Source organism: Barbus barbus (assembly GCF_936440315.1).
Source record: "Barbus barbus genome assembly, chromosome: 50".
Classification (NCBI taxonomy): domain Eukaryota; kingdom Metazoa; phylum Chordata; class Actinopteri; order Cypriniformes; family Cyprinidae; genus Barbus; species Barbus barbus.
In genome coordinates this window covers 475299-547387 of record NC_136728.1, presented here as the reverse complement: position 1 = coordinate 547387, position 72089 = coordinate 475299, and the positions used below count along the sequence as shown (strand labels likewise).

General features: G+C 42.6%; 2 protein-coding genes across 6 annotated transcripts in view; both read left to right on the top strand.

The window, feature by feature from the left end:
- The window catches only part of LOC306868533 (zinc finger C3H1 domain-containing protein-like), a 43551-nt gene extending 24895 nt beyond the window's left edge, over positions 1 to 18656 (top strand). For all 4 annotated transcript variants that reach the window (XM_079414745.1, XM_079414748.1, XM_079414746.1 and 1 more), the window contains exons 22-35: positions 196 to 382; positions 517 to 705; positions 2088 to 2325; positions 2502 to 2607; positions 2684 to 2882; positions 2963 to 3057; positions 9257 to 9364; positions 10852 to 10956; positions 11131 to 11296; positions 11422 to 11522; positions 11815 to 11916; positions 17321 to 17360; positions 17609 to 17671; positions 17764 to 18656. In XM_079414745.1, the coding sequence (XP_079270871.1) occupies positions 196 to 382; positions 517 to 705; positions 2088 to 2325; positions 2502 to 2607; positions 2684 to 2882; positions 2963 to 3057; positions 9257 to 9364; positions 10852 to 10956; positions 11131 to 11296; positions 11422 to 11522; positions 11815 to 11916; positions 17321 to 17360; positions 17609 to 17671; positions 17764 to 17889 (1825 nt within the window). In that variant the 3' untranslated portion in view covers positions 17890 to 18656. The remainder of the gene's footprint in view (positions 1 to 195; positions 383 to 516; positions 706 to 2087; positions 2326 to 2501; positions 2608 to 2683; positions 2883 to 2962; positions 3058 to 9256; positions 9365 to 10851; positions 10957 to 11130; positions 11297 to 11421; positions 11523 to 11814; positions 11917 to 17320; positions 17361 to 17608; positions 17672 to 17763) is intronic.
- An 11450-nt stretch (positions 18657 to 30106) lies between these two features.
- On the top strand, positions 30107 to 67500 carry LOC306868334 (receptor-type tyrosine-protein phosphatase beta-like). 2 transcript variants are annotated; one of them, XR_013784094.1, is made up of 32 exons: positions 30107 to 30198; positions 31798 to 32199; positions 34794 to 35755; positions 41961 to 42228; positions 45262 to 45525; positions 46475 to 46741; positions 48138 to 48398; positions 48643 to 48909; positions 50962 to 51225; positions 51316 to 51579; positions 54823 to 55086; positions 55201 to 55464; positions 56770 to 57039; positions 57133 to 57396; positions 58630 to 58896; positions 59082 to 59366; positions 60557 to 60835; positions 60920 to 61063; positions 61167 to 61431; positions 63180 to 63286; positions 63366 to 63471; positions 64792 to 64869; positions 64971 to 64988; positions 65115 to 65196; positions 65282 to 65372; positions 65465 to 65541; positions 65915 to 66049; positions 66139 to 66261; positions 66340 to 66539; positions 66813 to 66948; positions 67048 to 67168; positions 67248 to 67500. XR_013784094.1 is itself a non-coding variant. In XM_079414438.1 (32 exons), exons 1-32 carry the CDS (start codon positions 30147 to 30149, stop codon positions 67268 to 67270), a joined length of 6834 nt encoding a protein of 2277 aa, XP_079270564.1. In that variant the 5' UTR covers positions 30107 to 30146; the 3' UTR covers positions 67271 to 67500. The 2 variants fall into 2 exon arrangements, 1 of the variants encoding a protein (XP_079270564.1); XM_079414438.1 differs by having other exon boundaries at positions 66340 to 66503.
- The last annotated feature ends 4589 nt before the right edge of the window (positions 67501 to 72089 follow it).

The window sequence follows — 72089 nt, the reverse complement described above, 5'->3', positions numbered from 1 at the left end:
TACTGCACTATTACAATGAAAGAGCTTCTGACAGTCACTGACGTTCAGTGTCCAGCTCAAATCAGTTACATTTCTTGTCAAAACTGCTTTTGTCCATTGTTTTCTGTATTGTGCAGCGCTAGTGCTGGCCTGCCTGAGCAGGGATGTGTTTGTGGCTGGGTGGTGCTTGTGTTGAGCTCGTGTGTGTGTCTGCAGCTCTGTGCCGGAGTGTCTGGACGCGGCGCTCAACACGCTGTCCCGTGCGCTGGAGGACAACCGCGAGGATGGCGAGGTGTGGGGCCACTATCTGAGGCTGTTCTCACGCCGCGGGAGCAGAGACGAGCTTCAGGAGATGTGTGAGATGGCCGTGGAGCACGCACCGCTCTACCACGTCTGGTGGACTGTGAGTACACACACACACACACACACACACACACACACACACACACACACACACACACACACACACACACACACACAGAGTCTTCACGCCGTGCGTCTGAGCCGATGAAGAGCTGAGCTCTGTCTGTCCTGCAGTACCTGAGCGTGGAGAGCGGCTTCGAGGGCAAGGATTACGTGTGCACTCGTCTGATCTCACACCTGCTGGAGGTGACCCCTGACCTCAGGCCAGACGAGCGCTCCTTCCAGCTGCTGGAGGCGCTGCTGTTCAGAGTCCAGCTCGCTGTGTTCACGGGCCGCCAGCACAGTGCTCTCAACACACTCCAGGTGCCTCTCTGATTCTCTCACACACACACACATTTGTTTTTGTGCAAAGTGGGTTCATCCCATAGGCGTAATGGTTTTTATACTGAACAAACTGTGTGTGCTATTGCCCTACACCAACCCTACACCTAAACTTAGCCCTTACAGGAGACTGTGCATTTCTACTAAACCTCACTCTGTATGATTTATAAGCGTTTTGAAAAGTGGGATTATGGGTCAATGTCCTGAAAAGTCACCTTCACCTTGTAATACCTGTTTCATACCTGTGTCATTATACACATTTATGTCCTCATTTCTCTCACACACACAGTCTCACACACACACACAGTCTCACACACACACACACACACTCTCACACACACACACTCTCACACATGTTGGTTTTGCTATATTTGAGAGGACTCTCATAGGCGTAATGGTTTTTATACTGAACAAACTGTATGTGCTATTACCCTACACCAACCCTACACCTAAACTTAGCCCTCACAGGAGACTTTGTGCATTTTTACATTTTAAGATAAACTTCATTTAGTATTTTTAATAATTTATTTCCCTTGTGAGGACCGGCCAAATGTCCTCACAAAGTCAAAAATCTCAGGCTTTACTATCCTTGTGGGGACATCTGGTCCTCACAAGTATAGCTAAACACGTACACACACACACACACACACACTCTCACACACACACACACACACACACACACACTCTCTCACACACACACACACACACACACACACACTCTCTCACACACACACACACACACACACACACACTCTCTCTCACACACACACACACACACACACACTCTCTCACACACACACACACACACACACACACACACACTCACACACACACACACACACACACACACACTCTCACACTCTCACACACACACACACACACACACTCTCACACACTCTCACACACACACACACACACACACACACACTCTCTCACACACACACACACACACACACTCTCTCACACACACACACACACACACACACTCTCACACACACACACACACACACTCTCACACACACACACACACACACACACTCTCACACTCTCACACACACACACACACACACACACACACACACACTCTCTCACACACTCTCACACACACACACACACTCACACACACACACACTCTCACACACACACTCAAAGTCAAAGGGAGCTATCAACTGTTTGATTACCAGCATTCTTCAGAATATCTTCTATGTTCAACATAAGGAAAAACTTATACAGGTTTGGAACGACATGAGGGTAAATGACAACATTTACATTTTTGGGTGAACTATCCTTTAATCCTATTACTTGCCTTTTTAAATGAGATGGTGTGTTTTGCGTTGATGTAAAGCGTGTGTGTGTGTGTGTAGAGCGCGCTGCAGCTGGGCTCTAAGTCGAGCGTGGCGGATCATCTGACTGTGGAGCACCGCTGTCTGCTGTGGCTGTCATATATCCACCTGACTGAGTTCAGACGCCTGCCGTCGAGTCTGTACGACCCGGCTAACTCCAACCCCTCCAGGATCGTGAGCACAGAGCCCTTCCTCATCCCCTGGAGAGCGGCTCCAGACCTCCGCACACCCGCCGACTCCCTCATCAGCCTGTTCACAGGTCACACACAACACTCAACACAGCAGACATTTCAACAAAATAGTCCTAGTTATTGCACACCATATGCTAGAGCTGCACCATTGATTGTCTTCTTTGGAAGGAGACCATTACAATAGTCCACCCTGCTGGTTCAAATTCATTCAAATGAATTAAATGGATCTGCCCGTTTCCTGTAGATGCTGTGTGTCGCTGCACGGAGGAGCGCTTGTCTTCCAGCGAGCAGATCCAGGCCTGTTTCCCTCTTCATTCAAACCTGATTCACCTGTACAGGACGCTGGACAGGTACCGGAGCGCCGCCGTGCCGTGGCCAGGTTTTCTGAGTGCTGTGCTTTTACTGACGCGACTGGCACTGTTGCAGGTGTCAGGAAGCGGCTGCGCTGTGTGAGCGTCTGCTGGAGGTGTGTCCGCTCTACTGCCCTCTGCTGGAGATCACCGCGGAGCTGCACGCTTCCTCAGGACACACAGATCAAGCCGAGGAGCTGTGGAGACGCGCTCACTCTGACAGCGCCGGCAGCGCTCGCATCTTCCTCCAGCTGAGCAAGAGTCTGCTGTCTCAGGTGAGAGAACTGCATCATCTCGACACACAGGAACATAGTGCAGACGGCACGGCGCTCACAAGTTTGTTTCTGTTGCGCAGGGGAAACACGGTGATATGGAAGAGCTCTTTGACAAGTTCATGCGCTCCTTCTGTGAATCTGCAGCAGATCAGCCGAAGTCTCTGGATGTGTTACGGTAACATCTCACTGACACCACCGTCTTCCCACTAGGGCTGTCAAAATGGCTGAAAAACTAAATTCGAGTTTTGTGCTTAAATATTATCAATATTCGACTTTAAGCAGCATAATTTTAGTTGTGGGGGGGGCTTTTGACTTCTCTCCTGAGGCCACAAGAGGGCGCATCGAGCAAAATATTGCTAATGCACATTTATTCAAAGCAATAAAATAACACGACTATCTTTGAAAAAAGTGCATGATGTTTAAAATAATGTTTATAAACATACATAGGTTAATTAAGCCATTGGGGCAAGACCACGGGAACCAGATGAGTCCTGTACAATCTGACTTTGCTGCTGGTTGGTCTGGTCAGAGGAGAACTGACCCCCGACTGAGCCTGGTTTCTCTCTAAGGGTTTGTTCTCCATTCTGTCACCGATGGAGGTTTGGTTCCTCTGGCTTGCTCAGTTGGGCACACTTCATTTCCAGCAATATCGTCGACTTGATTGCTCAGACACTATTTAAACTAAACTGAGCTGAACGATGATAATCACTGAACTCAATAATGAAATGCCTTTAACTGAAAATTGAGTGTTAAATCTTGTCATTTTACATTGACACACTATTTTCCTATTTTGATAATGTGAAGTTGCTTTGACTCAATCTGTATTGTTAAAAGCGCTATATAAATAAAGGGGGCTTGACTAAGTTGCTTTAACAATTAGAAACAAAACTGCGTCATGTGTCCATGTATAGTTTAATACAAAGGCCCGCAAACCAATCACAAAGAGCACTTTTTAATTTCAAATCTTGAGATGCAGTGGGATGGGGAAAAACTGCCATAAAATCAGTTTATTTGAAAGTTGAACTTGCATTAATTTGACATGGTTTTCTAAACGTGTGGCTCTCTTGTGCGAGACGCGGGTGCAATGGTGATAGATGTCCCTCTAGAAAATGCGATAATATGCATTCTGTGTGAACGGCTTGGTTTCAGATATGAAGTAAACAACATCTCCTCCGCACTGATTCGCCGCATCAAGCGTGTTCAGTTGGGTAGACTAAGAAACGCATTAAAAGCAACAACACTTACATCATCATCGCATCTTGTGTGCTGCTGATAAGGCTGCCTGACGCACACATAAAATTAGAATGCAATGTTTTTGCATTCGAATGTGGATTTTTACTTTAAATTCGACAAATATTCAAAATTCAATTGTTTTGAAAGTCCTGGTTCCCACTCGCTGCCTAGAAGTGTCATGGAGTCTGGGATGGTCAACAAGTTATTCTATTGTGTCTCAGGCTCTACAGTAGCTCAAGTAGAAATTAATCTTTTCCTATAAGTCCTATAAATCTGATTTTTATATTTTATGGGTTTACCTTTATAAAGCCACTTTTTCTAAAAGCGTCCATTATCGTTTGAGCCAAATTCTTACATTTAATCAGTGAATTAGAATAAGACATCTGGGCTGTTACCAAGCAAATGAAATCAACACAGAAGCTGCATCTGAAGAGGCATTTAGACACACTGTTTAATGCAGGACATGAATGCATTTATCCTGCAGTGACAAATTCATAACGTTAACCGTTAAATACTGATATTTGAAATCATTTAATAATAAAATATTCTTTGAATGTGAAATTCAAACTGCCAGCAGGTGGCAGCAAGTCAGTGTTAATAAGTGAGTCGTAGCAACTGAACCGAATCATTCAAACAGTTGATTCATTCAGGAACGAAGCACCATCATGTTGCTCAGAGACGCTAAACAGTGCTGTGGCTGTGTTTAGGATTATTTCTGTTGGCGACATAAAGCAGAAACAGGAAATATGGCGTTTAAAGCACAAGTCTCTTATCTTTTTTTATTGAACTGTTGTAAAAAATGTATCTCATTTGTAATCGTGGTTATATTTGGAGAAAAGCGTCTCTCTCTGTGTGATATTGATTAACTACATGAAGTGGTATAAATATACATTTTCTGCCCTCATGCCTTGAATTTGTGATCATTCTTAATGCATTTTAATAGACTGAATCATGCATTGAAAGAATGCACTCTAAATATGCACAATAGTCGAGACGTCACGTCATGTATGTGTGTGCTCTGTTGGGGTGTTTCGAATGGTTTGCGAAATACTTGATAATTGTTTTAACGATGTGCAATTTGACATTAAGATATCGCAGACTATATATATGGCACACCCCAGTGAGCGCAAATCTCCGTGAGTTACTCAGAAGCAGAGGCTGATTTGGTGGAGACCAGCCCGAGAGACAGCACGGGGAGAACAGGACAAATCCAGCAGGTGCCAGGGAGCAGAGCCACCATAAAACGACTCGTGGGAAGGGTTCGAGAGAGCCAGCCGGCAGATAAGCTTTCAGTTTCACGATGAATCCTCCGCGGTTTCCTCGTTTCCTCCTTCGCTTTCTCCGCGAGATGTTAAGGGCCACTGGCGGTTATAATACGGGATAGCTGTTCTGAACTTGCAACAATTAGAAGATGGCGCCAGTGCACACGGCATGCCGTCTCTCTCGTGTGTCTCAGTTTCTACCTGTACTGTTTGTACTTTGTGTGGTTTTGCACTGGTATCATGTAGACTCATGCTATCATGCTAACCTACGATCGCCAAGCCCTATTCAACATCAAATGTTGTATGGAAGCTGGTTACCTGGGAAGCTGTCCTGCTCTCTACTACCGCTCTCAATCTTCTTTTAATCAAGTGAAGTGACATTCAGCCAAGTTTGGTGACCCATACTCGGAATTCGTGCTCTGCATTTAACCCATCCTCGTGGCTTTGCCTTGCTCTTTACCATTAGGCCACGACTTCCCGGCGCCATCAACCTGCGCCAGAGTGTGTTCACCGGCTACCTTGCTGCGTTCCTCCTTTACGGAAACGCCGCAGAAAGAGAGGTTGTCGTGGCGGTGTTCGGGTGAGAATTAGACGGGCAATGGCTTCCACCATACAATCTTCGACCAAGTTTTCCCTGGATACAATAAATTTGGAGGGGCATAATCTGGCGCGACGCTCTTGGGATTATAGATATGCTTTTCATCTTCCAGTCTACCCAGTTTTCGGTGATTCCTCTATTTCCGCGTTGCCGTGTTTACGACTTCGCCGGAGAGGAGTGGGATGTTTAAATCTTCGTCAACTGGATTCTGTTCAATTGGATCGGAACCTGGCATCACTGTCTCATCTTAACATGGCTCTAGTCAATGCCAGGTCCGTGTGTAATAAGAGTTTTATTTTGAATGACTTTTATACCGGACGAAACTTGGATATCCTATTCCTGACTGAGACTTGGGCCTCTGGGGAGTCGTCAGTTTTTGAGGAACTCTGTCCGCCGGACTGTTGTTTTATTAGTACACCAAGATGTACTGGCAAGGGTGGTGGGATTGCCATGGTTTTTAAACAATCCCTTAATATACGGCCGTTTGTGTTGGGAGTTATTCATCGTTTGAGTTACGGTGTATTGTGTTGGAGTCTGATTCCACTGCAGTGTTCTGTGCGCTTATTTATAGGCCACCTAATTTTGACAGTGCTTTTATACGAGAGTTTTGTGAATTTGTAACTCTCATTATGCCATCATATGATCACCTGTTATTATTGGGAGATTTCAATGTACATGTGTGCTGCCCAGGTCGTCCCTTGGTCAGTGAATTTTGTAACATGTTGGAATCTTTTGATTTTACGCAACATATAAATGGAGCAACTCATATTCATGGTCACACTCTGGACCTTATTCTGTCAAATGGTGTTACTGTTGAAAATGTAAACGTAGAAGACGTCTCCTTCTCTGATCATAGTCCAATTCTTTTTAATGTCCATGTCGAGAACTCTGTAGTGGTGAAGAAGTATCTGGGCCATCACTCTCGTTGTATAAATTCTTCTACTCCTTCTCAGTTTAGTGAAATTTATCGTACTAACGCTGTTGAGGAATCCATTTTGAATGCTGCTGAGTCTTCCACTGGGCCTGATGAACTGACATCTTTTTTCTATGCATCTTGCTCTAATATTTTAGATGTTATTGCACCTTTGAAATTACCCAGGCAGAAATCGTATTATTGGCTGGACGATCATGCTCGCTCTCTTAGGCAGGCTTGTCGTCGGGCTGAGAGGAAATGGAAACATGATTCTTTAACTGTGTCTTTTGAGTGTTTTAAAGAGTGTTTGATTAACTTTCAGAATGCTGCTAAATCAGCTAGGTTAAAGTATTTTTCTGATTTGATTGCTACACACTCTCATAGACCTAGGATTCTGTTTTCCACAATAAATTAATTAATTAATCCAGGTTGTCAGTTTCATGTGGAACCCTCAGCTGAGCTCTGTGAAAACTTTTTGAAGTTCTTTTCTGAAGAAGTGTTAGCTATTCACTCCTCTTTTACCGTGCAGTTACCAGATCTGTCGCTGTTTTCGCTGGCTAGTCCGGCTTCCTTTTCTTGTTTTCAAAGTGTTTCTTTGGGGGAACTTGGTGTTTTGGTCAATAAGATGAGGACAACTGCTTCTTCACTTGATGTCATTCCTTCTGAGATTATTAAGGCCTCTTTTTCTGAAATCGGTAATTCCATTGTTATTGATTAACTCATCTCTAACTGCTGGGGTAGTCCCGAAATGTTTTAAGCAAGCTGTAGTTCAACCTTTGCTTAAGAAACAGGGCTTGGAGGAAGGTTGCCTTGACAATTATCGGCCTGTCTCTAAGCTTTCATTTTTATCAAAACTTTTAGAAAAAGTTGTATATTCACAATTGATTTCCTTTTTGAATGAAGCTAAATTAACAGAACCTCTTCAATCTGGTTTCTCTGCACAGCATAGTACTGAGTCAGCTTTGCTTAAAGTGTTCAATGACATCTTACTTGCAGTTGATAGTGGTAAAAATACAGTACTGCTGCTTCTCGATCTTACAGCTGCCTTCGATACAGTTGATCATAATATTCTCCTTTGCCGGTTAGAGCGTTTGTTTGGTATTGGGGGTATTGCTTTGCAGTGGTTTAATTCATATATTAGAGACAGGTCTTTTTCTGTTGAGTTAGGTAAGTTCTCTTCATCTGTTGCTCCTATTGTCTGTGGGGTCCCTCAAGGATCCATTTTGGGGCCACTTCTTTTTAATTTATGTATGCGACCATTGGGAGATGTTATTAGGAGACATAATGTTTCATTTCATTTATATGCTGATGATACCCAGTTGTACGTACCACTGAAAGCTGGCGATACTATTGAACCTTTATTGGCCTGTCTCGGGGACATTAAGAAATGGTTGTCTAATAGTTTTCTTCGACTTAATGAAGACAAAACAGAAGTAATCATCTTTGGCCCCCCTAAGTTAAGAAGTGGTTTAATACAGGAGCTTGGCAAGCATTTCTCCTCAGTCTCTTCCCAGGTCAGGAACCTTGGTGTCATTCTGGACTCTGAGCTTTGCTTAACTAAGCAAATTAATACAGTTGTCAAGAACAGTTTTTATCAGTTAAGGATTATTTCAAGTTTGAAATCGCTTCTGTCTTTTAATGACCTGGAGAAAGTCATTCATGCTTTTATTACCTCCCGTCTCGATTATTGTAATTCATTATATTTGGGTCTTCCTCGGTCATCTATCGCACGTTTACAGATGGTACAGAATGCTGCTGCAAGGCTGTTGACTAGGACTAAGAAAACTGATCACATTACACCAATTTTAGCCTCTCTTCACTGGCTTCCTGTTCATTTTAGAATTCAGTTTAAAATGTTATTGTTTGTTTTTAAAGCACTTAATGGTCAAGCCCCATCTTATCTCACAGATCATCTTACTCTACATTCATCCTCCAGATCTCTAAGATCTTCTGACAGGGCTCTTTTAGTTGTCCCGCGTTCACGTTTAAAAACAAAGGGTGATAGAGCTTTTTCGATTGCTGCCCCTCGTCTTTGGAATCAACTGCCACTGGACATTCACCTTGCACCTTCTATTACAACTTTTAAAATCAAGTTGAAAACATATCTTTATTCCCAGGCATTTTAATTTGATTTATCTATGTTATATTGTTTTACTGTATCATCTGTTTTATTTTATGTTTATCTTTGACTTTGTTCAGCACTTTGGTCAGCTCTGCTGAGATAAATGTGCTATATAAATAAACTTTACTTACTTACAATATTGTAGAAAATAGTGGAAAATCCAGTTCTTAATGGTTTTTCTGACAGTGTTACAGCATGTGCTCCGAGCATATTGCACTCATACTTGTGTGATGTTTATGATTTCAGCCATATTCTTGGTTTTCCGACTCAAGACTTGCTGAGAGTTCCAGCCCTCAAAGATAATCTTCAGGACGAGATCAGAGCTCAGCTGCCATACCTGCATCTCCTGCACTGGTGTGTGTGTGTGTGTGTGTGTGTCTGAGTGTGTGTGTGTGTCTGAGTGTGTGTGTGTCTGAGTGTGTGTGTGTCTGAGTGTGTGTGTGTCTGAGTGTGTGTGTGTCTGAGTGTGTGTGTGTCTGAGTGTGTGTGTGTCTGAGTGTGTGTGTGTCTGAGTGTGTGTGTGTCTGAGTGTTTGTGTGTCTGAGTGTGTGTGTGTCTGTGTGTGTGTGTCTGAGTGTGTGTGTGTGTGTGTGTGTCTGTGTGTGTGTGTGTGTGTCTGAGTGTGTGTGTGTGTCTGAGTGTGTGTGTGTGAGTGTGTGTGTGTGTGTGTGTGTGTCTGAGTGTGTGTGTGTGTGTGTGTGTCTGAGTGTGTGTGTGTGTGTGTTTGAGTGTGTGTGTGTCTGAGTGTGTGTGTGTGTGTGTGTGTGTGTGTGTGTGTGTGTGTGTGTGTGTCTGTCTGTGAGTGTCTGAGTGAGTGAGTGAGTCTGAGTGTCTGAGTGTGAGTCTGTGAGTGAGTGAGTGAGTGTGTGTGTGTGTCTGTGTGTGAGTGTGAGTCTGTGTGTGTGAGTCTGTCTGTGTGTGTGTCTGAGTGAGTGAGTGCGTGAGTGAGTCTGTGAGTGTGAGTCTGTGTGTGTGAGTCTGTCTGTGAGTGTGTCTGAGTGTGAGTCTGTGTGTGTGAGTCTGTCTGAGTCTGAGTGTGAGTGTGTCTGAGTCTGTGAGTGTCTGAGTCTGTGAGTGTCTGAGTCTGAGTGCGTGTCTGTCTGAGTGCGTGTCTGTCTGAGTGCGTGTCTGTCTGAGTGCGTGTCTGTCTGAGTGCGTGTCTGTCTGAGTGCGTGTCTGTCTGAGTGCGTGTCTGTCTGAGTGCGTGTCTGTCTGAGTGCGTGTCTGTCTGAGTGCGTGTCTGTCTGAGAGTGCGTGTCTGTCTGTGAGTGCGTGTCTGTCTGTGAGTGCGTGTCTGTCTGTGAGTGCGTGTCTGTCTGTGAGTGCGTGTCTGTCTGTGAGTGCGTGTCTGTCTGTGAGTGCGTGTCTGTCTGTGAGTGCGTGTCTGTCTGTGAGTGCGTGTCTGTCTGTGAGTGCGTGTCTGTCTGTGAGTGCGTGTCTGTCTGTGAGTGCGTGTCTGTGAGTGTGTGCGTGTCTGTGAGTGTGTGCGTGTCTGTGAGTGTGTGCGTGTCTGTGAGTGTGTGCGTGTCTGTGAGTGTGTGTGTGTGTCTGTGAGTGTGTGTGTCTGTGAGTGTGTTTGTCTGTGAGTGTGTGTGTCTGTGAGTGTGTGTGTCTGTGAGTGTGTTTGTCTGTGAGTGTGTTTGTCTGTGAGTGTGTTTGTCTGTGAGTGTGTGTGTGTGTGTGTGTGTCTGTGAGTGTGTGTCTGTGTGTGTGTCTGTGTGTGTGTGTCTGTCTGTGTGTGTCTGTGAGTGTGTGTCTATGAGTGTGTGTCTGTATCTCAGTCCGTCTGTCTGCTCTCTACACCTGTCCTGCTCTAACCCTCATTCTTGATTTTATCACAGTTTCTGGCTGTCTAGCTATGGCAGTGTGAGAGAGGCCATTGATGCATTTGAGAAAGCTTTGGGAACTATTACAAAACTGGAGTTGATTTACACTCTCTGGCTAGAGTAAGTAAAGTGTATAGTTTGTTAAACCTAACTTATGAGTTATGTGTTTATTAGCAAAGTATTAAAGCACAGTATATTTCAGTGTGTTTATCATGAGTCGATCTGTGTGTTGTTCTCTCTTGGTGCAGATGTCCGTGGTGTGTTGTCTCTTAAAAGTTGGTTTCTTTTCCCCAGCTATCTGTCCTTCGCCAGCAGTAAGATGTTGTCGCCGCAGCCGAGTGTTCGCGAGCTGAAGATGTTTACGGGTCTGGTGCACCGCTGTCTGGAGACTGTGCCGAGCAGACTCACCCTGCCCTTCAGCTCCTCACAATACTGGAGCAGCTTCAGCTTCCATAACAAGGTATGTCATGACCAATCCTCCTCTTCAGCTCACAGTAGCACCCTGTTCTCAGCATGAAGTGTTCTGGTCATTGCTTACGGACTGTGGAGATGCAGTGTGTTTGTATTTTGTGCTGTGTGTTGCAGGTCATATCCTTCTACTTGGGTTGTTTCCCTCAATCCCAACATTCCCTTATCATGGAAAGACTTCAGCATATCATGCCAACCAATACTGAACTGGCCATAAGGTAAACAAGACTTGCTTGGATTTATTCTGATGCTCTCTCACCTTAAGCTTGTGAAGAGCCCCAGTTTTTCCCATTATATGTGTGAATCTTTCCATGTGATTTGCCTCAGTTTATGTTAGTTACTCTAACGCTGTGTTGAATTTGATTGGTTTTCCTGGCTCACTGAAGCTGTAAAAGTGCTCTATAATGGGGAAATGTGTGATTCTTTAACTGCTTCAGTAGGTGGCACTGGAGACAGCCAGAGCTTCTAAAGGCACTTTACTGGAGTTTAGTCTCATTTGTCGTTGTGTAGGTTGCTGCAGCAAGAATGGCAGGATGGCAATGTTGAACATTTTAAATTGCAAAGCAGAATGTTGTGCAGTAGCATCCCAGCCTGTCTGGCCATCTGGAAAATGTAAGTTCATGAGCTCCAAATACATCAAGCTAATCTGTTTCTGTGTCCAAATGAGATGATACATTATAGTAACTCTCCACCTCTGTGGCCTAGCTTGTTTTGATGACGATAATAAGACATTCTGTATAATATCAATTAGAAAATTGGCTGCTTTCTATCAGATTGAGATTTTTGCTCCATGTTATATATTCCATATGTACAGGAAAAGCCCCATGGGGTCACATGATTTGAATTCTTCTTAAGACACATCACCCGTTCCTGTGTACACGTTCACACAGTAGCATAAGATCAGGACTCCAGTGACTTCAGCATTAACATGATTTACGAAGTCTGAAGTTCTGGTCCTGTTTGGCTTTCTTTCATTTGTAGAACAGACAAGAAGAACTTTAGGGTCCTGAAATATTGGACCCCACTGTATGGACAAAAACAGACTTTTTTTTGTTATCTGTTGTGTTCTAGTCTCACAGGTTGGGGGCAACATTAGGGTTAAGTACATCCTATTTAGGTGAGAACTATTGCTTTAAGCATTGCGGCTCCCTTTAGTCAGTTGGGGACTAGGGCTGCTGGGACTAGGGCTTACACTGGCACATAACAAGTTTCTTGCTCACATCTGACACAGATCTGAATTTGTTGCACACGTTTAAACAAAAATCTGCACAATATTTGATTTTTTCGTATCCGATCTGAGCCACTCCCAAATATGGATTTTAATCGGATACACATCAGATATCTGGACATCCGATGTGTCTAAACACACAAATCTGATTCCCCGCAGAACTGCCAATGTGAGGGCGACATGCTTGCTTCTAAAGATAGTGTTTTAATGCTGGCGTGCTGTATGTGCTCACATTTTATTGAGATGGAAACTACACAAGCTTCACACTCGCTCATGTTCGTTCCCTCTCTCTAACTCTCTCGTTAATTCATTTGAATTAATTTCAATAAATATCACTTTATTTCACTAAAGAATTCTACTTCTAAGGAGCTGTAGATAAAATAGCCTAACAAATGAAAATTACCCTTACTTTCTGCTCTTTATACCATTGTCAGATTTTGTGCTGCAAAACTTCCACTCGTGGCCAGAGAGCATCTATTGGATCTCATCCAAACAAATGCCCTAAATGGCATGCATTTGTCCCCAATCACAAGGTCCGATAGAGAGGTCGCTGCCTTTTCTTGGTCTCCTGCCTGTTATTTTCACACAAGCCTCAGTGCCTTGATAAACTGCTTCAGGTCTCATGTTTGGCTGGAGCTAAACGCTGGTCCTCCAGGAGCAGTGCTGCAGAACAGATCATGTTTGGGTGCTAGGAACATCTCAAAACTAACTGATGCTCTGTCCTCCTGATCCTCAAGCTTGCAGGAATAGTCTTTGCATTTGTTAGGTCTGTGCTAGGGCTGTAGCTATTGAATATTTTAGTGATAGAGTATTCTACCAAAAAAAATCCATCGATTAATCGGATAAGTACTTTGCCTTTACTAAAGAGCAATACTAAATATGCAAGAGAAAATAAGACAGGCCTCTTTAAATGAACAAGTAATTTGTTTCCTTTTTAGAAAAAATGAACATTTTTATTGCTGAAATTGCATGTATTAATAACGGAAAACTAAACCCATTTAGTGCATTTTAATTGCCATATTACATTCAAAATACAAATATATATAACAATCAATTTCATATTACTTTAAAAAAGATAAACACAGTACAACCTCAAACTAAGACATAAATAAAAATAATAGTAATAAAAAAATAATAATAAAACCTAAACAATGTGCAACTTAACTTTCAAGTTTCAGCCTAACTACAGCTCAGGCATGACTTAAGCATTTACTGTCTTCTTAGAAGGCTTTGAGCGCGAGTGAGTGAGTGCGAGCGAGCGAGTGTGCGTGTGAGAGTGCGTGCGTGAGTGAGTGCGAGCGAGTGCGTGTGCGAGCGCGTGCGTGAGAGTGAGTGAGTGCGTGCGTGTGAGAGTGCTTGCGAGCGTGCGTGTGTGAAAGTGCGTGTGAGAGAATGTGTGCGTGCGTGTGTGAGTGCGTGAGTGAGTGCGTGTGAGAGAGTGCGTGTGAGCGTGCGTGAGAGCGTGCGTGAGAGCGTGCGTGAGAGAGTGCGTGAGAGAGTGCGTGAGAGAGTGCGTGAGAGCGTGCGTGAGAGCGAGCGTGAGTGAGTGAGTGCGAGTGAGTGAGTGCGAGCGAGTGTGAGCGTGCGTGAGTGCGAGTGCGTGCGTGTGAGAGTGCTTGCGAGCGTGCGTGTGTGAAAGTGCGTGTGAGAGAATGTGTGCGTGCGTGTGTGAGTGCGTGAGTGAGTGCGTGTGAGAGAGTGCGTGCGTGTGAGAGAGTGCGTGTGAGAGTGCGTGTGAGAGTGCGTGAGAGCGTGCGTGAGAGAGTGCGTGAGAGCGTGCGTGAGAGCGAGCGTGAGTGAGTGAGTGCGTGAGTGAGTGCGTGAGTGAGTGCGAGTGAGTGAGTGAGTGCGAGCGAGTGCGTGCGTGTGAGAGTGCTTGCGAGCGTGCGTGTGTGAAAGTGCGTGTGAGAATGAGTCCGTGTGAGAGTGCGTGCGTGTGAGAGTGCGTGCGTGTGAGAGTGCGTGCGTGTGAGAGTGCGTGCGTGTGAGAGTGCGTGCGTGTGAGAGTGCGTGCGTGTGAGAGTGCGTGCGTGTGAGAGTGCGTGCGTGTGAGAGTGCGTGCGTGTGAGAGTGCGTGCGTGTGAGAGTGCGTGCGTGTGAGAGTGCGTGCGTGTGTGAGAGCGCGAGTGCGTGAGAGCGAGCGTGAGTGCGTGAGAGCGAGTGCGTGAGAGCGAGTGCGAGTGCGTGAGAGCGAGTGCGAGTGCGTGAGAGCGAGTGCGTGAGAGCGTGCGTGAGAGCGAGCGTGAGTGCGTGAGAGCGAGTGCGTGAGAGCGAGCGTGAGTGCGTGAGAGCGAGCGTGAGTGCGTGAGAGCGAGTGCGTGAGAGCGAGCGTGAGTGCGTGAGAGCGAGCGTGAGTGCGTGAGAGCGAGTGCGTGAGAGCGAGTGTGAGTGCGTGAGAGCGAGCGTGAGTGCGTGAGAGCGAGTGCGTGAGAGCGAGAGTGCGAGTGCGTGCGTGTGAGGTGAGTGCGTGTGAGTGCGAGTGCGTGCGTGTGAGAGTGAGAGCGCGTGTGAGTGCGTGTGAGTGAGCACGTGAGAGTGAGCGAGTGCGTGCGTGTGAGAGTGAGCGCGTGAGTGCGCGCGTGAGAGTGCGCGCGTGAGAGCGTGTGAAAGAATGAGTGCGCGTGTGAGTGCGTGTGAGAGAATGAGTGCATGTGAGTGCGTGCGTGAGTGTGCTTGTGTGTGAGTGCGTGTGAGAGTGCGTGCATGTGAGTGCGAGTGAGCGAGTGCGAGCGCGTGTGAGTGCGTGTGAGAATGAGAGCGCGTGTGTGCGTGTGAGTGAGCACGTGCGTGTGAGAGCGCGTGCGTGTGAGAGTGCGCGCGTGAGAGTGCGCGTGAGCGTGTGAAAGAATGAGTGCGTGTGTGAGTGCGTGCGTGTGAGAGAGTGCGTGTGAGAGAATGAGAGTGCATGTGAGTGCGTGCGTGAGAGTGTGAGTGCGTGCGTGAGTGTGCTTGTGTGTGAGTGCGTGAGAGTGCGTGCATGTGAGTGCTAGTGAGTGAGTGCGTGAGAGTGAGTGCGTGAGTGTGTGAGAGTGCGAGTGCGTGAGAGTGCGAGCGTGTGAGAATGCGTGTGAGAGTGCGTGTGAGGTGAGTGAGTGCGTGTGAGAGAATGAGTGCGTGCGTGTGAGAGTGCGTGCGAGAGTGAGTGCGTGCGTGTGAGAGTGCGTGCGAGAGTGAGTGCGTGCGTGTGAGAGTGAGTGCGTGTGAGTGCGTGCGTACGTGAGAGTGCGTGTGAGAGTGCGTGCGTGTGAAAGTGAGTGAGTGCGTGAGAGTGAGTGTGTGCGTGTGAGAGTGAGTGAGAGTCCGTGTGTGTGAGTGCGTGTGAGAGAATGAGTGCGTGAGAGTGTGAGAGTGAGAGTGCGTGAGTGCGTGTGAGAGAATGAGAGCGAGTGCGTGAGTGAGCGAGTGCGTGAGAGTGCGCGTGTGTGCGTGAGCGAGTGCGTGTGTGTGCGCGTGTGTGCGTGAGAGCGAGTGCGCGTGTGAGAGCGAGTGCACGTGTGTTAGAGTGAGCGAGAGTGAGTGTGAGTGCGTGTGTGAGAGTGCGTGCGTGTGTGTGAGTGCGTGTGAGAGAATGAGAGTGCGTGTTTGTGAGAGTGAGTGTGTGTGTGCATGTGAGAGTGAGTGTGAGAGAGAGAGAGTGAGTGTGTGTGTGTGTGTGTGCCTATTTTTATACAGGTGGGGACTTAAACCTTGTGTCACGGTGGGGACCTAAATTGAGGTCCCCACGGGTAAACAAGGTTATAAATCACACAGAATTAAGTTTTTTGAAAATCTAAAAATGCAAAAAGTCTGCTGTGAGGGCTAAGTTTAGGTGTAGGGTTGGTGCAGGGCAATAGAATATACGGTCTGTACAGTACAAAAACCATTATTTCTATGGAAGTCTCCACAAGGATAGTGAAACGAGTGTGTGTGTGGTAAAGGAAAACGCGCATCTCTGCCATTCATTCATACAGAGATATGATCGTGTAATAAGAGTTAATGCTCATCAGATCGCGGAAATCAGTGGGAAATGAATAGAAATGAGGATTCTGTGTAAAGAAATATCAAGTAAACATGTATAAAAATATAAAAACCTTGGCAAAGCTATTATTATCAGCGCATGTGAGCAGATCAGTGAAGGAGATTTAACCAGTACAGCTGTACTACAGCATGCAGCACAGTAGCGCTACTGCAAACAGGAACAAGTATATACTACATAGACATTTCTTGTCGGCGCGCATTATTTGAGCGGACTTAGCTTTTCCGGTGAGCATGAGTGTTAAATGAGCAGAATGCACATTCATAGAGCGGAATATTGAACGGAGCGTCGCATGGCTAGAGGAGAGAGAAACCTGAACACTGATTTACGCAAAGTACAACAACGGTGCGGTGCAGCATATGTTTTTGGCGGCTGAAAATTCAGTGCATCAGTAAATGTACTAAACGATTCTTGGAAGCACATAATTTGCCTCGATGATTTTTTTGTATTCGCGTTACTCGAAGAATCGTTTCAGCCCTAGTCTGTGCTGCTGCATCTTGTCAGGGATTTCCCTGTACGTATGGAATATGTAACTCATGTGTCTCAGAGGATATACTGAAAATGAACAATCATGCAACAGACCAGACTTGTCCAGAACGTAGTGTCCAGATGTGCAAAGAAGCGTGCAGTTCCTCCGGGGGTTCACATACATTTGCATGCCGCTCTTTTGACAAGCGTCTTCAGTTTTGTAGTGCGATGGTGAATGTGATGTCCATTGATTTGGAAGCAGAAATGAGGTGTTTGACGTTCTCTGTCGATATATTTCTCGCCAGAGCTATTGCTGTTGAGAAGGAGCAAAGGCAAAGAGCAGAGGTGAGTGAGAGGTCAGAGGTCAGGTCATGACTTTCACAGTGGCCGATGTCTGTCGAGTTTTTCTGCTTTCATTCTGTCGAATCTATTGTTTATTTTTTTCTGCAGGGTATGCTCAGTGCACGAATATGTAAGAGTTTAGTTGGCATACCTCTGATGAAGACCGCTGAGTGTGTGTGTGTGTGTGTGTCCGACTGAACTGACTGTGTTCCCGCTCTGGTGTGTTTGTGCTTCTATGCACACGTTTGCAGGTGCGGCGGCTCTATCAGCAGGCGCTCCAGAATCTGCCTCTGTCTGCTGCTCTCTGGAAAGATGTAAACACAGCCTCTTTTCTTCCTCTTTAACTCATTCAGTGCAGTCTCTGTGCGTGTCTCACCGGTCCTCTTCTCTCTCTCTCTCTCTCTAGTGTTTGCTCTTCGAGGCGGCTGAAGGAGGTAAAACTGACACACTGAAAAAAATAATTGACAAGTGCCAAGAGGTGGGAGTGAGTCTAAATGAGCCGCTAGGGTTAGAGCCGAGCCAGAGCGAGTGACACGAGCAGCACATTCCCAGAACAAGCGTTCAGAGCTCCACAGACACACGTCTTAGCTTAGACCCGCCGCCACATCTCAGTATTACGAGCAGAAAGCCGGTGAAGATGCTATGAGCTCCTCATAATCCAGTATGTGGGCCTCTTTTATCATCATGTACGTAAGTATGAATTTGCTGATGATGCCTGTTGCTTCCTCGTTGTTTTTGATTTGTGTACCACTTCTACACTAACACTTTTAATTAGATTTAGATTTTTCTTGAACGTCGCGTCATAGTTGTTGACGGACTGTGGCCGGTTTTTAAGGTGGCTTCCTTCCTCTAAATATACTTCAGTTTGTTTTGTTTGCCATGGTGTCTCAACCATGTCTCGCGACATTAACTCAGCTCGAGAGTTTAAGGGCTCAGAACCAAGGTTTTTAGTTTTTTTCTCTTTTGCTTGTTTTCCTACTCCCCTCCAACCATGGATTGAATGTCTGTTATTGGAAGTATTGTGTTTGGCTCTCCGGTGTCAGAGTATTGATGGAAACAGACTGCCAAACCTCGCTGACACATGTCTGTAGTCATGGACTGCACCAAAAGACATCATTAAACTGTTCATGTAATATTGTTTTTTCACCAATTAAAAAAACCCATGTGTGTATGTTTGTGTGTATATGCACACACACACACGCATGTAGATTAACGTATTCTGCAGGAATGATAATCTTGCACCTGTTTTTGCTTTCAATTTATAATTGAACAATGTTTCTATTAAATTATTTTGTACAGAACTACAGTGTTGCGTGTTTATTATGGGGGTGATTTTGGGTCTGATGTTACTTGAGCATAATACATTAGAAAATATATTTACTTTTGGAGCTACAATTTTCTGGGGCACCAGCCAGGGATTTCAGCTTGACCGTAAAGAACAATCACTGAAGATTGTTGAATAAATAAGAATTACATAAATTGGAGGAAGTTGTAGTATTTTGGAAACGTGTAGAGCCTCTTACTGTACTATCAACACAAGTATAATAAAAGGGGTTTTATTAACAGAAGGATAGACAAGAGTAACCATCAACTACTAAATGGATAAAGATTGATAAATGCAGGCTAGGTGGATGTTACTATGAGATATCTATGAGATATAGAATCTGATGCAAGTTAGATAATCATATACTGACAATAGTGTCTCTGGAAAGAGGTTTGGAAATGGTGATACATTTATGCTCCATATATATTGAAACATTTGGGCTACGTTGCAGTGGGAAGAAAGCAGTTGGATCTTGAAACATGAAGCAGTGGTGAGCCATGAGCTCCTGAGCACAGAGAAGGTCCTGGTCTGGAGACACAAACACAGGAGCCTTGAAGGTGAAGTCTGGACACATGCAGGAGAAACGATCGCTGACGTTGTTGGAGAAGGTCCTAGCAGTTTGGAAATCACAAATCTCTGAAGAGAAGGTTCTGAACTTGTTCCTTCAAAACTCCCCAAATCCACTTCTTGTTTCTCCTGCATTTCACACAGAGGGAGCAACAACAGCTCAGCACCTGCAGTAGAGAGACTTTCCTGGTCTCTGAGCACCTCTCCAGAGAAGGAGGGCGTTGCAGGGGTTTCAGATCCAGCATTCTCATTGGCTGATGCATAGCTTAAATCCACAATGGGTCTCATTCACTAAACATACTGACGTTTTCACGAATAAATCATGATTCATCAAAAACTTTCGTACTGAAATTTATTCTAAATGTACGAAAAAATTCAAGAACAACTTATACCACACGTACGCAATAATGATGTACGCCCGGGGCCTTATCAGCATGTATAAAGAACCCCACATATAATTAGATATGTTATGTACAGGGTGGGTGAAAAGTAACTAGACCTTAAAATTTATAAAGTATAATTAGAGGTCCAATTATATAAATATATATATATAAAATTAGAGGTCCAAACAACAAATCATCTGGGGGCTGTTCCATAAAAGACGCTAAGAAAAGCGTGGATTAAAGTCCAAAACCTGACTTGAAATAACCTAACAAATCAATCGGGACTAAAGCGGTTCCATAAACGGCAATTCAAGTTCCTGCAATCTGACTAATGCTATCCAGGTTCAGTGAGTCAGGATAATGTGACGTGCAGCTTATTCTGAAGCAGCCCTTAAGGTCGATCATGGATCAAATCGATCCACCATAGCAAACAGCGAATATTTGTGCTGTTTAACGCATTTGAAACATTGTGTTTTCCTCAGTGCATAACTGATACGTCACAGGTATATTTTTTACATCTGTAAATGTCAGAAAGCCATGCAAATATATCCATTTAGCTGTCAGGAGAGAGCGCGCACAGCAGGGCCGGCGCCAAGGGGGGCACTCACGGGCCGTGGCCCCCAAACGAGTTACTGTGCCTCCCCACTTTCCATCCTCTCCCCTCCTTGCTCAACGCGATCGATTTTGAAAGCGAAAGTACCGATAAAACAGCACACATAAGAAAGCAATTGAACGCTTTAGCCAGCGTCAGCAACTGCACGCGATCACAGATTGCACGCTCTTCACGAATACCCCCCCCCCCCCCACACACACACACACACACACAACATGATTTGTGCCCCCCCCCCCTAGAAATTTAAATGCCCCCCGATGGAGGTGCCCAGATATGTTTGCTGAGAGTGACTAATGGCTGTTCAGTCGCTTTTAAATAACACATTTTTTCTGGCTTCCACCTCAGACAGCAAAACCTCACGTTCATTATTGTTAAAGTTATTTTTCTTTGTCTTTTGTTTCGATGCCATAATTGTCTTTCTCTAGACGAGTGCCGCTTTGCGGAAAGCCCTTATATGGAGCTGGTTTGGGCGTGTATTATGCTAATCACTAACCTCCTGCACGCGGGCGCTCTTTTTTTATTAATGCCAAGGCAACAAAGATAAAAGTACAGAAAATATCAACATTATGTACAAAGAGGTGACTACATGCAAAGCACCATTTCTAGATGTATGTAACAATAAGTAAATAATCCAAAGCCAAGTTTAACTAAATAATTAAATACATTAACTGTCTTAAGAGCTTTAAGATTCTTGGAAGCTGAAATAGCTTGGATATTGAACCTCTTTTTTAAAAACGCGCGCGCTCTTTTAGAAGCCTCCAGATTCACTAACAGAGGAACAGTTTAAGAACAAGCTCGTGCTCGTACGCACGTGTTGGGAATTAGGCGGAAAGTTTTCGTGAGAACTTCAAATGTGCTATAAATACGAAAAACGTACGCACTTATTAGTGAATGAGACTCATTGTCTTTACGGTTTTTCCTATGCATTTTTCACTTTCCAAACCAATTCCAAAGCTAACCAAGACATTGTGCTGAAATATAAAGGCCAAACATCAGTGGGTAATCTGAGCATTGACCCATGCATTCAAATACGGAATATACCTCAATAGGTAATACAGTGTTGTATCACAACAGCACTCGTTAAGTACAGCTTTGTAAACGGATATGAAGAAGGTTTAGTTGATTTTGTATGACGCATGTGAAGATCTGTTCTTCCTTTGTGACTTTGGCCACATGGCAAACCTAGTTTCTCCTGTGAGGAGGGTTTACTATCATTCAGTTTGATGGGAGTAAGGGAGAACAAAGACGTTCCCCTCCACAAGAGCCTGATCACATCAATACAGCTTTCCAGGTGTGTGCCGTCTTGACAGCTGTTCACTACACAGGCAAGAAGTCTCTTCTGCTCACCGAGCCTGCGCTTATTTGATCCAAAGTACAGCAAAAGCAGTAATATTGTAAATATTTTTACTATTTCAAACCACTCCTGTTGTTTTAAAGAATCATGAATGACTAATGATGCTAAAAATTCAGCTTTGATCACAGGAATAAATGACATTTTAAAATATATTCAGATAGAGAGCAGTTGTTTGAAATAGTAAAAATAGTTCACAATTTGACTGCTTTTGCTGCACTTTGGATCAAATAAATGCAGGCTTGGTGAGCAGAAGAGGTCTTCCTGTTCAAAGCCGTTGGACTGGTAGAGTATATATAAGATCTGGAGGATCCCGGGCTACTCGATGACTCCGTGGAGGGGTCCTCAGGGGTTTGGGCTCTGATTAATGAAGGAAGGGACCGCAGTGTTTTCCTGACTCCGGATGCTGTGTCGTTCCACAAATGATTTCTGCAGGCCCGTTCTTGGCATTTTAGTTCTTTCGATATTTACAACATATCAAGTAAAACAATAATACACTAGTTCCTAACTGTAGTTTCTATAGATTCTAAAATAAGAAATGCAATGTTGTGACAGAGAGTAGGTTTGAGGTAACTGTTAATTACCAAGAATGTGTTTTGTGTTGTATTTCAGATAATGTCATGGTGTAAGACACTACAACGAGAGACTGAGTGATGATGTGAGCGTCAGAGCAGGCCGTAGCGCTCAAGGCCGCAGGAAATCACTGATTGCGGTGCAGGAAGTGAGAGTTTGGACACCAGGAGATGTTTCACAGCCTCTGAACAATAGAATTATGTAACCAGCAATCTATTTGATTTAATTCGTCTGGCCACTTCATAACACACGATGACCATTAAACATGCACTGCATCTACTGACCTGGAAACCTGGAGATGTGCTCAGATTCACACTCCACATGTTTTAATGTGGATAATAATTTCATAATTTCTCATCTCTACAGTGAGTCTTCACATGCTGCAGGTCAGGCTCCGTCTCTTGCTCCTGTGGTGGGTGTAGCTTCCTCCATCACAGACGTGTTGTTACAGCTCCACTCTTCTGTCCTCCTCACAAACATCACACGCTTCTAACGCTTTGCTCAGTGGGCCGTGATCCTGTCGACCAATCACGTCTGAGGATCTGTTCACAGGGTTTCTAGGGCTGTGAATCTTTGGGTAAACAGCGATTCGGTCCAAGAACGATTTTTGCAAATTCAGAACGATTCGATTCAAGACAATTCACAATGAAATTGGATCTGGTCAAACCATCCTTTCCCTCTGATTTTGAGTTCAGGGAATGGTTTTTATATCATCAAATTAATACTAAACCTTCTCTCCCTCATATCTGATGGATGGAATGTCAAATTAGTTTGGTCCAGTGTCGACCTTGTTGATCAATCAAGGACAACATGACATTCACACACACACACACACACACACACACACACACACAAACCTGTGTGATGATGCCAGAAACTCACCCACTTACCCACGTCCAAACCACCTCGTTTCTGACTCAGATTTGGAGTAAAGCATCCACAGGCAACGTCACAAAAGTAGGACACGTCTCAGGTGTGGATAAGGCATGGTAATGATGCTCAAAGCTCAAGGTGGAGCAACATTTGTTTTCAAGAGCCTCACCAGAGATTTGAGATTGAAGAGTCTACACTATTCTGTCGGCCAGGTTTTCACTCCATCAGGAGTTCACTTTCCATCAGATGTTTGAGAGGAGAGCCCACTGGACTCATCCGTACTCTTCAGGTTTGGTGACCCAGTACACACACGGACCTGTTTAACCTGTTTAATGGAGGTGATGTGTCTGTGACCCTGATCTGGTGCAGCTCTATCTTCTTCAGGCCAGTGTTTTCATGCATCGTGCAAGCACACGTTTCTCTGTCTGTGTCTTTATGCTGGCTGCTCCAAAATGCATTGAACTGGAAAGTGTGCATGACACAAAAATCATCTGGGAAGGTTTGCCGTAGCTCACAGGATATCTGGCCATTACTCCTTTATCACAGTGGATCTTGATGAAGGAAGAGGTTAATGAGTGTGTGCTTTACTCTTCTGTGGATCTGATTTCAACTCTTGCTGGTTTTCCTCAATGTCTCTGCCTTCCATCTTGACAATAACCTTCTTCCTCTAGAAATCTCAGTTCTGTTCAGCCTTTGGTTTAGGTTTAGGTAAACAAGCTTATAAATCACACAGAATAAAGTTTTTTGAAAATCTAAAAATGCATGTAGGTTTGTTATTGACTATATACTATTTGCTCACAACTGTCCAAGCCCTAACCCCTCTCTCTCTCTCTCTCTCTCTCTCTATTTAATCATTCTTTTGTTGCTCAAGTAAACCAGGAAGGCCACCGATGCTCGCTCATAAAGTCCTTGTTCCTGGTATGCAAGAACGGTCTTATAACCCCTGTCTGGCACATAGTTAAGTATCACATAACCTTAGCTCTCAAACGTGATTAATGAAACAACCTCTGGTGCTCCTTATTTGGGAGTCTTTCTTACTTGTGAAAGTGTGTCAAAAGTGACCAATAATTATGATCAAGTTTTCCCATTGAAAATAAAATATTTTTTTTTCAAATATTTTCTATTACTTTTCAATTATGGCAGTATTTCATGTTAAAATGGTGGTTGATTGCGATTTCACTTTTTTCATTTTAAATAGTGTGTAATGTTGCTGTTGGGGTATGAACAGTATCTGCAAAGTTGCTGCGCTGAAAGTTCAACGTAAGCGGAGATATCTTTTAAAAATCAGGAAGTTTAATGCCTACAAAAATGACTCAAATGGGACTACAACGAGATACTTCCTGGGTTTTATACGTAACAAACCCATAAATGTACCTCAACCCTCCCTCCGGAACATGCAAAAAGGGGGCAAGGCCATGTTCTGCGTCTTTGTGGAAGAGGAAGAGTTATGGTGGAGAGCTGTAGCCATGCCGTCGAAAGTGTGTTATTTTCACCCAGCTGTCAGGTCTTCTGTGTTCGGGCTTCCTACGGACGCTGTAGTTAATCAACAATGGTTAAAATATATGTTTGATTATGTTCCTGACAATTACAATCGTAACTTAGCTCTCTGTGCTGCGCATTTTACGGAAGACAGCTTCCAGAATCGACACGAGTTCAATGCCGGATTCAACCAGAAACTATCACTGAAACATGGAGCAGTTCCAACTTTAAAACCAGAGGCAGCAGTTGTTCGGCCACAACCTGTAAGATTTAATCATTTTAAATGTATTTGCATGTATAATTTCAGACGTAATGTTTTAGTTTTATCAAGGACGTAAACAAATGCCAACGCTGGCTTTAGTAGTCAGTTAGTTATGCTATTTTGAGTGTCTATGACAAACGCGTACAAACATTTTGGACCCAAATTTGTAATTATGTACTAATTTTGTAAATGTATTTTCCATGTATACTTTATGATGTAATTTTTCATGTAATTACTCAGTCATGTATTCAGTTATATTAAATGTTTAATCAGGAGAAAACCGTATCTCAAAAGCTAACAAACAGCAGTAGCATTTTCAAGTAACAGCGTATCGAAATTCTTTGAGAGAATAATAATTTAAAAGAAATTACCATTCAGAAACGTTTTGTAAGAACCGTGTTTGCGGAGGTTCTGCTTGACTCTCTTCATTACCGCTTTCTGGGTCTGATTCATCTCTCCTGTGGTGGTGCCGCTCTTCTCTCTAGAAATATGGCACATAGTCTTAGAGTCCGTACTTGACTAACTGGGGCCCAGGTCAGGAAGCAGACAGACTGGCTAAACTGACCGTCTGCTAGCCGCCTCACGTCACAGAAGTCAGTTAATTCTCAGCACATAGAGACTCCTTCACCCAGATATCACACTATAGAGACTGTGTCTGTTCCCCGAACTAGAAAATACAGAAAACATCCAAACCAAATTAAGAGTAACAATTTAATTAATGTTCAACAAATAAAACATGTTTACAATACAGAGAAACAATTGATAAAGCTTGGCTTACTGAATATCAGGTCCCTTTCTACAAAAGCACTTTTTGTAAATGATTTGATCAATGATAATAATCTAGATTTGCTCTGTTTGACAGAAACATGGCTAAAACCAGATGAATACATTACTTTAAATGAGTCCACCCCCCAAGATTACTGCTATAAAAATGAGCCACGTCCAAAAGATAAATGGGGAGGTGTTGCTACAATTTATAGCAATATTCTCAGTATTTCTTGGAGGGCAGGCTTTAAGTATAACTCGTTTGTAGTTATGGTGCTGTGTATAACATTATCTAGAGAAACACGTGTTAGTGATAAATCCCCTGTGATGTTTGTACTGGCTACTGTATACAGGCCACCAGGGCACCACACAGACTTTATTAAAGAATTTGCTGATTTTCTATAAATCAGTAAATACAGGCTGCAGATAAAGTCTTAATAGTTGGTGATTTTAATATCCATGTCGATAATGAAAAAGATGCATTAGGATCAGCATTCATAGACATTCTGAACTCTATTGGGGTTAGACAACACGTTTCAGGACCTACTCATTGTTGAAATCATCCTCTAGATTTAATACTGTCACATGGAATTGATGTTAGTGGTGTTGAAATTCTGCAGCAAAGCGATGATATCTCAGATCATTATCTAGTCTTGTGTAAACTCCATATACTTAGCTAAAACTGTAAATTCTACTCCTTGTTACAAGTATGGTAGAACCATCACCTCTACCACAAAAGACTGCTTTGTAAGTAATCTTCCTGATTTATCTCAATTCCTCAGCATATCCAACAGCGCAGAAAAACTTGATGATGTAACAGAAACTATGGACTCTCTCTTTTCTAGCACTTTAGATACAGTTGCTCCTTTACGCTTAAGGAAGATCAAAGAAAACAGTTCAACTCCGTGGTATAATGAGCACACTCGCACCTTAAAGAGAACAGCCCGGAAAATGGAGCGCAGATGGAGGAAAACAACACTAGAGGTATTTAATATAGCCTGGCGGGAAAATACCCTATCCTATAGAAGAAAACAAACATAACCCCCGGTATTTATTCGTTACAGTCACTAAATTAACGAAAAATAAAGCATCAACAGGTGTTGGCATTTCCCAAGAGCACAGCAGTAATGACTTTATGAACTACTTTCTTCCAAGATTGATTCTATCAGAGATAAAATTGTAAGCATGCAGCCGTCAGCTACAGTATCACATCAGATAGAGCACTATAGATCCCCTGATGAACAATTCCACTCATTCTCTACTATAGGAGAGGAAGAATTGTATAAATTTGTTAAATCATCTAAACCAACAACATGTATGTTAGACCCTATTCCATCTAAACTACTAAAAGAGCTGCTTCCAGAAGTCATAGATCCTCTTTTGGCTATTATTAATTCACCATTGTCATTAGGATACATCCCCAAAACCTTCAAACTGGCTGTAATTAAGCCTCTCATTAAAAAACCACAACTTGACCCCAAAGATCTAGTTAATTACAGACCGATCTCAAATCTCCCTTTTCTGTCAAAGATACTAGAAAAGGTAGTATCCTCACAATTATATTCCTTCTTGTATCTGAAAAATGGTATCTGTGAGGAATTCCAGTCAGGATTTAGAGCGTATCATAGTACTGAGACTGCTCTCATTAGAGTTACAAATGACCTGCTTCTATCATCTGATCGTGGTTGTATCTCTTTATTAGTTCTACTGGATCTTAGCGCTGCGTTCGACACTATCGACCACAACATTCTTTTAAATAGACTAGAACACTTTGTTGGCATTAGTGGAAGTGCCTTAGCATGGTTCAAATCGTACTTATCTGAACGCCATCAGTTCGTAGCAGTGAATGAAGAGGTATCATATCAGTCACAAGTGCAGTATGGAGTACCTCAAGGCTCAGTACTAGGGCCGTTACTTTTCACGCTTTACATGTTACCCTTGGGAGATATTATCAGGAGACATGGTGTAAGCTTTCACTGTTATGCTGATGATAATAGTTGGCTTTCCTATAGCTCAAATAGTAGAGCATGGCGCTAGCAACGCCAAGATCATGGGTTCCATTCCCAGGGAAAGCAAGAGCTGATAAAATGTAAAACTGTAACTTGAATGCAATGTAAGTCGCTTTGGATAAAAGCATCTGCTAAATGCATAAATGTAAATGATACTCAGCTCTATATTTCTTCGTGGCCCGGTGAAACACACCAAATTGAGAAACTAACGGAATGCATAGTTGATATAAAAACTGGATGACGAGTAACTTCTTACTGCTAAATTATGAAAAAACAGAGATGTTATTTATCGGACCTAAAAACCCCACATGTAATAACCTAGAACACTATCTAACACTTGACGGCTGCTCTGTCGATTCTTCTTCATCAGTTAGGATCCTAGGTGTGCTGTTTGATAGCAATCTTTCATTTGAAAGTCATGTTCCTAGCATCTGTAAAACTGTGTTTTTCCATCTCAAAAACATCTAAATTGCGACCTATGCTCTCAACGTCAAATACAGAAATGCTAATTCATGCGTTTATGACCTCAAGGTTAGACTATTGTAATGCTTTATTGGATGGTTGTTCTGCACGCTTGATCAATAAATTACAGTTGGTCCAAAATGCAGCAGCTAGAGTTCTTACTAGAACCAGGAAGTATGACCATATTAGCCCGGTTCTGTCAACACTGCATTGGCTCCCCATCAAACATCGTATAGATTTTAAAATCTTGTTAATTACTTATAAAGCCCTGAATGGCTTAGCTCCTCAGTACTTGAGCGAGCTCTTATCACATTATAGTCCTCCACGTCCGCTGCGTTCTCAAAACTCTGGCCATTTGATAATACCTAGAATATCAAAATCAACTGTGGCCGGCAGATCCTTTTCCTATTTAGCACCCAAACTCTGGAACAATCTACCTAATACTGTTCGGGAGGCAGACACACTCTGTCAGTTTAAATCTAGATTAAAGACCCATCTCTTTAACCTGGCTTACACATAACACACTAATACACTTCTATTATTCAAATCTATTAAAGGATTGTTAGGCTGCATTAATTAGATCAACCGGAACCAGGAACACTCCCCATAACACATGATGTACTCGTTACATCGTAAGAAGATTGACATCTACGCTAATATTTGTCTGTTTCTATTCTGTTTCTCAGTCCGTGTCCGGATCAGATGGTGGCTCGGCGCCGGGAGATGATGTATGTGGCCCTGATCGTCGGCGGAGGCCGGACACCTGGATGAGCCCCGGGGACATATCCCCAGTGAAGACCTTAAAATACAATAAAACTTAAAATAAAACAAATAAATAAAAATATAATAAAATACAGAACTACATAATACTATTATTGTTAGAAATTGCAACAATATAAAAATAGAAATATAATACATTTACACATTTAAAATTTTAATTAAAACAATATACTGTATAAACAATAAATAAACACTAATATCCTGGTCAGAGGAGAACTGGCCCCCGACTGAGTCTGGTTTCTCCCAAGGTTTTTCCTCCATTCTGTCACAGAGGGAGTTTTGGTTCCTTGCCGCTGTCTCCTCTGGTTTGCTCAGCTGGGGACACCTCATTTCTAGCGATTATCGTCAATTTGATTTAGCAGATACTATTTAAACTAAACTGAGCTAGACAATGACATCACTGAATTCAATAATGAAATGCCTTTAACTGAAAATTGAGTGTTTGATCTTATTATTATACATTACTGACACTCTATCCTCTAATCTGATACTGTTAAGTGCTTTGACACAATCTGTATTGTTAAAAGCACTATATAAATAAAGCTGACTTGACTTGACTTGGATGTGTTGGTTTTGTACTCTTGATGTTTTAGAGTTTCACCCCGTCATTGCTGTGTACTTTTTTTCTGCATTGTGGCAGATTTGTAGATTGTATACACAAAAATTTGCTGAATGTTTGTGTTTTTGTCAATTTCCTATTAATTTCCTATGGTCGGTCATTTTTGACCGAAGACCACAAGTGTGACTATTTTTTTTACGACCACTTAGCCTGCTCGAATCAAGCCCTCAATTATTGTGTGTGTTCACATTCCAAATGCCATAAAAGTCACCAAGTTTCGTACCATTCCGATGAAGCTGTGATTTAAAAAAACTCAAAACATAACGTTTTTCTGTCAAAAGTGAGCGAAGAGCACCAGCGGGTTAAAGCTGTTTGATGCAGATCTGATTCGGTGTTGTGCTAGCTGGAGATCGGTGACTCACTGAAGGACTGAGATCCCAAAGGATCTGCGGATCTCCTTACAGGCCTTCTAGAAATCTGGGAATGCCCTGAACTGTACTGAACTTTCTTTATCTTGTCTAGTGTTTCAAACATGCTCAGCAGAATAGATGCCAGCACACAGACTCAACTACAAATGCAGTAATACCAATTATTTGGAGAAACGCTGTCAAGGCCTGTGTGTGCTTTAGCCAGGCTAGCTGAGGTCTGAGGACCGCTGGACTGTCACTAGCCTCACACGATTGAATAGAAGGAAACGGCGGTCAGTGACTCTTCCTTCCCCTGAAAGAGAATTTCCTCCTGAGCGCTCAGACTCTCATTCCAGCTCAGAGAGACTCACAAAGCAGAAACATGGGAACGCTGTTTCTCATCTTATTAACCCTGGAGCGCTTTTCTGCTTTGAGTGAGTATTAATATTATCGTTATTCACTGGCTTGGCTGTCTTTTGTTGAATTGTTGGTTAGGGACGATTCAAGCAAAAAACCTGAGTTACATGAACTGAGCTATAGCAGGTTAGCTGAACTGATCAAATGTGTATTCATAACCATTTAGAGGACCTTTTATTAATAGCATTATTACTAATAACAGGATTAAATTCATTGTTGTTATGAATATTACGAATATTGGCAGTGCCATTCATATTTTGTATTTTGAATATTTTCATATTCATTATGAAGTGTTCATTACTGATAGCACTATATATTGGTTGTTAATAATGATGAATATTACAAAGATAAATGGTTATTTTAAACTTTAACTTTCAGCACAAAGAAGCTTTCTTTTAACAGTGATTCTAAAACAGGTTTCACTGATTAATACGAAGAGCTAACACTAATTGTCATTTGCAACAAATCGTAAAAAGGAATGTGAGTTTTTTGCTGTGTTGTGTTTCTCTTTGTAAATGTCAGAGAGGTGACAAAGCTATTTTGCATCAAGACGAGACCATGTGCCTGACTGAAGACTTTCTGACAATGCTTCAGATGCTGTAAAACTGATTTGATTGATTTCCACTCGTTCATCTTTCATTTCTAATGTGTAAATATGCTGAAAAATCCAGAAACAATGAGTTCCAGCTCTCTCCGCCCCTACATCAGGAAATGACGTGTGAAATGATCATGAAAAGATTCTCTCACCTCATAAAGGGGCCAAAAGTCTCGGTTACACTTTATTCTAAGATGTCCTTGTTACAGTGTAATTATACATTAAGTACTGAGTAATATTATTTAACTGCATGTATTTACTATATGATTAGGTTTAGGATTAGGGGTTGTTTTAGGGTTACTTGGATTTAATTATGCATCATTTATTGTTACTATAATAGTAAGTACATTTAAACCAAAAATTATTCAGACACCAAATTTTTATTTTTATTTTATTTTATTTACTAGTGGGCACAGGACACTATAGTTGATTTATGTAAGTGAGGAGAGCAAAATAAAGTAAACTGTGACATATTATACCAAAAAAAATCATACAGTGGACTACTGGATCAAAAATGATTCAGACACTTTGAGCTGAGCATATTTTGCTGAAGTGTTTTTCTTTATTACTAATGTGATGATTTTTCCACTGAACAAAATGTAGCACTGCTTGGTGATTGGTTGAGCTAAATTGATATTATCTAACTGTGTTCTTAAATTTAACATCTGACAGCTATTCAACCCAATTCATTACATACCTTTCTATCAAAGTTATCTGACATTATCAAGATCAGTTTGTTCTGACACAGTTTAACTCTGAGTTCTTGTCTTATTTTATTTCCATTTTCTAAACTATAGCCAATAAACTGTGATATAATGTGAGAAATGTTGACGGCGTCTGAATAAGTTTTGGTTTGACTGTATATGTAACGTGTGACAAGGACACCTTACTACCAAACTATCTGCGCAAGTCCATAAGAAACCGTGACAATCCTACACAGTGTTCTTCTTCAGAGATATCGACTGTAATCTATATGCTATTATCAGATGACTAACACTAAACAAACGTTTCTTTCTGCTAGGTGGGTTTCTGGTGGCACACACTAATAAAGGCTTGTGTCTGAGCACACACAGGAGTGTGGTGGTCCTGAGGAGGTGTAATGAGACGAGCCCGACTCAGCAGTGGGTCTGGACCAGCTCCAGGAGACTCAATCATACGCTCATGTCCAGATGTCTGTGGGCCGATCAGAGCAGCGGCGTCCCGCACCATGCTCGCCTGGTCAAGCTCAGCGACTGCCACACTGCCCCGGCCTGGAGCTGCTACGACCACCCAGGGAGCTTCGGACTGGCAGAGACGCCCCTGTTCCTGAAGAAACAGGGCGAGCGGGTCGTTGTCCGCTTTGAGCAGAAGTATTCAAACTGGTCTATGATGACGGTGGACTCTGAGGGGAGACGGGTGTCCACGTCTCTCTGTCCTGCCACAGGTCAGCTGACTATCTCGCATCACAGAAACACTCACTCATATATCTGCTTACACGTGTCTTCACAATTAACATTTGAGATGATTCGATTGCTACTGGCATGCTACAGTAGAATACAATACAGTAAAGTACTGTAATATTAGACTACTATATGTATGTACCCTACCCTACTGTGGGTTATCTGCCATGATTAAAAAAATATGTCAAGTTTCTCTGATAAATGTAGTCTGATAGGCCAAAATATCAGTGTACAAAAAAAAAAAAAAACATGTTAAAATGTTATGTAGTCATTTCAAATTACTAGACTTAGTTACAGTAAGCAGTGTTGGGAAGGTTACTTTGGAAATGTAATAGGTTACAGATTACAAGTTGCCCTATTTAAAAACTAAGAAGTAGTGTAACTATTTTAATTACTTTATTAAAGTAATGTAACTGATTACGTCTGATTAATTTTCTAAATTTCTAACAAATGTTTTCAACTGTTAATCATTTTCAAACATGTAAAGCAGACAGGGTTATCCTTACATTAGTGCTTTACACTGATTACTGTCAGACTTTCAGAATCCTTCATCACTCTAATTAAGATTATAATCATTTAATTTTAAAGAACAGCCACCACAAAATCAGACTTTAGCACCTCTTTTTACTTTCAGATCATTCTGAGGTTATATACAGATTTAGAATCAAAACAAGATATAGTTTAATAGCTATGATGCTAAATCAAAACAATTCAAGTTTATTTGTATAGCGCTTTTCACGATACAAATCGTTGCAAAGCAACTTTACAGGAAATTAAGTTTCTACAATATATTTAGTAGTATCTTATCAGTGGTGACTATGTCAAGTTGATGTCCATATGGCAGAAATGTATGGTAAAATCAGTTAATGATGTAATCAAACAGATGATGAACACTATTAACAGCAATTATTATATGCTGCAACCAAACTTATAGCAACATTTGGTGGTTCTGTATGTTGTTTCAGGGTTGGCATCATCTGAGGTCTTCTGAGGGGTTGGCATCATCTCTTCTCAGGTGTTCTGGAGCCAGACTGATGCTTCAGTAATTCCTAGTTACCTCAGGATGCCGATCCTGTGGCAGAAACAGAGAAATAAATAGAGACATAATTAGCCTTGCTGCTGTTCCAACCAAGCAAAAATGATTTGTTCAACCCAAGCTAAAGAATATTAATGTGCATTTGATCAGATATAACTGTAGTATAAGATTATAAAATGCATTATGTGAATGTGAATGCTTGGCTAAAGAGATGTGTCTTTAATCTAGATTTAAGATTAGATAATTTAGAAGTTTCATCTGGTTTTGGTTTTGAGATATATAGTTGAGTATCATCAGCATAACAATGAAAACTAATCCCGTATTTTCTAATAATATTATCAAGGGCCAACATGTATATTGAAAATTGCAAAGGACTTAGGAGAGATCCTTGTGGCACTCCGTACTTTACTGGTGATAACTGAGATGACTCCCTTTTTAAATAAAAAACGTTATGACAGGAAACACTGGCATCTAACAATGCCTTGGAAAAACAGTTAATCTTAAAAAAAATAAAGCATAAACATAAACAAAAATAGAAAATAAAACAGTTATTGAATAAGCATGGGTCCTATTCTGTGTATGATGAAAGAAATCAATCAGATCTGTATGTTTGTGAAAATATTAAGATGTAACCCCCTGTGTAATCGTTAACATTTTCATAAGTAACTGCAATTTAATTACACATTTTTTTTTATCAGTAAATGTAACATTACAGTTACATTTATTGGTAACACTTTATTTTAAGGTGACCTTGTTACACGTTACTTACTAATATAATAACAATTAATTATGCATAATTACATGCAAGTAACCCTAAACCTAACCATAAAGTAAATACGTGTAGTTAATTAATACGACTCAGTACTTAAATGTATAATTACACTGTAACAAAGACACCTTAAAATAAAGTGTAACCCATTTTTTTTTGTAATTAAATTACATATTTCTGCTACATGTAACTAGTTACTCCCCAACACTGACAGTAAGTAACATTGTGATGTCAGAATGAGTTACAAAACTCTGGTCTTAACTACACATTATCATTAAGTGATCAAGCTGAATCGATTGAGCACAGGTGCATTATGGGCTTTAAGTGGTTCATGACTGAATAATCCTTGAGGTTATTAACAATACCCTAAAGAATATACAAGTATTATAATTAATGTATTTATGCTGTTCAGGGTGGTTGTTCATATTATTAAACCACGTCTGGTTTTCAACATGTTCATTGGAAAAAAAAAGTGCCTCTCCCTGCATTTTTGCAAAACTCCAAAACCGTTCCTGTATGTACAATTCATGGCAGTGCAGCTGAAATGAAAACACCAACAACACTGTTGGAGCTGCTTTTAGCATCACTTACTGGATATTTCACTTTGAAAGTGGTGTGAAATGTGAAAGAAGCAATGTAATATTATTTTGTAGGAACGTTTGCACCATTAAAAATAACCATCTATAAAAATGTACAACAGTTTATTTTTGAAATGCACCTGCAGTGAAAACACATTTTGCTGCGTAAAGCTAACATCAGTCTTTTTTCAACAGGCCCATCCACAGTTTCAACAATGAGCTCCACAGGGGAAATTACCACTCTGACTGTGCCCGTCATTACTCAAAGCAGAGCGGTGACCCACCACAGTAACACAATCAGAAGCAGAACCAAACGCACCGCTACCACTGGTCTAGCTGATCCGACGTCATTCACTGCCAAAACAGACTTTCAGGAGAACGAGACTCAAATGCTCGAGACAGAATCACACTACGAGACGCCTGATGCTACAGAGGTGTCCTCCACTGCTCTGATGGTCCCCAGAACTCCTCGTGCACCTCAGAACTTCACCCAGACTAGAGTTGACGTGACAGAGATGGCCTCAGATGTTATGGAGCAGGCCCACAACCCTCTGACTTCTCAGACAGAGTTAACTATCGCCACGACAGACGCTGAGCCTTCATGTTCTTCTGACTTTCATACAGGACCGTCTGAAGCTCACAGCACTGATGCAGATCCTACACTGACCGAGAGCTCAACCAGTAGTTTCCCAGTGTCAAACACAGATGGGGCATGGACTAATGCCACGACCAAAAGCTCAACCACGACAAAGATCATCAAAGATGTTCAGACGATGTTGCCATTTAAAACAAGAACGACCCGAGCCATTACTCAAGATCTTCCCAGTACAGATACTAGAGCTACTCCCAATACAGCCACCAGTTCTGCTAAAACTAGGACGAGTGCAACAACCAGCCCTGCAGCCCTGTACACATCTACAGCCGCCCCGGATACAGACACCTTCACATCAACGACATACACAACTACTGTGGCTCCAGCTACAACTGTAGAAACCACCAGCACCATCCCCAGCGCAATCCACACCACCAGCACCATCCCCAGCACCATCCACACCACCAGCACCAGCACCATCCCCACCACCAGCACTGCTGCTCTGAGCACTGGAACCTCACCTCCACCATCTACTGCCACTCCCACCATGGCTTCCACAGTAAAGGTCAGCAACCATATTCTCACTGATTCAAGTTTTGCTATGGTATTTCTGCTTACAGTCTTGTTCGATGCTGTCAAGAATCTGAATCTTGAAGAATTCATGCAAATACAACAGCTACTAGTGTGTTCACTAGATGACAAGTCAGTGGAGATATTGCAAGGTTTCAGCTAGTTTTGGAATTTGGAAAATGCACAATCAAAGGACAAGATACAAAGGTTCTGATATCTACTTTGCTGCCAAAAACTGCTAATCTTATCTGATTGGCTGGTTACTACCTGTCAGGTCACAGACTAGAGACACGGAGGAATGTGGTTAACAGGGTTTATTGTCAGACTTGCAAGGAAGTGAGAGAAGGACGTGAGTGATATCAGGAGGTGAGTATCTCAGTGGGAGGGTCGGGCTCAGGAGGCTTGTGGGGATCCAAGGACCGGTGGAGAACAGGAGCGGTGGAGAACTTCGACGGTGGAGCAGCGGGAACTCTGGAGGTGAGTAAACAACAGGTTAAGCGTGAGAGAGTTAGGCTCGGTTCGGGTTAGTGAATGGTAGACCGGATGAGGAAGGACTGCTGGCAGAGTGCAGATATAGCGGTGCTGATTGGCCGTGGCAGGTGACTGTGATCTCGTTAGCGTGGGTGCTGATGACTGGGGTGACTGTGATTCGCTGACATTACCCCCCCCCCCCCCCCCCCTCCAGGGGCGGCTCCTGACGCCCTACCACAGCGACGAGGGCGGCCCCGGCCTCTGGGTGCGGGACGACTGGAGTGGTTTCTATGAAAGTCCTCCAGGAGCAAGGGGTCCAGAATGTCGTCCCTGGCCACCCAGGATCTCTCCTCTGGTCCATATCCCTCCCAGTCGACCAGGTATTCGAGCCGGGCGCCCCGTCGCCGTGAGTCCAGGATGGTGCGGACTCGGTAGACCTCGGCCCCGTCTAGCATCTCCGGAGGAGGAGGGGGTGCATCCGGTGCTGTGCGTCCTGTGGCAGAGGGGAAGATGGGTTTAAGGAGGGAAACGTGGAAGGTGGGGTGCATGCGATACCTTGGGGGGAGCTGGAGCTGGTAAGTGACAGTGTTGACCTGCCTCTGTACTCAGAAGGGACCAATGAAGAGGGGACTCAGCTTCTTGCAGGGCAGGCGGAGGTCTCGGGTGGAGAGCCAGACCCGGTCACCTGGCTGGAATCGGAGGGGTTCAGAGTGTCGGGTGTCTGCAAAGCGCTTATGCCTCCGCACTGCTCGCCGGAGGTGGATGTGAGCTGAGTCCCATACCCTCTCGCTCTCTCGGAACCAATGATCCACAGCTGGAACCACCGATGGTTCCTCCGTCCAGGGGAAGAGTGGGGGTTGGAAACCGAGTATGCACTGGAACGGTGTGAGCCCTGTGGTGGATTGGCGTAGGGAGTTCTGGGCATACTCGGCCCACGGGAGGAACCGGCTCCAGCTGTGCTGGTCGGAAGAGCAGTATGACCGGAGGTAGCGTCCGAGCTCCTGGATCCTGCGTTCAGCCTGGCCGTTGGTGGTACCCCGAGGACAAGCTGACGGTGACTCCTAAGAGGCGAAAGAAGGCCTTCCAGACCCGAGAGATGAGGCCATAGTTGCGGAACACATGGTGGAAGAGGCCGAGTGCTGTGGGGAGGTCCTTGAGGGGAATCAACTTGCAGGCCTTAGAAAAGCGATCCACCACGACTAGCACACAGGTATTCCCTTCATACTCTGGGAGGTCGGTGACAAAGTCGACGCCTATGTGGGACCAGGGCTTTCGGGGAATGGGTAGGGGAACCAGCTTGCCTGCGGGAAGATGGCAAGGAGACTGAGACATGGCGAGAGGGTTCGCTGGCTGCCTGGGTGTCCAGAGCCTGGTACTTCGTGGGCTGAGCCCAGAAGGGGTAGGCGTTGAGATCGCGGGACGTAGATCTTCCCTTCTGGGCCTCCCTGCAGAGCTGGGTCGGTGAGGGTGGCGTCGCGGATGTTCTTGGTGACTTCCCATTGAATGGGGCTGACTATGAGGGCTGGAGGGAGAATGGGTTCTGGGTCGGAGGGAATGTCGGGGACATGGAGACGGGAGAGTGCATCGGCTTTGAGGTTCCGGGTTCCGGGGCAGTAAGTGATGGAGAAGGAGAAGCGGGTGAAGAACAACGCCCAGCGGGCTTGACGGGGGTTGATTTGTTTGGCATCTAGGAGACACTGGAGGTTCTTATGGTCGGTGATCACAGTGAAGGGTAATGGGGCTCCCTCCAGCCAGTGACGCCACTCCTCCAAAGCCAACTTGATGGCTAGCAACTCACGGTTCCCAATGTCGTAGTTCTGCTCCGCAGGGGTCAACTTCCAGGAGAAGAAAGCGCAAGGATGGAGGTGGGGAGGCTCACCATGGAATTGGGACAGCACGGCCCCTACGCCAGTGGTAGAGGCGTCCACCTCGACCACGAAGGGGACCTGGGGATCTGGATGTCGGAGGATGGGGGCCGTGCTGAAAGCTTCCTTGAGCCAGTGGAAGGCTTCCCGGGCTTCGGGGCTCCAGGACAGAGACTTGGGCTTGCCACGTAGCATGGTGGTAAGGGGCGCCGACACCCAGCTGTACAGATGGATAAACCGTCGGTAAAAGTTGGCAAATCCAAGGAATCGCTGGAGTTCCTTTGCAGAAGATGGGAGAGGCCAGTCCAGGATGTCCTGTACCTTCCCTTGGTCCATCTTGATACCTTCTGGGCCGATGATGTATCCGAGGAACTGCACTGTGGAGCGATGGAACTCGCACTTCTCCAACTTCAGGTATAGGTGGTGTTTCCTGAGCCGCTGAAGGACCTGCTTCACGTGGTGGCGATGTTCGGCCAAGTTCCGGGAGTATATCAGGATGTCATCTATATACACGATCACGAACCGATGCATGAACTCCCGGAACACCTCGTTCATGAAGCTCTGGAAGACGGACGGTGAGTTGGATAGGCCATACGGCATGACCCGGTATTCGTAGTGGCCAGCAGGGGTGATAAATGCCATCTTCCACTCATCGCCCGCCTTGATCCTCACGAGGTTGTAAGCGCTCCGCAAGTCCAGTTTGGAGAAGATACGGGCTCCACAGAGTTCCTCGAGGGCGGCAGGGACCAGGGGAAGTGGGTAGGGCAACTTCACCGTTTGTGCGTTCAGGGCCCGGTAGTCAAATACATGGCCTCAAGCCTCCGTCCTTTTTGCCGACGAAGAAGAAGCTTGAGGTGGCGGGGGATGTAGATGGGCAGATGAAATCCTTGATGTACTCCTCCATTGCCTTGCGCTCCGGGATGGACAGAGGATAGTTTCTACGCTTGGGTAGCTTGGCCCCAGGCAGCAGGTCGATGGCGCAGTCCCATGGCCGATGCGGTGGAAGGCGCGTGGCCGCCTGCTTACTAAATACATCCTGGAACGCCCGGTAGTCGGATGGGATTGTGCACTTCACTGAGGGCTCAGGGCTCTCCACAAGGGTGGAACTGACCTGAACGACCGCAGGGTCTTGGGGTGGTTTGAGGACTGGGGTCAGGCAGTTCCGGTGGCAGTGCTCGCTCCAGCGAGTGATCTCGCACGGATCCCATCTGACCTCGGGGGAGTGCTGTTGGATCCAGGGGCGTCCCAGGATGATGTCCACCGTGGGTCCCTCCAGTACCAGAAAAGAGATGGACTCCTCGTGTAGACACCCAATACGGAGTTTCAGCGGGGGGGCTCGGAACTTGACTCTACCACGCCCCAGCGGCTTTCCCTGGATGGTTTCGACTCGGAGCTCCCGGGGTTGCCGCCTTCGCGGGAGGTTTAGATGGTTTAAGAGGGCTTGGGAGATGAAGTTCCCCGAGGAGCCCGAGTCGACCAAGGCAGAGACTGCAACAGAGGAATCAGGGGTGAGAAGTAACACTGGCAGGAGGGATAAGGAAGAAATGTCTGGTTCTAGTTGAAGGGTACTCACCGCTGGGCGTGGAGGTCTTACGGGGCACTCCCTGATAAAGTGCCCCGGGGCTGAGCAGTACAGGCACAGTTGGGCCGCGATGCGGCGCGCACGCTCCGTGCGTGATTGTCGAGCAGCATCCACGAGCATGGGTTCTGGTACCGGGGGACCGGAGGCGGGTGAGGCGAGCTGGGGCGCGGCTTCATCCACTGTACAGGCGGCAAGGCGTTGCGAGATGCGGGAGGCCCGTTGCATGAAGGGTTCCAGGCCCACATTGTCGTCATATATAGCCATTTAGGCGCGCAGACGAGGATTCAGCCCCGCACGGTAAGTGCTGAGCAGCGCCGCCTCATTCCAGCCGCTAGTGGCCGCAAGGGTGCAGAATTCCAGCGTGTAGTCATCCACAGAGGCTTCACCTTGACGCAGCCTTAGCAACCGGTCTTGCACGGAGATCCTCCCCATTGCGACTCCGAAGACCTCCTTGAAATGACTTGTAAAGGCATCGAATGAATTTACAATGACACTCTGGGCGTCCCAAATCGACTTGGCCCAAAGCAACGCCTTACCGGACAGCAGGGAGATGAGGAAAGCCACTTTCGACCTCTCCGTTGGAAACTTCAGGGGCTGCATCTCGATGTATAGAGAGACCTGGAGAAGAAAGCCGCCACACCCGGCAGGAGAGAGGCATGGAGGGTGTTAACCAATTCCTCTAGCGGCCGAGGATCCATGACACGCCGCTGTTGTTGGTCCGGTCTTCTGTCAGGTCACAGACTAAGACACGGAGGAATGTGGTTAGCAGGGTTTATTGTCAGACTTGCAAGGAAGTGAGAGTAGGACGTGAGTGATATCAGGAGGTGAGTATCTCAGTGGGAGGGTCGGGCTCCAAGGACCGGTGGAGAACAGGAGCGGTGGTGAACTTCGACGGTGGAGCTCTGGAGGTGGAGCTCTGGAGGTGAGTAAACAACAGGTTACGCGTGAGAGAGTCATGCTAGGTTCGGGTTAGTGAACAGTAGACCGGATGAGGAAGGAGTGCTGTCAGAGTGCAGATATAGTGTTGCTGATTGGCCGTGGCAGGTGCGGTGAATTAGAAGGCAGGTGACTGTGATCTCGTTAGCGTGGGTGCTGATGACTGGGGTGACTGTGATTCGCTGACATTACCAGTGCTGGGTAAAAAATAAAATAAAATAAAAAGTGCTAGTACTTGGATAATTTTAAATTTTTTAAATGGTTAGAATCAGATTACAGTTAATTTTTCTGGATTACATGATTACAAATTATTCACACAATGGCAGTAAATTGTTTATAATTTATTCATTTTAAATTTAAATTCATTTTAAGTTTCAATTTTACCTTTAAGAAAAATCTACATTTGTTTGTGATATTGAATACAGTGACAGTGTACCATGTAAATGTCATGTAAATTAATTTGTAAGCATGCATCTGAATTTGGGGACAAAAGCACCTCTCGGTCATGAAAGTTACTGAACACTGATGATGTATAGCTGGAATAATAGTTCAAACCTGGAAGACTTTGTCCATGTTTTCAAGTTTATTCATGTTTGTTCATGTGAAGCAGGGATTTCCAAACTTTTTGTCAGTCAAACCCCTGAGATTTCAATATATAAAATAATTTAACAACACATTTGCATGTTCTCTGATGTCGGTTAATGGTCAAATTTTATTCTTTTCTTTTTATTGCCTATAACAATAATCCCATTTCAATCTATAAACAAGTTAGATCAAAAGTCATCTAAAAGTAATCCAAAAGTGAGTAATCTAATTGCATTACAGACTACAATTTTTATCCTGTAATTTGTAATTAGTAACAGACTACAGTTTGAAAGTAATCAACTCAGCACATAATTACAGTAGAAACCCTTGAGATGTTCTTGTACCTGTAAGAAACAGCAGGACAATCAGTGCTGCCGTTCACATCACGTCAGTGTTCCTCTCAACATGGTTACATTTATGCATTTGGTAGACGCTTTAATTCCTAGTGACTTACATTGCATACATGATTTATTCTTTATCAGTTCATGCATTCCCTGGGAATGGAAGCCATGAGCTTGGCATTACTCTCACCATGCTGCACGGTTTGAGTAAGATTCAGAGATCACAGTGGACACCTGACTTTAGCTGCTCAGTCTCAATTTAGAAATTAGGCCATTAAATACTGGGGGTTTGGGATATGTTTGCCATACATCATTAGACTGTCCAGTGTGTTTATGTGCACAGCAGATTTAGTTGATTTTTATAGTGCTGGTCAATATCTGTTCCTCTTTAACTTCCCGTTGTGTATTTCTTGTTTGTAGCTTGTAACGACGGAGGCTGTCAGGTGTCTGGTGAACATGACTGCAGCGAGTATTCAGATGGATTATTGTGTGTTGAATTTCACAACACCTGGAAAATCCTGCAGCTTCGTCATGACTGATGCTTCTCACTTCACAAGATGTTCTGAAGACATGAAGCATCCCAGCCATCACACATGCCTGATGATGGATTTGACTCCTGGTGCTACCTATTTGTTTGGAATCATTTCTGAGACAGATGCTGCACGCTTGAACATTACAGTTCAAACCAGTAAGTCCTCTTACATTCATAGCGTTAGTTTTCTGAATCTGAACCCGTGGACAATAGTGTCATGAACCAGAGGAGGGTCCTCGTGTTCTCTGTTTAAAGTGCTTTAAAGCTGATTTTCACAATAGCATGCAGTGATTTATGGTTGTTTTTTTACTGTTCATTGATATGGTGGAACACATTGTTCTGACAGATTTGATAAAGCACCTGCATCCACACAGATTGCAGAGGATGTGTCTGTGAACGGCTGTAGACATGCCGTATATTAGTGTTTTTCACTGAAGTCTTGGCAGTGTGTTCATAAGAGCCGTCGCTGACCCTTTCCTCACTCAAGGGCATCTTTGGCCTGCAAATACAAAATAATACAAATGACTTATGGACTCATTCAGCAGATATTATTACCTTTAAACTTTTTGTTCATGTTAAGTGTTAGGTTCTCAAAGTGAGGTCTGTGACCCATAGCCATAGGGTTTGAGGAAGAAATTTAGGGCGCTATGATTTCTGTGATGCACAAAACGCGCTCAGAATCGTGGAATCCAAAGGAATTTACTGTATGTCACGAAATTTGGACTGGAACACATGAACTTCATCTCCAGAGCTGCTCTGAGTCACTTCATTAGCATTTAACCATTTCATTTGACATAATCTTATTATACACACACAAAAACACAATGCTCTTCACAACAACCTGTCAAAATAAGAGTTTGGTTTAACTTGAAAATGTGACAGAATTTAATTGTTAATATTTATGTCTTCATTTGATAACCACCATTTTAATAATTAATTTGTATTAAATTATAAATCCAGAAAAAATACAACAGACAACACAGAATTTCTGAAGAAACTAAAACAATTAATATGCCCATATATTGTAAAACAAATGAATGCAGTAACAATACAATGAGTTTTTACAGTTTTATAAATTCAGTTCATGCTTGTAAATTAAAATTTAATTAAACTATTACAATGAAATCCAGAAAAATACAAATTTGAGAACAATGAAACATTTTAAGGATATTTGAAAAAGAAAAAAAAACAGATTTCATATGATCCCCAAAAAATGTATTTTAAAACATTTAATAAATTGCTGTTAATTTGTATATGTCCAAAAAAACATTTAATGGAGAAAAAAGTATTAATCCAGAAAAAAAGAAGAAGAAGAAGAAAAAAATCCAGAAAACTGGGCACAAAGGGTAGTAAGTATATCACTGTTGAAATTATGAGAGGGTCCTTGGAAAATGTTCTCCCCTCTAAGGGTTTCCTGGACCTGAAAAGTTTGAGAAGGGGTTAAGTTACTCAAAAAAGTAATCAGTTCCTAATTGCTAATGTTTGCTAGATTATAACTCCTCTGAAAAGTCTCAGTTTCAATACTCAATACTCTAAAACATACAGAAACAAGAATACAAATCAAGTTGTTCTCACAATTCTTAGCGAATAAATGGTGGTCTATTATAGTATAAGTAAATTAATAACAGGTCCATTCTCAACATTTATAGCTTTTTCAATACAATTTCAGAATTCTTCATGTAGGCATTTCTTATAGTTGTCTTACAATGACGAGGATCATTTTCTGTCCATTCCTCCGAGCAGAATAACTTTAACTGTGTTTTTCATGTCCAGTCCCACAGCCCTTTATTCCTTCTTCTAAATCGTTGCTTTATGGATCTGCTGGTTCATCATTAGCTTGTTTACAGATGCCTTCACGTTCTCCTCATGGATCTTTTTGTATGATATGGAATTCTCAGTTGACTTTATGCCGGTAACCACTGTAGTGTTTGTCTGTTTGGAACGGTGGCCAAACAACTTGACCTTTGACTCATTTGTCCAGGACACATTGTTCCAGTTGTCTTGCCTTGACATTCTTTCACAATAAGCGTCTTCCTTAGACCAGATTTGTGGAGTTTCTAATGGTTCATTCACATGGACTGCTGCCAGATCTCCATGCAGAGTTTCTTGTAGTGAATTTGGATGGACGAACCCCATTATCACTGACCTAAACCCAGGGAAAAGGCTTCCTTCTGAGACATTCCAGCAGATCTTTGAGATCTTTAAAATCTTGGCATGACGGTAGCATGTACTTCAGTGCTAATAACCAAAGCAGTTTATTGAGGTTTATATCTCCTCTTGACTTACTGCACTTGTTTCAGCTCTCTGAAGCATTTTAAAAGCTGTAGCTGGACTGTACTGAGTTACTGTATCTGTTTCAGACAGGGACCGGTTCAGATGAGGGGCAGGACCTTGATGAAACAGGGTGGTGCTATGTTCTGAGCCTCCTTTCCTGTATCCTCTAGCCTTTTATTTGCTCATTTTACACACTGTAACATACAATATCTGCAGTTCCCAACATGCACTGCAGCATGACATCAAGATAGTCTTTGCTCTAATGTTCACTGTCTTATATGTAATGTTATTGTGTTGGTGAGCGGTTCAGGGTCCTGTGGCAGTAACATGGAGTGTGTTGTTGTTGTCTGGGATAAACCATCAGAGCAGAATGTCGGACAGAAAAAATATGTCTGGGAATGGCGATCAGTCCCATTTTGTTATCTAAATTCACATTATATATGTAACAACTGATTTTTTTCATGTTCTTTCACCAAACAGTTCGATAAGTCCTGCTTTAAATCAGAGAGGGTTTACTCATGAGCTCGTTTTACAGTCATCGTGTTCCACAGGACACAGAAACACCTCTAACCAGCAGCAGGTTTACTCCTAACCAAAGGCCAACAGCTTTTTTATCGTTATTTTCAGGATATTTTCAGCTTGCCTCCTCCCTTCCTGCTTTAGCAGACTACCCGCCTACATATCCTGTCTTTTACTGCCCGTTACCCTTGATGCACACACACACACACAAGTATTGTCACATACTCTTCAGGAAACACTCATGCTGAGATTACGAGATGACATGTCGTTCCAAACATGTTTTTATTCCTTTAAGTCACTAAATGTAATGAAGTCCTAAACACAAAATGAATCTATTGTAATAAACACTTCCAATGAGATTAAGTGCACTTAAAGACAGGTTTATCATTCGTGCAGCTCCTGCTCCCGTCACATCACTGACTCTCCAGAGCAACGGCAGCCAGGACTCTCTTAAAGCCGCCTGGATTCCTGCTGTCGGACACGTGGAGTCCTACCAGCTCTCTCTGTCTCCCTCCATCTCTTCAGAACGGGACCTTACTCTGCCTCCAAACACTACTCAGTGGGTTTTTAGCGGCTTGACACCTGGAAAAGCTTATCAAGTGCTGGTGAAGACAAAGAGTGGAGAACTAACAGCTGAGACCAGGACAACAGGGAGAACAGGCAAGAACTGACAAATCTTACATATTCGTACCTTATTTGCCCCTAAATGGTACTTTAAAAGCTATTACCTGAAGTGTACATATCTAGAGTGCAAAATCAACACACACACACACTCACACACACACACACACACACACACACACACACACACACACACACACACACTCGCACACACACACACACACACACACACACAGACAAACACACACACACACACACACACACACACACACACACGCGCACACACACACACACACACAGACACACGCACGCACACACACACACACACACACACACAGAGAATGCCTTGATATACATTTAAATCCACAACCTAATAAAAGAAAACAATTATGTATTATGTATAAAACACCTAGGGAATTCACAAGCTTCTCTATAGAGTCCTATACAGGCATCTAGTGGTTACACCATGAAAATACATGCTTTTCTTTCTTTGCTCTCACCAGGTGCTCATCTGCCTTCAAAACAAGGATTTTAAAGGCCTAGTCTCTATTTTAATCTGAGATACTGCATTCATTGAAAAATTATTGAACAAAAATAGAGAACAATTTTTTGTACTATTTTCAGTGGGAATAATAATAATAATAATTGCATAAATATCAATTATTACCATTAAATTCTCTCAAAATACAAAATAAAAATATTATTGAACAAAAATATGTTAGATTGATTTTACTGAAGAAAAAAAAAGTTAAATTTCAGGTGTCTGGTCACTTCTGGAAGACCAAGTGTGATTCACAAATAAAGACCGCACAATTAATAGATCATAAACAATGAGTTTCAGTTAGCTAGAAACCATTTATAACCAGCTGCCATTATACAATACATATACAGTATGACATATGAATAATGAGTGATTCAGTGCCTTGTCAGCTGATGGATAGAAATAACCAGAGATTTGTGAGTTCTTGTTGTGTCTGCTGCTCATCAGCTCCAGGATGGGCGGCTCATCTCCAGCTGGAGGCCCTTAATGAGAAGACCCTGCGGCTGTCCTGGTCTCCTCCTGCTGGCGACTGGGATTTCTACCGTGTCCTGCTGTTCAACGGCTCGTCGGTGCTGATGAACCGGACGGTGGACAGGACTCTGGTGGAGTTCAGCTTCAGTAGCGGGACTCTGGTTCCAGGCCGTCTGTACAGAGCTGCAGTGAGCGTGGAGAGCGGATATCTGAGCTCGACCTCCGACTGCCACGAGAGACTAGGTGTGTAACCGATCAGCTCAACTTCTGCCGTCAAACTTCACAAACCAACATTACAAAACCACAAAGTGCCTGCTCTTGTGAAACAGAAGTGCACTTAATTGTATTGTGTGTGCACTTTTAGTGTACTTCAAATCTTTTTTTTTTTTAAACTGTACTTGCAGATATAAACACTAATAATAAAGGCCACTTAAAGGGATAGTTCACCAAAAAAAATTAAAATTAGCCCGTGATTGACTCACCCTCAAGCCACCCTAGGTGTATATGACTTTTTCTTTCAGACGAATCCAGTCGGAGTTATATTTTAAAACGTCCTGGCTTTTCCAAGCTTTATAATGGCAGTAAATGGCTGTTATTTATCAGTTGTCCAAAAGGAGTGCAATAAAGTGCATCCATCTATAATGAAATGTACCTCACACGGCTCCGGGGGGAGAATAAAGGCCTCCTGTAGCAAATCGATCTGTTTTTGTAAGAAAAATATCCATATTTCAAACGATATAACCACCTCTTTCTCACTTCTGCTAACACACGTTCACAACAGAACAGCGTTCTGGCGGATGACGTAGGACTATGCGTAAACTCCAGGGAGAATATGCTCTCCAGAACCAACATTTGTTTACAGGAGCAAAGGAAGCAAAGTTTCCTTTAGCAAAGAGAAACCAGTCTCCTCTTGGCTTATTTCAAAATCCTCCGACATTTTTCTATACAAATCCTGGTTTCGTGCTTCTAATTTGTGACCGGTGTTTTGCACTCTCCTCTGCTCCCGCGTTCGTCACTATCCTCGGAGCCTTTGCTATACCGACGTCCTCCGTCATCCACCAGGACCGAGATCTAGAGGGAACGTACGACAGTTAGCAGAAGCTAGAAAGTTCTGTTTATAAAGTTTTACATATGGATTTTTTATTTTACAAAAACGCATAGGAGGCCTTTACGCTCTCTCCGGAGCCATGTGAAGCACTTTTTATTATGGATGGATGCACTTTATTGCACTTCTTTAGGACTTTCGAAAAATAACAGCCATTCACTGCCATTATAAAGCTTGGAAGAGCCAGGATGTTTTTTTAATATAACTGATTGTATTCATCAGAAAGAAGAACATAATAAATCATGGGATAATATTCATTTTTGGGTGAACTATCCCTTTAAGTGTACTTACCGTAAAGAGAGCACACTTTCATAACTATGATTCTTAAGCATTTTTAAACAGTGCACTTTGTATTCATGTCAAATTAAAATGAGGCTCGCTGTCCTGCAAAGCTGAGTTCCAGTCCGCTTCAGCACAGCTGCTGGTTTAGCTGTGTGTTTGATTAGGGCTGGAGCTGGACTCTGCAGGAGCAGGACTGAAGACAGTAAGACCGGGGATAGACACTGTTCTCAGTTGTTCTGCACTGTCCATCAGCTCCCCGGTCCGTTCAGAGGCTGAGTGTCCGTCACAGCACCGAGACCTCGCTGAGCGCTGTGTGGAGCCATCCCGTCGGCGAATGGGACAACTACACCATCCTGCTGAAGGATGGAGACGCCACTGTGGACACACGGACATTAGCCCGTGATGTGCAGGAATGCAGTTTTAACAAGTTAATGCCTGGACACACCTATACGATCACCGTGATGACCAACAGTGGAGATCAGAGCAGTTTGGCCCATGTCACAGGAAGAACCGGTGGGTCATTCATCTCTGAACTCAATAATGAAATGCCTTTAACTGAAAACTGAGTGTTTGATCTTATTATTATACATTACTGACACTCTATCCTCCAATCTGATCCTGTTAGGTGCTTTGACACAATCTGTATTGTTGAAAGCACTATATAAATAAAGCTGACTTGACTCATGCAGATGTCCAGGGTGATGACTGGAGTGTCCATTCACTTGATTTTACTGAGTAATGCTGTGTGTGTGGTCAGTCCCTGCGCAGGTCACCCAGCTGCGGGTCAGTAATCAGGGCAGCACAGATGCTCTGCAGGTGCGCTGGGACGGGGCGGCCGGTGCGGTGGATCTGTACCGTGTGCTCCTCATCCACGAGAGCGTGGTCATGAAGAATGAGAGTGTGCCACCCAGTGTCACCTCCTACCACTTCCAGGGCCTGAGATCCGGCGCTCTGTACAGGACAGTGCTGACCACAGTGCACAGGGGCGATCTCTCGCGCCAGACGGTGGCTGATGGGCGCACAGGTAATACACCAAAAACAGAACACCAGCTGCATGTTACTATAATACATACGGGATATTTGTTAAATAAGTGTGGCATGTATGAAGTAGTAATAGTTCATCCAAAAATGACAATTTGTTGAAAATGTGATCACCCTCAGTTCATCAGAGATCAGGATGAGTGTGTTTCTTCATCAGGTTTGTAGAAATGTGTCTCTGCATCAGTGTCTCAGCAATGGATGCTCTGCAGTGAATGGGTGCCGTCAGAATGAGAGTCCAAACAGCTGATAAAAACATCACAATAATCCACACCACTCCAGTCCATCAGTTAACATCTGGAGAAGACAAAATCCATCAATATGTTTTTAACTAAAATACGAGTCCGTAATCCATAATAACGCTTCCTCCAGTGAAAAAGTGCATCTCCTGTTGTCTCTCACATTGTGAAGTGACATTCATCCAAGTATGGTGACCCATACTTGGAATTCGTGCTCTGCATTTAACCCATCCAACGTGCACACACACACACAGCAGTGAACACACACACACCGTGCACACACACAGCAGTGAACACACACACACCGTGAACACACACAGCAGTGAACACACACACACCGTGAACACACACCCGGAGCAGTGGGCAGCATTTATGCTGCGGCGCCCGGGGAGCAGTTGGGGGTTCGGTGTCTTGCTCAAGGGCACCTCAGTCGTGGTATTGAGGGTGGAGAGAGCGCTGGACATTCACTCCCCCCACCTACAATCCCTGCCGGCCGGAGACTCGAACCCGCAACCTTTGAATTACGAGTCCGACTCTCTAACCATTAGGCCACGACTTCCCCAATGTTGAACACTTACTGCATTCAACTGTCACAGCTTTAATTGCATAGCGAAGGGGGAGGGGCTATCAGACTCTGATTATTATATATATCATAGTGTGTCATTTGGGACGCAGCTGCTGTTTAAAACCATGCAGCGGTGCCTGTGTAACCGGTTTACTCTGAATGGCTTCTTCAGAGTTGCTTGAAGGATGACACAGGTACACACTCTTATCTGGAGCTGCAGGAATGCTCCTGGAATTTTCAGGAAGTCTTGAATATGTCAAGGTCATTTGTGCGACTTCCTGCAGAGAGTGTTGTTGTGGAGGGAGGATGTTGTTCTTTTTTGAGCGAACAATCGTGCTTTTACTCAGCATTTTATTATTGTTAACATAGTAACAAGTAGTCGCTCATCATAATTTTAGACACTGATATCCTGAACACTGCATTTCAATATTATTCATAAGTCATGAACTGATGTCCTGACATTCTCCTGTCAAATCTTTTGCTCCACGCTTGTAATTCATTGTTCCGTCAATGAAGGAAATGTCCAGTTTGTTATGGGCAAACATGAGACATGCAGCAGTGGTTTCACAGAGTTTCACTCCACAGCCTGCTCTGTCAGGGATCGCTCATGTCTTCAATACAGTTTTGAGAAGCAAAACCTTTTATTAGTTTCGTAAGATTATGTTTGTTTTTAATTGAGACGAAGATCGGACCTCATTTTATGAGTAATCAATGCAGAAAGTCAGGGTTCACAAACTTATTCCTGCCACTGTATAATAGGTATATATAATTATGGTTATAAATAATGAACTGCAAATAATATTTTATATTGTGTAATGTAATATTTAATCTAATTTAATTGTATAAATAATTATTAAATTATATAAAAAAATAAAATGTTAGTTTTGCAGTAAAACTGCAAGAATGAAAAAGTTCATCATCACCCTGCATTATCGCACAGTTTGTGATCCATAGTTTGCATGAATAGCTGCTTTGAAACTATTTCTGTTGTTCTTATAAAAATAAAGGTGACTTCATATAAATCTGAGGAGTTTATGAAATAGCATATTAGCATACTTCTCCTACTTTCCACCATTTTCTATTTGCTTCCCTTTAGCCATACAATATTTATTTATATGTAGTGATATTAAAAGCAGACAAACAGATCACTAGCATCAGTCCTGATTCTGTTTGTCTTTATTGAGCAGCGTGCAGCTCTGTACTGTGTTTTTGGCTTGTGTCGTGTGTTGATCAGTTCCAGCCGCAGTGAGAGACGTGACGGTCAGCAACAACGGCCGCATGGACTTCCTGAGCGTGTCCTGGAGAGCAGCTGAGGGAGACGTGGACAGTTACTCGGTCACTCTGAGAGATCAGGAGAGAACCGTTCACACCCTCACTGTGTCCAGGCTCACTACTGAGTGTGTCTTTAATTCTCTGGTGTCTGGACGCCTCTACAACATCTCCATCAGCAGCCGCAGTGGAGAGTATGAGAACCACACCGTGATTCAGGAACGCACGCGTAAGAGCTTCTATCTGTTACAGTGATGGAGATGTTGAGCTGCTGTGTACGGTCTGATTGTTCACATTATTCTGTGCTTCTCTGCTCTAGAACCTGCCACAGCGTTGAACCCTACAGCCACACACATGGCTCGTGACAACCGTCTGAAGGTGTACTGGAGGCACGCGGCTGGAGACTTTGACTACTATCATGTCTCCATCAAGCACAACAACATCTTCCAACAGAACAAGACGGTGCCCAAGACTCAGAATGAATGTGTGTTCAGTGGGCTGGTGCCAGGCCGACTCTACACTGTGATCATCAGCACGTGGAGTGGGAAGTATGAGTCCAGCATCTCAACTCACGGAAGGACATGTGAGTATACCTGTCCAGCTTTACTTTGACAGCTCTGTAGTGCATTTTACTGTAGTTCTGCAGCTGCTACTTTTTTTAGTTTGCCGCAATTCTATGGCTTTATAGTTTAATGTATCTCTGTTGCACTGTAGTTCAGAGTTTTGTTGTTCTGTGGCTCCGTGATTTTTATTTACTGTAGTTCTTCCTGTTCTCTAGGTCTGTGGATGAGTTTACTGTTGCTCTTAGTTTTCTGTTGTTCTGTAGTTTACCACAGTTCTGTAGCTCTGTGGTATAGTTTACTGTAATTCTGTAGCACTGTAGTGTAGTTTACCACAGTTCTGTAGCTCTGCGGTATAGTTTACTGTAATTCTGTGGCACTGTAGTTTACCACAGTTCTGCACTTCTCTAGTGTAGCATACAGTTGTCCTGTAGCACTGTAGTGTAGTTTACCACAGTTCTGTAGCTCTGTGGTATAGTTTACTGTAATTCTGTAGCACTGTAGTGTAGTTTACCACAGTTCTGCTCTTCTCTAGTGTAGCATACAGTTGTCCTGTAGCACTGTAGTGTAGTTTACCACAGTTCTGTAGCTCTGTGGTATAGTTTACTGTAATTCTGTAGCACTGTATTTTACCACAGTTCTGCACTTCTCTAGTGTAGCATACAGTTGTCCTGTAGCACTGTAGTGTAGTTTACCACAGTTCTGCACTTCTCTAGTGTAGCATACAGTTGTCCTGTAGCACTGTAGTGTAGTTTACCACAGTTCTGCACTTCTCTAGTGTAGCATACAGTTGTCCTGTAGCACTGTAGTGTAGTTTACCACAGTTCTGCACTTATCTAGTGTAGCATACAGTTGTCCTGTAGCACTGTAGTGTAGTTTACCACAGTTCTGCTCTTCTCTAGTGTAGCATACAGTTGTCCTGTAGCACTGTAGTGTAGTTTACCACAGTTCTGCACTTCTCTAGTGTAGCATACAGTTGTCCTGTAGCACTGTAGTGTAGTTTACCACAGTTCTGCACTTCTCTAGTGTAGCATACAGTTGTCCTGTAGCACTGTAGTGTAGTTTACCACAGTTCTGCACTTATCTAGTGTAGCATACAGTTGTCCTGTAGCACTGTAGTGTAGTTTACCACAGTTCTGTAGCTCTGTGGTATAGTTTACTGTAATTCTGTAGCACTGTATTTTACCACAGTTCTGCACTTCTCTAGTGTAGCATACAGTTGTCCTGTAGCACTGTAGTGTAGTTTACCACAGTTCTGCACTTCTCTAGTGTAGCATACAGTTGTCCTGTAGCACTGTAGTGTAGTTTACCACAGTTCTGTAGCTCTGTGGTATAGTTTACTGTAATTCTGTAGCACTGTAGTGTAGTTTACCACAGTTCTGTAGCTCTGCGGTATAGTTTACTGTAATTCTGTAGCACTGTAGTTTACCACAGTTCTGTAGCTCTGCTGTATAGTTTACTGTAATTCTGTGGCACTGTAGTTTACCACAGTTCTGCACTTCTCTAGTGTAGCATACAGTTGTCCTGTAGCACTGTAGTGTAGTTTACCACAGTTCTGTAGCTCTGTGGTATAGTTTACTGTAATTCTGTAGCACTGTAGTGTAGTTTACCACAGTTCTGCTCTTCTCTAGTGTAGCATACAGTTGTCCTGTAGCACTGTAGTGTAGTTTACCACAGTTCTGTAGCTCTGTGGTATAGTTTACTGTAATTCTGTAGCACTGTATTTTACCACAGTTCTGCTCTTCTCTAGTGTAGCATACAGTTGTCCTGTAGCACTGTAGTGTAGTTTACCACAGTTCTGTAGCTCTGTGGTATAGTTTACTGTAATTCTGTAGCACTGTAGTGTAGTTTACCACAGTTCTGCTCTTCTCTAGTGTAGCATACAGTTGTCCTGTAGCACTGTAGTGTAGTTTACCACAGTTCTGTAGCTCTGTGGTATAGTTTACTGTAATTCTGTAGCACTGTATTTTACCACAGTTCTGCACTTCTCTAGTGTAGCATACAGTTGTCCTGTAGCACTGTAGTGTAGTTTACCACAGTTCTGCACTTATCTAGTGTAGTATACAGTTGTCCTGTAGCACTGTAGTGTAGTTTACCACAGTTCTGTAGCTCTGTGGTATAGTTTACTGTAATTCTGTAGCACTGTATTTTACCACAGTTCTGCACTTCTCTAGTGTAGCATACAGTTGTCCTGTAGCAATGTAGTGTAGTTTACCACAGTTCTGCACTTATCTAGTGTAGTATACAGTTGTCCTGTAGCACTGTAGTGTAGTTTACCACAGTTCTGTAGCTCTGTGGTATAGTTTACTGTAATTCTGTAGCACTGTATTTTACCACAGTTCTGCACTTCTCTAGTGTAGCATACAGTTGTCCTGTAGCACTGTAGTGTAGTTTACCACAGTTCTGCACTTCTCTAGTGTAGCATACAGTTGTCCTGTAGCACAGTAGTGTAGTTTACCACAGTTCTGTAGCTCTATGGTATAGTTTACTGTAATTCTGTAGCACTGTAGTTTACCACAGTTCTGTAGCTCTGTGGTATAGTTTACTGTAATTCTGTAGCACTGTAGTGTAGTTTACCACAGTTCTGCTCTTCTCTAGTGTAGCATACAGTTGTCCTGTAGCACTGTAGTGTAGTTTACCACAGTTCTGTAGCTCTGTGGTATAGTTTACTGTAATTCTGTAGCACTGTAGTGTAGTTTACCACAGTTCTGCTCTTCTCTAGTGTAGCATACAGTTGTCCTGTAGCACTGTAGTGTAGTTTACCACAGTTCTGTAGCTCTGTGGTATAGTTTACTGTAATTCTGTAGCACTGTAGTGTAGTTTACCACAGTTCTGCACTTCTCTAGTGTAGCATACAGTTGTCCTGTAGCACTGTAGTGTAGTTTACCACAGGTCTGCACTTCTCTAGTGTAGCATACAGTTGTCCTGTAGCACTGTAGTGTAGTTTACCACAGTTCTGCACTTCTCTAGTGTAGCATACAGTTGTCCTGTAACACTGTAGTGTAGTTTACCACAGTTCTGTAGTCCTGTGGTATAGTTTCTGTAGTTATGTAACTCTGTAGGTTAGTTAACTGTAATTCTGTTGCTTAATAGTTTAGTTTACCACAGTTCTACAGTAAACTAATCCATAGAATTTGTCCTTTACTGTAATTCTGTATTTTGGTTTAGTTATTTGGCTCTGTAGTTTAGTTTAGAGTATTTATGTTTAGTGTAACTTGCATGGCTTTGTCTGTACTGTAGTTTACTATTATCCTATTCTCTGTCAGTGCCAGCAGGAGTGCAGAACCTGACGCTGGCTGACAGCGGCACAGAGGACCTGCTGGTGTCATGGGTTTCTGCTCCCGGAGATGTGGATCATTATGAGGTTCAGCTGCTCTTTAACGACATGAAGGTGTTTCCTCCGATCACACTAACCAGCAGCACCAACAGATACCTGCTCTCTTCTCTCACTCCTGGAAGACTCTACAAAATTGTGGTGTCCACCTACAGTGGGCCAAACCTCAGTGTTCAGTTTATCAAAGGCAGAACAGGTACATCTCACTGTTGCCTGTGGATATCTCAGAAATATAGCGGTTTAACAGATTTTTGACTGTATCTTGTATCTTGCAGAGTCTGAAAGGTTTTGTCTTTTCAATTTATTTCAGTTCCCAGTAAAGTGAAGAACATTCATATCAGTAATGATGGTCAGAGCAGCAGTCTTAGAGTGAACTGGACGCCGGGACAGGGCGATGTGGACCGCTACGGTGTGTCACTGTCCCAGACGGGCGGTCAGGCTGAGGAGAGATCAGTCCCTAAACATGTGAATGAGATCAGTTTCCAGGGTCTACTGCCAGGACAACAGTACATGATAACTGTTACATCAGTCAGCGGATCTCTGATCAATAACAGCACAGCAACAGGACGAACAGGTAAAGTAATACACTTTAGAAAAAAACGATATATGGTGTTTTTCCGCTGTTTTTGTCATGTTGATGCTGTTGTTTTATAAGAGTAATGATTTGGTGCATTACCTGCATGCCTGACAATATCATGGTAAAAGCAATGTACTGCACAGCCTGCAGTGGCAAGTTTAACCCTCAAGCATCCTTCGGGATAAATTTGGGCAAAATCATTTTTTTTTGTTTCTTTAATCTGAGCGGTACTAGACTTGGCTACTTTTCCTAAGTTTGACACCTGAACACCCACAAAAAATGGACTCCATTCAACAAAGTTAAGTGGTTTAAAGAAAAGAAAAAACTTCCTTAATTTGTCGTTCATTGACAAAAGTGTGCACCCACAGGAAATTAATGGGAAATACTATAATTCAGAGCATTTTTTATATTTGTCCAATAAAAATAAATAAATCCAACACACTGCAGATCATACATAGGCATAAATGAAGGAGTGAGTCTATACAACATTCTCAATGTGGCAAACACTCACACACTCACACACACACACACACACACATTTTTGTTTTTGTGAATTGTGGGGACTCTTATAGGCGTAATGGTTTTTATACTGTACAAACTGTATTTTCTATAGCTCTACACCTAAACATACCCCTTACAGGAAACTGTGCATTGTTATTTTCTCAAAACATGGTAATTGGTAGCATTTTACTTTTATGAGTTATTTAATTTTTTTTTGTTAGAAATAAATGATTACTCTGTCTCCTACAGAATGGTCAGATTTGTCTGTAAGCATATATTGCCATCTTTGTATAATCTCACCCAACACAAATGTTTTTATTTTTTTTATTTTTTTTACTTGCGATAAAATCTAAAAGTTAAGAGGTTCAGTTTGTTGCAACAATGGTTTATAGATTTCAGCCTATATGCAGCCATTGAGTACTACAGCCAAATAGTGGCTACTGATATTTTTATTCCATCATACTATATGTCACCAAAGTCACCAAATTTTTAGGTTTTGGCTGTCTGAATTTACTGGAATTATTTTTTTTTCACTATAATAATAATAAATATTATCCCGCACACTATCAGTCCATGCTAAATATAGAAATTTATTACAAGAAACAGCGACATTTCGGTCCACTGATCTTCATCAAGCATCAAGCATGTGCGGGATAATATTATTTATTATTTTTTATTGATTGGATTCAACATCGTTGTTGGAGTGTTTTTCCTCCTATCAACACACATCAATCTCTCAGGTGTGCAGACAGATGGACATAATCCAATCATCGGTTGCTCTGTTACTCATTTGCTCTGCAGTGCCCTCCTCCGTGAGCGCCCTACAGGTGGGGAACCAGCGCAGCACGTCCAGTCTGCTGGTGTCATGGCAGGCGGGTCGAGGGGTGTATGACGGCTATCGGCTGCAGCTGTTGGATGAGAGGGGATCTCTGGTGTCTAACAGCTCTCAGACTGCAGAAGCCAGCCAGCATTACTTCAGACAGCTCACTCCAGGAAAAAAATATCGCATTGTGATGCAAACCATCAGTGGAGGAAGCAGCAGCAAAGCTGTCATTGCTGAGGGCAGAACCTGTGTGTAGATGATGCCTTTTTCTCAGTTTTAACTTGTGATCACACAGCAGATGAACTGAATGGTTACAGTGTCTGAAAATGTGTGTGTTTTAGGTCCAGCGACTGTTAATAACCTGTCCGTCGTAAGCAACACAACCACAAGCCTGTCGTTCCGCTGGGCTCTGCCAGATGGGGAGTTTGATGGATTTGATGTTTTTCTGTATACTGGAGAAGAAAGTTTGCATATTCAGAAAACAGGAATGGTGAACATGCAGGACTGTTCTTTCCAAGACCTTCAACCTGGGACCCAGTACAAGGTGGTCGTTCTGACCCGCAGTGGGGATCAGACCAACGACTCATCCGTGTGGGCCCGGACAGGTGAACAACACACCAATCTGCTAGTAGCCAAAATGTACTTTTTTAATTGTAGTTCCGATACAGTTAAATGTCAGGCCCAATCACAGCAGTTTAACAGCAAACACAATCATATATTTATCACAGTTTTACTGTTTTGGTCACATTTGTTCATGAAGGTAAAGGTTTTCAATTTTAGGGATGCACAATATATTGGCCACCATATCGGTATCGGCCGATAAATGTGCATTTTTAGTGTTATCGTTATCAACCCGATAAGCAAATTTGGCCAATGTATTAAAGCCGATAAATAATGTATTATGTCCTTCAGAGACACTTCAAATGTGCAATGTTTGCCATGATGGGTTTGACTTGCTTGAAATGTGATTGGAATCACTTTGAAAAGGAAAATACAGTTAAGTGCAACATGTGCAGGGAAAGTCTGTCATAAAAGCTACATAAAATGCTTGGAAGAGCAAAGAGTGCATTCACAACAGGAGTCACACATTCTGACACGTAGCTTAGTTCAAGTTCACTTGTTCATTTGCATCTTTTTGTGTATATATTTTATATAGTTGTAATATTATGTTTATGTCTATATATTTATTTATATTTAGCACCTAATTAACCCGCTAACAGCGCTTCAGTTTACCGGTGTTCATTCAGCTCTTCCACAGCGCATGCAGATTGAACAACAATGCTGCTATTTGAAACTTTAATTTTATTTTTCAAAATAATTTATGCATTATTAATAATAACCACCTTTTTTATTTTTATCTTATTTTTCTCATAAACAATATGGTTTAATTAACATCATTCCATTATTGTCCGTGCAGAAGCTATTCCGTTTTATTATAATTCCGTGGCACATGCATTTGAATTTTTTTCACATAAGTAACGTTGTCCAGTGACTTGTTTGCACTATTTAGGTGTTATTTTATTTATTTGTAAGGCAATTTTTTGATTAAGAAAGTTGGTAATAAGAGTGTAAAATTAATTGTAAAACTCACTCTGGCTCAAAGGCTGCTGTATATATTTGATTTATGTTTAACATGGCTTTTAATGGTCAGACTTTTTTGTTTCAGGCTCTTACAAATTATATAAAATTTTGATTTAGATTTATCGGCCAACATATCTGTTATCGGCTTTCAAAAATGAAGAATTATCAGTTAGCGGTATTGGACAAAATTTCCATATCGGTGCATCCCTAATAAAGATCATAATAGTCAATACCTTTGTTAAATGTGTTTTCTGTAGTTCCTGCAGCTGTGACGTTCTTGCATGCCGACAGTAGAAGACGCTCTGAGAGTCTGTGGTTGAGCTGGAAACAGGCCGGGGGTGAAGTTAGCAGCTACACCCTGCTGATCTACAACCCTGATGGGACTCAACAAGCAGAGCAGAACTTGGGCCCGGAGAGCAGAAGTTACACGTTTCAAAGGCTGGTGGCTGGACGACTGTACCAGGCTGTGGTCCTTACACACAGTGGAGATCTCACCAACATGGCAACTACTACCGGCAGGACGGGTAAGTGCGTCCTGTATGTCGCAAGAAATAATACATGACAACATGAACTAGACGTGTTGAATCGACCGCAACAGACCTTAAGAGGGGTCACAGTTTCCTTCAGTTTAACTTTAGAATCAGTAATTAATTGCAGTACTGATTGTATATGTTGGACTCTTCTCCTTAATTGCTTTGATGTATTGTAGACCCTAGGCCACCTGTCTCGTTCTCCTTTGGAGAAATCACTAATACCTCCCTGGAGATCACCTGGAGCAGTCCAGAAAACACTGCTTATGATGACTTTGACCTTCAGTGGAGCCCCAGGGATCACCTGTCTGTGTTCAACCCCTACCACAGCCCCACATCTGGAAACCGTATTCTGAAAGGCATGTACCCTGGCCGCCAGTACAACATCAGCCTGCGTACGGTCAGCGGCGCCGGAACCAACAACCCTACCTACAGCTTTCCGGTCTACAGGAGCATCAGGACAAGTCAGTGGAGCACCAGACACACATGTATTAGAATCAGTTTATCAGTCATCCCTACGGGAAACAGTATGTCCAAACCAGCCTTTTTAATTATTTCACCAGTCTACAGACAACTGGTCACCAGAATCATCTCAGTTTGGACAAGATCATAGTGTAGTAGTTTTACAGCAATCTGTCTCTGCAGAGACCTGCATGAGGATGGCAAGTATGTGCTGCAGGGGTTCTCAACTCTGGCCTCGACTTTCCTGCAGAGTTTAGTTCCAACCTTGATCTGAAACTCACCTGCTTGTAACTTTCTAGGTAAAGACCCATACAATCTAGATTAGCTTGTTGGGGTGTGTTAGATCGTGGCAGCCGTGGCCTAATGGATAGAGAGTTGGACTTGTAACCTGAAGGTCGTGCGTTCGAGTCTCAGGTCCGGCAGGGATTGTAGGTGGGGGAGTGAATAACCAACACTCTCTCCACCCTCAATACCACGACTGAGGTGAAACCCTTGAGCAAGGCACCAAACCCCCAACTGCTCCCCGGGCGCCGCAGCATTGGCTGCCCACTGCTCCGGGTGTGTGTTCACGGTGTGTGTGTATTCACTGCTCCGGGTGTGTGTGTGTTCACTACTGAGTGTACACTTGAATGGGTTAAATGCAGAGCACAAATTCAGAGTATGGGTCACCATACTTGGCCACACACCACTTCCCTTTCCCTTCGATCAGGGTTGGAGGTAAACTCTGCATCAAAGTGGACCTCGAGGGGATATTTTGATATATTTATTCTAAAACATAACAAGGATATTGGATGATTTTTTTGCAATAAAAATGTATGGCACAAATGGCATTTATAGTCCATATCTCATATTTCCTTAATGTCTTGTAACCTTTGATGGTGTTAAACATGGTGTGACGTGTGACGGAGATGCACGTACACATAATCTTCCCCTGACTGGGATTTATAAAGGGATTTTTGCACAGGTTCTGGTGTACGCATGGTTTTATAAATCTGAAAACTTCTGTGCGTACGCAAAATCAAGCTTTTGTGCCTACGTATACTTTTAGGCTGAAATCTACAGAGAGTTTTATAAATGAGCCCCCTGCTCTATTGCTTAATAGCAGAGTAATAAACCACTCAACTACAATAACATATGGCATTATCTGTAGGTGTAGCACTAGTGGAATGTGTGTGTTTCTTTCTGTCTTTAGAGCCGGAGCGTGTTCAGAGTCTGCACTGCCGTCCTCAGAACTCCACAGCCATCTCCTGTTCCTGGAGTCCCCCAGAAGCTGACTTTGACTCGTACACCATCGAGTGCTCGAGAAAGGACTCTCAGAGAATGGTGTACTCCCAGCGCACAGTCAAAGAGAACACCGTCTATCTGATCAAAGATCTGGAGCCTCATAAGCAGTACACCGTCTCTGTCAAAGTCATCTCTGACAGCATGACCAGTGAGGCAGTCATGGAGAATGTGGTCACTATGATAGACCGTGAGTTAGGGCGTTTTTGTTTGATATTAATCATCAGATAACTTTCTGACAGGAACGGTTACTGAATAGTTTGTGTCTTCTCAGGTCCACCTCTGCCCTCGACCCGTGTCGATGAGAATACAGTTCAGCTTACCAAGTCAAGCATATTCTTCCAGTTCAACTGCAGCTGGTTCAGTGATATCAACGGTGCTGTGCAATTCTTCTCCATCATCGTAACTGAATCTGATGGTTGGAAGCCATTCTTTCCTCTTTTTTTATGTTACTCAGAGGTCCTCTTGTCTCCTTACACGACCAAAGTAATACAATGATCCTTCTCTTTGGTTGGATTCAGACAGTGAAAACCAGCAGCCATACCAGCATCATCCTCTTCCCTCATACCTGGACTACAGATCCAACGGCTCTGTCAAAGCTTATCAGACCAGCTACTTCCACAGCCACTGCGACGAGAGCCAGAGCACAATACAGGAGTTTGAGATCCACCTGGGGTCGGGCATGGAGAGTCTGGGAGGACGATGTGATCAGAAACCATCAGCTGACGCGTCTCAACACCAGGCGATCTTCTGTGATGGCCCACTGAAACCCAAGACAGCATACAGGTGATGAATCTGACACTGCAGTCAGACTATGCTGTTTGTTGCTAATAGGGTGTTCCTACATGACCCGCAGGGTTTGAAATTAACACCTGCCAACCCAGCAAATGCGGGTAAAAATCAGCTGTGGCGGGTAACGCTGTTAAATCACTAGCCAATTTGGAGGGTTACTTTTCGTAAGTTATGTTATGTCAGGTTTAGCGCAAATACTGAACTTGTGAGACATCATGACATTATCGAGTATATTGCAAAAACCAAACAAGACACACCTACAGTGTGCACTCATACGCGACTATGTGATGAAGTCTGGTTAGACTAACTAGTGCGCGTGTGCATTTAGAGTGCGTTCTTTCACTGCATGATTCAGTCTATTAATATGCATTAAGAAGGATCATAATTCAAGATAAGGGGGCAGAAAATGTAAATATTTATTTACAATCATATAGCTAATCAATATCACACGAAGAGTGACGTTTTTTCTTTAAAAATCAGGTTACAAATGTGATATTGATTTTATTCAACAGTTCAATAAACAATAAGATAATATCAAGAGACTTACGTTTTAGCCACCATATTTCCTGTTTTTGTGCTATTTCGACAACAAAAAATATTCAAAATACAACCACTGCGCTGTTTTGCGTCTCTGAGCAACATGACCGTGTTTCGTTCCTGAATCAATCAATCAATCAATCAATCAATCAATCAATCGTTTAAATGATTCGGTTCAATCGCAATGACTCAATTATTAACAGTGACTTGATGCCACCTACTGGTGATTTTAATTTCACATATACAGTATCTTTTCATTTTTTAAATAATTTCAAATATCAGTATTCAAAATTTCATGTTTAAAATATAAAACATTATTTATACATTTCTAACTGCAAGCTAAAACATTCCATGTCCCTCTTAGCTGCATGTGTAAATACATCTAAATGCCACTTCATATGCATCTTCTGTAAAGATGAATTTTATTGATACTGATTTCATTTGTTTAGTAACAGCCTATATGCATTATTATAATTGACTGATTAAATGTAAGAATTTGAGTCAAAAGATGATGCACACTTTTAGAAAAATAATTTTATAAAGATAGAAAAATGAAAAAAATGCCCATAAAAGAAAAATGCCCATAAAAGGTCAAATCAATGTAAACTTACTGGAAAAGATGAATTTCTTTCACTGCTGTGAACTGACCACACAGAATATGAAGAATATCAAAAACTGTAGGAGTCAGCTGTCCACGGCAGTCCTTAAAATACCAGCACAATAACACACTCAGCAAAATATCCTCTAATTATCTTTATCGATAAAATCCCAGAATTTGTTTTGTTAGTATTGCACATCCCTATGACTGACGCAAAATGATTTGCAATGGTTGCTTTGTCACTTCCAGTGTAGACAGCCTCGGGCTGTTGGTTTATTTCTGTTGGGTTTTTTTTTTGGCTAGTAGAAGTTATGAATGGCCGGTAACTTAAAAATGTAGTAGCCAAATTGGATGGTCAGTGAAAAAGTTAATTTCAATCCCTGATGACCAGTGTATCCAAAACTTAACCAACGTCTCAGGAGATGGTCATGTGAGTTGAAAGGGTTAAACCTATCCCTAACCTCACGTTTAGCCCTTGAACACATATGTTTCTAGGATGCTCAAATCCACATTCATGCCATTATTAACAAACATGCGAAGGTCAAATGGCGTCTGCAGTCAGGTGATTGTTGGTGATCTCTTGGACTCTTTGTCTTGTGATTCTCAGACTCAGTGTTCGAGCGTTTACGAAACTATTTGATGAGGATCACGAGGAGTTTCTCTCTCCGCTCTATACAGATACATACCTGTCCAAGCCCCTCATGACAGACGCAGGTATCACACGTGGCTTGACCATATTAAAGGGCGACTGGTAAGATGTGCTGGTTAACTCTTCATATATGTGTGTGTTCAGAGCCATTGAGTGGGGTCATCGAAGGGGTCAGCGCTGGACTCTTCCTCATCGCCACCATGGTGGGATTAATTGTTCTGCTGATCTGCAGACAGAAAGTCCACAAAATGTGAGTCCCACTTTACAATTTGCACTTTACTAAAGTCATCAAAGTCAATATTTAGAACATCAAATCTAAAACTCAAATACAACATGCCCTGTCCTAAACATCACAGACTCTTTACCCAGCTGATTTGAGGGGTTACTGATGATACATTTGTACATAGGTATTAAGGGTGGCACGGAACCGTACGGTTCTCCACACACGGTTAGGACCACGGTTCAACTTAAACCTGACAATGCATCTGTAATATGGTTTCTTATAAAAAACACCTAAAACAAGCAGAGTTCGGCTAATGTATGTTTCTGTTGATCGATATGCATTCTGGCTTCCCAATACATTACAACAGCAGCCATGAGGAAAGAAAGTGGACAAAGCATTCACTCTTGTTCAGTGTGAGTGCCGCATGCTGGAATATGAGCATTTATTCCGTCATCACGCGCACAGGTGAGACCTGAACAGCACACGCTGATATCTGTGTTTAAACTAAACTCATGTAAGCTTTACCAGTTTAAACATTTAAGAGCCAGAGGCGCGCGCAGTGAGAAGATGTGTGCAAATATGAAGCTCTCTCTGTGTTTGAATGGACACATTCACACAAAAAATCTGTCAAAATGCCCGTCTTGGTAAGTATCCTATAGCAGACATAGCCGGCTGAACGTATACAGTATCAGTGCATTCTCTTAAAGTGACAGCACTTTCTTAATATTAATCAAACAGCAACAACAAAGAAATCACTCACTGCTCCTGATTGAATCGCTTTTGTAACTTTAATAAAGATTAATCTTTAATTTATACAGTCAAATATGCAATGCTGTTTTACATTTGATTACTTTATTCAATTTCTGTACCTAAAAACTAATGCTATAGACCTACCTAAAAAACCCTGAAAATCACTGATTGGTTTATTTGTATCTTTACTCTATTGTATTTTGTATTTGTGCTGTTGCTTGTAGTTGATAGATTATTCTTATTTTCTTTATTGTTATTTGACAGTATAGTGTTTCCCTAAACGTCCTGAAACCGTGATATAAACCGAACCGTGAAAAAGTTGAACCGTTCCACGCCTAATGGATATTGGTAGTGATGAAAACAGTTTGTGGCAGGGCTTGAACAAAACTATTTACAATACCATTGTTCACAGTATCTATAGAAATTTTGAAAAAAAAAAAGGGCCAGAGTTAGAGTTTAGAGTTGGCGATGATTGATTGGCAGTGATGAGTTGGTATTGACTTTAGCTGAGGAACAGAACAATATCTAATCAGATACTGAAGATGACAAGTCTCAGGCAGTCAGTAGTTAGTGATGGCAGGTTTTTGTCTTTCCCAGGAGAGCACAAGAGCCTGTGGTCAGAATGAGTTTGAGAAGAGAAAGACAACCCTCGGGAAGTCACGTCATTGTTAGAGGGTAAGAGTGACTGCATTTATATCATCTTTACTACAGGTTATAATGGCAGTTAAACAGCAGCGTAAATTCTTATTACAGTGTGATTTTCTCCTGTGTTTTAGGAACCGTCGCGTCTCAAGGTACTGTATTACATCCCAGAGCAGGATATTTTTGTGATATTTTCAGTATACCGTATGTTCTTTAAATGAACTCTTGATTTTTTTCTGTTATTTATTGTAAGATAGTTTTGTCTTTTCCAACTACAGTCCCATCAGCATCACAAATTTTGAGTCCCATTTAGCTAAACTTCGAGCAGACTCCAACTACCTCCTTTCTGAGGAATATGAGGTAAAATACACTATCCTCCACATTTCATAATATGATATTTGGGATGTTTCAGAATGAACACATTAACTCTTTGTTCTGCTTTCAGGACCTGAAGGATGTTGGTCGTAACCAACCTCAAGATGCAGCGTTATTGCCTGAAAACAGAGGCAAAAATCGCTACAACAATATTCTGCCTTGTACGTCCAGGCAAATCAGAGTGTTTGTTAAAATAGCTAATATTATTGTAATACAATTTTTCTAAATGTATTTTGACGTGTTCCTTGAACAGATGATTCTACACGGGTGAAGCTGTCCTATGTTGATGATGACTCCTGCTCAGATTATATTAATGCCAGCTATATTCCTGTAAGATCTCTGGCCATGGAAGTACATTAATAACACAAGTCAAAAGTCTGTCATACAAAAAGCATGTTGAATTACAGACCACAAAAAAAATTATGTGCATGCATTTTGTGAGGCTATAGTTTGCCAGACATGGTTGTGTATTTAAGTAATAAATATTTCAATTAAAAGCATTTGACACATGATTTCATCAAAAATATGGTAAATAGTGTTAGAGACAGTTCTCACCAAGTATAAATAGCAACAAAAATTGTGTAAAAATAAATACGAAACAAATTTGAGCAGTGGTGGGCAAAAATATACTATAAGTACTTGTTTCTCTCCTAAGGCTAACCAGTGACACTTAACTAAACATATCACATGGTTTGTTTTAAAGGGCAATAACTTCAGACGGGAGTATATAGCGACTCAGGGTCCTTTACCTGGCACTAAAGACGATTTCTGGAAGATGGTCTGGGAGCAGAACGTGCACAACATAGTTATGGTGACACAATGTGTTGAGAAAGGAAGGGTATGTCCATATGATCACACGTGATTCTTCTGCTCATGAGGCTCTTTTGGCGTCAGCTCAATGAATTTGTGTTTGACTCTCTTATTTAGGTGAAGTGTGACCATTACTGGCCATTTGATCAGGAGCCGCTGTACTATGGGGATCTGGTCGTCCAGATGCAGTCCGAGTCTGTGCTGCCCGAGTGGACCATCCGAGAATTCAAGATCTGCAACGTGGGTATAACGTCTCTGTTCCTCACAGATGAGTTCTGCTAGGAGTACACTAATGAGCCGTGCTGCATGTCTGTCCAGGAGGAGCAGCTGAGCTATTCCAGAGTGGTGCGTCAGTTTCACTACACCGTGTGGCCGGATCACGGCGTTCCAGAGATCACGCAGTCGCTCATTCAGTTTGTGCGAACTGTGAGAGATTATATCAACCGGGCGCCCTTCTCTGGAGCCTCTGTAGTGCACTGCAGGTGGACAGACAAATCATTATTACCCTGATCATAGTCGTGAGTAGTCTGTGAATCCACTCAAGCCAGGAATGGGGCCCTCCAGGACTGAAGTTGTCCATCCTAACTTAGGCACTGTCCCAAATGGAAATGTCTCTCCAAATGCTTGCAAATTTCTATCTGTCTAAGAGTAATTAACAAACATGATTCAAATAAGCAAAGCAGAACATTCTGCTTGAGATCTAGTATACTTGCTGCAAAGCAACTTCAGCAAATCTAGATCTTCCTCTGAAGGAGGAGTGTTTATCGTTGTGCACTTTTTATCTCTGACAGTGCTGGAGTGGGCCGCACCGGAACCTTTATCGCTCTTGACAGAGTCCTTCAGCAGCTGGACACTAGAGACACGGTGGACATCTACAGTGCTGTGTTTGATCTGAGACTTCATCGCACACACATGGTGCAGACGGAGGTGAGTGCTCATCTGTAAAAAACACCACTGCTTTTGAAATAGAGAGAATACACACACACATAAGTATATCAAATGTGTTTGTCATGTGTGTTGCACCAGTGCCAGTACTCGTACCTCTATCAGTGTGTGCGGGACGTGCTCCGGGCAAGAAAACTGCGCAGTGAACAGGAAAACCTCTTGTATCCCATCTATGAAAATGTGCATCCAGATTACCACAGAGGTTAGTGTGCAGCTAATGTCTGCATGTCTGTATCATATATTTCTTATATCTAATTCATATTTTGTATTTCCTCATATAGATGTGGTCTACTCCAAACGCTGAAGTGCAGGTGGATAAAAAAGGGACCAAACACTTTAATGTCAAACACATGTAAAAATTGATTTGAAAATGAATTTAAGGTAATATGCCATGTGTATGCCTAGATGTAACAGAATTATATCATGTACATATATTATTCAATATTAATTCAGAGTTTATGTTAATGCTTGCATAATATAATATGTATCATTAATTAAATGTCATAGCTTATTTTATATTAATAAAAACATTACAAAACAAAATTAATGTCTGTTTTCCTCTACCATGTATATGAACTCATTATACGGTCAAGTCACCTTTATTTCTATAGAGCTTTATAGAATAAAGATTGTGTCAAGGTAGATTCACAGAGATCAACCTGAAACAGCAGGATCAGTTATAGAAACACAATAGACACAGTTCAGCTTGAAAAGTGTCATTATTCAGTGTTGGTTTTGTTCAAATCAATTAAAAAGTTAATCAATCAGCTATAAACAGTTCTACAAAAACCCAGCAATGTTGTAATTCAGCTCCAGTTAGTTCCATATTAATTCAATTCAGTTTATTTCCGATGTTGCAAGATGCAAGCAAAAGCAGCTCTACTGAAGAAGATAGCGCCTTCACCCATTTTAATTCTGTTTAAGTTTTGTCCTTATCCGATGGTGTCAGTCTTTCAGACACTAATTCAGCAAGCCAGTGTTGAGTTCAGTGTTGGTTCAGTTCAGATCAATAACAGTGTGAAGTCCATCAATCTGAAAATAGTTCAGTTCAGTTATAGACAATTCTACAAAAAGCAATGTTATTTTTCATCTATTGATTCAGTGGATCTCAGTAGTGTGGATATCACAAGATGTGATTCAGCTGTAAAGCTCAAGGGTGACCTCTGTGGTTGAGACAGGACAAGCAAAGAGCTGACGGGCTCACGGGACTGAACTCTGGGACTTGGACTGGAGTGGGCTTGTGGACTGGAGCAGGTGCCGCTGCCTCTGGAGGAACAGGAGAAGTGTGTATGGCCCACACACACACAATATGGAAGGGCATGGGAAGAGAAAATGCAGGCCGATATTGTGAGCAGCGACTGGAGCTTGAGCAGCATAGCCCCCCCCCCCCCCCCCCCACAAAAAAAAAATAGTTTAAGGGAAACTGTGGTCACTGTGGGCTCCTCCTCCACAGTGAAGGGCTAGCTACAAACATTCACAGAAGGTCCCTTGAGGACCATAAATGAGAAGTTGTGATTTTAATGGTTCATTGAGCCCAGAGCAATAAAACGTAATGAGCAAACTGTTCAGAAAGTGTGTGTGGTCCATTAGATGCATTCCTGCTAGTTCCATGTTTTATTTTGTTTTTCTATTATTTCATTAGATATTTGATTTCATTGGATTATATTAAATATTGTTTGTGTATTTTACTCTTGTCACCTGTGCAGTATTGCTCTGCTCTTCTTGTTTGTTACAGTGTGCTTTGTGGTTTTAGACATTGCTGGAACTGCATTGATATTTGGCCTTCTCTGTGGTGTAGATGGTCCAGGTGGTGTGACACTGGCTGTGTGGTGTTTATCAGAAGATCGACACTGCAGTGGTAAAAGTTTTTTCATGTTTGAGGGGCATTCTGTGGGTTGTCCTTTTGTTTTCTTCTTCTGTCCCTTACAGGTGGCAGGTGGTGCATGTGCTTCTGCCTTCATTAGGAGGTGGCCTAGGAATTGCCTGCTGTCACACACAAGCTCCACCATACTTTACTGTTGCCCTAAACCAATTAAGAGTTTGTAACATCAGATGGCAAAGGCTTTGAAGAAAGAACTAGTGTGGGAGTATTTTACTGAAGTGCTGCTGTAATATCTGTGACAGTGTAGTCAAAATGGGGGCATACAGGTAAAAATACCACCAAAAGATCCTTCTCGACCATCATTGTCTCAACTTTTTAAAATCAAGACAGGATGGAAGGATACAGATCCAAGGTCTACTAAGACTGATGCAGCGGTCACGTACAACCACACATTTTTATTGGTTTAAGACCTTGGATTTAAAAGGCTCGTGTCCGTTTTGGAACCCAGGTAATGGATTAAAGAAGAAAAAATAAACAGAACAAAAATACTTTTGACAAAATTTTTGACAAAAGTCAAAAGTTTAGTAACAAAGGATAAGGCCTCATCACAAGTGACTTGAACTTGGTCTGGACCTACGGAGTCCCTGATGAGGCTAACAGGGTATTTAATCTCTGAGGACTCGTCTAGACGTCTAGAAACGTCAAGCCCATGACTGAATCACACAATGCCAAAGAAATAGGGGAGCAAACATGGTAAAAGGTATGAAACTGGCTGAACATCTTTATTTTTAAGTTTTTCTACGTTATATTTACTTCTCACACCCTTCAGCTCATTAATTGTGGTCTGTTTACTCAGAGTTCACATGCTACAAAGAATGTATAGACAGAGGTGGGCACTGAATGTGTAGCCTGGTGAACATGCTCATATCAGCTGCTTACCTGTCTCACAGTAACCTGACTGACACACTGGCTTTCATAGAAAAGATGATGGAGATGAGCAACTCTGAGTCTTCAGTAGCATGCATTGTCCCTAGAGGGTTTTCTTCTGAAACTGATGAAGCACTTTTCCATGTCAAATAAATATGAGCACTGGTGTGGATTTAAGCATACACACACTCTATAAGATCAAATCTGAGCATACACACACTTTATTAATGAGGCTCCAGAATTCTTCAACTGAGCAATGGAATACACTGTCACCTAGTGTCATTAAATTATATTTTTTGGGGCCCTTCTCGCTCCTCACTAATTTCTTGTCCCAGAAAGGGACAGTAGCAGGTAAGTAAAAACAATAAAAATAAAAATGAAAAAATAATCTAAATAGATGGATAGACAAAAAATAGACAGGAAGCTTTACTCCTAACTTTTGATCTGTGCTGCTATAGCTCAGGTCAACTCAAGACCTTTTTTTTTTTTTTTTAAAGTTTTAATCACGAACAGCTAAAACAAAGAAACATGAACTTGGCCTCACAATGTTAAACTTACAAATATCACGTGAAAATGAAAAATATAATGTGTTTTTAGCCCTTTTAATGGAATAACAAGAGCTTGCAATGAGGATGTTTTAGGGGCAGATGTTGCTCTGCATGGACAGTAAATCATCACAACAGCTTTTTGTCTAAGAGTCTGTAAACAGGACTTGTTGAAATGTTTCAAACTCTAACATAGGATGCAATGTCCTTCCCACGGTCTGTTATATCCAGGGTCAGATCTCTGAGGGACTCAGCCTCTCGAGAGAACAGCCATGATAATTACAACCATCCAAACATCACACAGTTCGAATTAAGAACACTTTTAATGTCAGATATGTTTGAGACAGACAGACAGACAGACGGATAGATAGATAGATAGATAGATAGATAGATAGATAGATAGATAGATAGATAGATAGATAGATAGATAGATAGATAGATAGATAGATAGATAGATAGATAGATAGATAGCCAGACAGACAGACAGACAGACAGACTGACAGACAGATAGATAGATAGATAGATAGATAGATAGATAGATAGATAGATAGATAGATAGATAGATAGATAGATAGATAGATAGATAGATAGATAGATAGATGGATGGATGGATGGATGGATGGATGGATGGATGGATGGATGGATGGATGGACGGACGGACGGACGGACGGACGGACGGACGGACGGACGGACGGACGGACGGACGGACGGACGGACGGACGGACGGACGGACGGACGGACGGACAGACAGACAGACAGACAGACAGACAGACAGACAGACAGACAGACAGACAGACAGACAGATAGATAGATAGATAGATAGATAGATAGATAGATAGATAGATAGATAGCCAGACGGACGGACGGACGGACGGACGGACGGACAGACGGACAGACGGACAGACAGACAGACAGACAGACAGACAGATAGATAGATAGATAGCCAGACAGACAGACAGACAGACAGATAGATAGATAGATAGATAGATAGATAGATAGCCAGACAGACAGACAGACAGACAGACAGACTGACAGACAGACAGACAGACAGACAGACAGACAGACAGACAGACAGACAGACAGACAGACAGACAGACAGATAGATAGATAGATAGATAGATAGCCAGACAGACAGACAGACTGACAGACAGACAGACAGACAGACAGACAGACAGACAGACAGACAGATAAATGGATGGATGGATGGACGGACGGACGGACGGACGGACGGACGGACGGACGGACGGACGGACAGACAGACAGACAGACAGACAGACAGACAGACAGACAGACAGACAGACAGACAGACAGACAGACAGACAGACAGACAGACAGATAGATAGATAGATAGATAGATAGATAGATAGATAGATAGATAGATAGATAGATAGATAGATAGATAGACAGATAGACAGACAGACAGATAGATAGATAGATAAATAGATAGATAGACAGACAGACAGACAGACAGATAGCTAGACAGACAGACAGACAGATAGATAGATAGATAGATAGATAGATAGATAGACAGACAGACAGACAGACAGATAGATAGATAGATAGATAGATAGATAGATAGATAGATAGATAGATAGATAGATAGATAGATAGATAGATAGACAGACAGACAGACAGACAGACAGACAGACAGACAGACAGATAGACAGACAGATAGATTATTTATCCATCTCTGTACAAGCGAGTGAAGAAACATTCAAAGTCATCAACTCGACTTCATCAAAGTGAAGCTTTAGGCCTAATTATCATGATTTGTTAGGTATTATCGGAAGATATTCATCCCTGTCCTAGTCCACACTACACCAAACCAG

Coding starts and splice junctions, on each gene's coding strand:
- LOC306868334 (XM_079414438.1), top strand. CDS start 30,147: ATGGGAACGCTGTTTCTCATCTTATTAACCCTGGAGCGCTTTTCTGCT. Junction 35,756..41,960: donor CCATGGCTTCCACAGTAAAG/GTCAGCAACCAT, acceptor TCTTGTTTGTAG/CTTGTAACGACGGAGGCTGT. Junction 57,040..57,132: donor CATTGCTGAGGGCAGAACCT/GTGTGTAGATGA, acceptor TGTGTGTTTTAG/GTCCAGCGACTGTTAATAAC.